Raw genomic sequence first — 72,089 nt, 5'->3', positions numbered from 1 at the left:
CCAGAGTCCAAACAGTAAATTCATTGGCTTGAGGACGGGGAAAGATTCTTGGTGGGTGTTCAATAGTCAGGAGATAAGTCTTGGACTTTTATACATCAGGCATTTAATGGACATCAGTCTTTCAGTTCTTAAGTTCCATTCTTCTGAGAGCTCATGTGTGAATTAAATGAGGTTCCATTTTAGATTGAAATCCTTTCACACAACTATACTTGTATGGTCTATTTTTGTGACACTCTATATTAAAGGTGCAAATGCACACACACAAATACACACACTTTGGACCACAAAGATTCAAAACTGTACACCTGAAAGTGAAATATATTCAGTCTATATTACATATCATATATGCAACAAAATCCAAAGGACATAAGGTTAACTCTGAAAACAATGTCATTTTCTACTCACTGTAGAATAATTAAACCTCTTATTCAGAAGTGGCAAACCAAAATGCCTTCCTAAATGATATTTTTATCTTTCATTTTCATTTTCTGAATATATTTGACTCCTCAAAATGAGCTTTTAAAGAGTATGGGATTTGTACTGAAATTGTAGCAAATTCTTGGTTGCTGTCTCTCTAGAAGTTTTTAAAATTCAGTTTTTAAAATTATAGATGTTATTAACTTTATTTCTATAATCCAACCTACTGGTGTTTCAGACAAAAAATAAAAGATTGGAAGAGATTTGGTCAAAGATGAGTCTTAGGAGATTTATTCTCCAACACACAAAACTGCAAAACAATTTTGTAACTGCCTCTTAACTCAGGAATGGTTCATCTTTTTCTTTCAGAACTGTGCTATGTCACATTTCTGTGTTTCTGCTGTGATTGCTCTTGATCCAGTTTCCCTGCTCTGTTGAGTTTAGGGGGATCAATCTTTGTACCCCCAGGCCTGAGCACAGTGCCTGGCATATACTAGGCACTTAATACATTTTTGCTGAATAAGGGACTGTGTGTCAGTGTCAGTATGTCCACTGTTTTTCAATCTCATAGGAAAATTCACCACTATAGTTCTGTTCAGTTTCACCTTGACTGGTCATGGAGCAGGTTTTTACTGTCCATCAAGCCCCATCACCATATCTGGTGTTCAGCATGAGATTTAAGCTAAACAATGCTCATAACTTGGGCAACCTAAATGTCCATTGACAGACAAATGGATAAAGAAGATGTGGTACATATATACAATGGAATATTAGCCATAAAAAGGAACAAAATTGGGTCATTTGTAGAGATGTGGATGGATCTAGAGACTGTCATACAGAGTGAAGTAAGTCAGAAAGAGAAAAATAAATATCATATATTAATGCATATATGTGGAATCTAGAAAAATGGTACAGATGAACCGGTTTGCAAGGCAGAAATAGAGACACAGATATAGAGAAGAAGCGTATGACACCAAGGGGGGAAAGTGGGGGAGGGGGGTGGTGGTGGGGTGAATTGGGAGATTGGGAAGACATATATACACTAATAATGTATAAAATAGATAACTAATGAGAACCTGCTATATTTAAAAAAAAATAAAATTCAAAAAAAATTAAAAAAAAGAAGAAGATAAAAAAGAACTTAGGCAGACAGAGGTAGAGAGTAGAATGGAGGGGTGTCAAGATCCCACACTCAAGGACAGGTGGATGCTGAGTACCGTACACAGCCTACTCAAGTCTAAAGAAAGTAACTCTCCTGTTAAACCCCTCATAACCTCTTTTACTTATATCTCTGGTGTTTTCTTTGAAGACTCAATGGTCTTTGGGAGCAGACAACTTGCTCTATTAGCAGGTATTTGGATCTTTCATCTTTGCAGTTTTGATGTTAATTCTTCATTACATGTCTGGGAGAATTATTGAGTGAAACATCTATTCCTGTTTATTTCTTTTTTGTGGTCTTTTTAAATGCAAGTTTAATGTCTTTAGTTGTTTTAAACTTTCAGATTATCTGTTTTATCATGGTTGAATTATAGTAGTTCATGGCCTTTGAGAAACTGGTTCATTTCTTCCAGGTTGTTGAATTGAGCATACAAGTGTTTGTAGTGTTACCTTATTACTCTTTTCAAGGCTGCAGGATATGTAGCAAAATCCTTTTTCATTCCTGATAATGATAATGCGGGTCTTCTATTATTTTATCTTTATTAGTTTTTGCTAGTAGTTTCTCAATTTCATTTTTTTTTTAAACAGTTTTTTCTTTTGATTTTTTTTATTGTTCCTCATAGTGTTTTGAGCCAATTTTTTGACAGTGACTAAGTCAGGTAAAATTATATGTCTATAGACTATTATCATTTGCATTGATATCAGTTATGTACAACTTATAGATATGTAAATTTGCATACAAAAAATGAAAGGCAGGGCTTCCCTGGTGGTGCGGTGGTTGAGAATCTGCCTGCCAATGCAGGGGACACGGGTTTGAGCCCTGGTCTGGGAGGATCCCACATGCAGCGGAGCAGCTGGGCCCGTGAGCCACAATTACTGAGCTTGCGCGTCCGGAGCCTGTGCTCCGCAACAAGAGAGGCCGTGATAGTGAGAGGCCCGTGCACCGTGATGAAGAGTGGCCCCCGCTTGCCGCAACTGGAGAAAGCCCTCGCACAGAAACGAAGACCCAACACAGCCATAAATAAATAAATAAATAAATAAATAAAAATTGTATAACTTTAAAAAAAAAAAAAATGAAAGGCAGAAACACTGATAATTGAGTCTATTTCAAAGTCCTTTGGAAATTTTTGCTGCAGTTTCCTCCAGAAGCTCTATCTTCTGTCTGCTCTTCCTTTCTCTTTTTGCTCAGTACTTGTGATGGAGAGCTAAGCCTCTTTGTCCACTCCATGTTCACCACAACTAAATACAATGTGTCTTTAGCTTTGCCATTCTTAGAAGTGGTGGCCTAAACTCTGCCTGTGGATCAGTAAGAGTTCAGTGGTCATATCTAGCATCCTGATAAAGATGCAGAAGGAAGCTGCACAATAGCTCATGATGGTCATGCTCTCCCAATATCAAGAGAGAAAAGATTTAGCTTAACTAGTCAGGCCATCTTCAAATCTTTGCTGAAGAAAATGACCAGACACACTCTTACATGATCTTATTCTAAGGGGGAAAATCATGTAATATCTTTTTCTGTTAGAATATTATAATGCCAGTAGAATCTGAAATTTCACTTGAACCCACATGCCTACCTGTTTCAACTTCTGCTTAATTGTAGAAAAGCAGATGTATATGTTAGAGCTGGGAGCAGAGGGAAACCTACCCAAATCAAACTGCCATCTTCCCGTGTGTTCTGCCTGGCAGTAGTGATTGTAGCAGAGGTGATCTTGGATATAATGGGTTTTGTGCTCCCCATAAATCTTATTTTTGAGATCTTATTTGGATGCTAGTAGTTTTCAAAAAGACAAATCTAGTAGGTGAATTAGGCAGTGGAACAATCTTTGAAAAGATTCTTAGATATAATTTCAGAGTGTAACTCCATAAATAGTGTCGTATTTAGTTAACGAGTTCTTAAGTCATACATAAAGTTTATAATATGGTAGTTAGAATAATTTGCATAACATCGACTATTTTCTCTGACTTCTGTTAAAATCTAATAGATGAAGCAAGACTATTTTCATTACAAGTGGGAAAAGCAAACGTGCTTCATTGACATTTCATTAACATAATGATTGTTCTCACTCTTTCATTACTTTTCAATCCAAAGTATAATAAATAGCAAATACTATCCATGTGTATAGTGATGGTTGTCATCAAGCATGCATGAACAATACGGTTTTTCTTTTATTTTCCCTAAGTTAAAAGAATACTATTTATGTTTTTAAACATACAGTTCACAATATTTAAGATTCTATAGACTTAGAGGGTACAAGAGTCTCACATAGTTTTTAAAGAAATAAAATACAACCCTATTTAAGGAAAAGAAATACTTCCAACATTTTTTTTATTTTTTTCAAAAACATGCTTCAACCTTCCTTTAATACTCCCATTTTGGAGTTGGACATTTGACAAACGTGTCCATCTGCCCACTGAATCATTGATTTTGGAGGTGATTTCTAACTCTGCAAGGGGTCTCCTCTTGAGTTTGACAGCTTGTGATGAAAATATGAAATTAGAGAAGAATACCCTGAGCTGAGAAAGATGATCAACTTTATCCCAGGCACTGAAGATAAGTACCACCATCTTGTTCTCAGCTTGATGATTTACTTATCGAAATGCACTGGGTAAAGTGAAGACTATAACAAGTGATTGAGGAGTTGAGTATAAAGGATAAAAGGGTAATAAATAGAGTTTAACTTGGACACTGTACTCCCAAAATATCCACTGATACTTGAAAGAGATGGAGAAGAAGGAAAATGTTAAAACACACACATCCACACACACCTACAACAATGCAATATGAGGCAAGTGATGAAGAAAAAAGAGTATTTAATATTCTGTAAAATTGTAAAGTAGATAATAAGCCAAGTGACATGAAATTTGTTTAAAATAAAATAGTGGTATTCTGTTAGCAGCAAAATTGGGAGCTTACACTGCAGCAGAAATTATCTAGGTCATGTTTCAGTTAACTTTCAACTTTACGTTACAAAAGTTATAGCTCAAAATCTTTAGGAACTCACTAAAAGGTTGGCATACTTTTATTCTATATCTTAAATAAGAAAACTGGATGATATTTCACAATTTATCTATGTGTGTTTCTGTTTCTCTGGACTGTAAAAGGGAATGGCGTTATGGAAAGAGGAACGCTTAACAAGCATTGCTTAGAATATCCCTTGCTTATTATGCTTTTTCTTTAAAAGGAAGTGGTTGGGAAGGCAGTGATTATAAAGGGACTTCAGACTGGATAAGAAAAGGACTAAATTTTTGAGGCCTATGTTAATTGTTTGTTTTGATTTTTTTAGCTTGGCATTTCTTTGTAAAGAAAAATTCCCTTTATCTCAGAATGGCTTTTATTTTATAGAGGAAACTGATACTTTACATCAGTTTTTTATTCTACTTTACATATAAGCTATAGTTTTTCCATTGGAAAATTGGGGAAATGAATTAAAAAATACAATACTTCCGCATAGCTTATCATTTCAGATTTCAATTTATGGCACATTTTGGACACAATTACAAGTATGCAAAATATTCCTTGAAGACAGCCAGAAAAATTGACATCTATATTAATGGAACTTTGAAGCTGATTTGAGTGTGGTTCTTAGATTTTTACGGAACTTTGGAATTCCAATATCATTTGTTCCAAAATACAGAAGAAATTCTAGATCACCTCTCATCATATTAGACAAAGCAATACAAATCTAAAGATGCACAGTATTTTAAGAGTGACATAGCTAATAAAAACCAACTACCAGAGTAAAATAATTGAAATAATAAAAAAGTCAAAAACAATTTTGTATAACAATGTATTCACTTAAGAAAAAAATTCTATGGCCATAATCAAGATTTTATTTTAAAGAGATTGAGATTCCAGAAAGTTAGTGAACTATATCACTGAAGATAACCATAAATGGGTTCTGTTAATGTGTGAAGCAAAATAAATACCTACCAACAACAAACATCTTGTTTATTGTGAAAACCATTAAAATAAATTCCAGGCTAAAGCAGCAGAAGAAATGATAATGGTATAGATATATGCATAGGATAGATAGATACAAACATAGATGATAGATAGATAGATAGATAGATAGATAGGTAGATAGATAGATAGGTAGGTAGATTTAGATTTGGGGGTGAGAGAGAGAAAGAAAGAGAGATAGAGAGAGAGGGAGATTATGCCAGTGAACTAGGGTTAATGGTGTGTGCAGATTGTTTTATGACTGAGGCATCTCATATTTTTATTAAATCCTATAAAGACACACTTGAAAGTTATATAATGTTTCAGGGCTCTCTAGAGAGACAGACTGATATGAAAGAGAGAGAGAGAGAGAGAGAGAGAGAGTGCTTTATTATAGGAATTGGCTCATCATGAGGTTGTGGAGGTTGAGAAGCCCTACAGTATGCTGTCTATAAACTGGAGAACCAAGAAAGCTGGTGGTGTAATTCAGTCTGAGTCTGAGCGTCTGGAGAGCTCATGGTATAATTCCCAGTCCAAGGCTGGCAACCTGAGAACCGGGGGGCTGCTGGTGTGACTCTCAGCATCCAAAGGCCCAAGAACCAGGAGGTCTGACGCCCAAGAGCAGGAAAAGATGGACCTCCTGGCTCAAGAAGAACAGGGAATTCACCTTTTTTTGTCTTTTTGTTTTATTTGGGTCCTCAGTGGATTGGCTGATGCCCACCCACATTGGTGGGGGTGGAACTTTACTCAGTTTACAGAATCAAATGCTAATCTCTTCCAAAACATCGTCAGAGATGGACCCAGAAATAACATTTTACCAGCTATCTGGACATCCCTTAGCCTAGTCAGACTGACACATAAAATTAACCATGGCTTATAACCAGTTAACAGTCAAATAAATGCAAGAATTCCCTTTCACAACCCTTGAACATCATTTAGAATAATGTTCTGTCTACATGAAAAACTCTTCTGATAGAACGTGACTATCTAAGAAGCATTTAAAAATTTTTTAGTAACTACAAATGGAAAAACACTCCTGCACCAAAAAATGCGGGAAGCCTCTGAAGTAAATGGCAATTATTCTTGTTTTCTGAAATGTAAAGATGCTTTACAATATCCTCTGTGGAGAGAATTCTAACAGTATTTACCAAAGGCCCTAAACTTACTCATATCTTTTGTCCCAGTGATTACATATCTTAAAGTACATACAAAAATGTATAATGTAGTGTTTTAGAAACAATGAGAACCTAAATGTTCAACAATAGGCATTCATTGAATGAGACAATCACAAAATAAAGCATCATGATAGAGCCATCATAATAATGTTATTTATATGTATTTGTTAATATGGGAAGTCATTCATAATTTGTGGTTAAGCCATAAAACAAAACAACCAACTAATAAAATAGTATACACAACATCGTCCCATATTTTCATAAGGAAAATGACTAGAAAATTTTCATTTTGCACAAATGTCTTATCTGATTTCTATTCTTGCCACTGTTTACATCTAATCTACTGAATCTAATCTACTGACTTCTTGCCCACAATATTTTCTATGTGCTGGGGGAATACAAAAGGAGTTAGAACAAATGTGATGTCCCTGCTTTCATGATGCTTACCAATCAGTAACAATACAAGTGTTAAACAAACCAAAAGATAGAAATATGTGGACTGCTAGGAAGGCAAAAGACAGGATAGTCTCTGAATTTATAATAGCAATCCTTGGAAGCTGAAACCCTAGGGTTAATTTTTACAAGAAAAATAGTAAAATAAAAATAGGAAACACTTCTGTATACTGTCATGAACAATGAAAAAGGACTCAAAGACCTGCTTTCTAGACCCAACACTGCCATTCTGTATACATTGGTGACCTTGGAAATGCCATATAACTTTTCCAAATTTTTCTGTTTTTGTTTTTTTTTTCTTAAATCAAAAGCTATTTGGGTCTAGTTTTCTTACTCCATACTGATTGATACTTATTTTGTTTTTTTGTTGTTGCTGTTCTAAACATCAATCTCAGAATTGCATAAAAAGTCTGCTACATGACAAGCCTACTCATATTTGATGATAATATGTCTAGTCCTGTCTTTCTTTTTTGGCTTTACCTTTGATTGTTGTGTCTTTTTAAAACCTTTTTTTAAAAAAATGTTGAATATAACATATATAGATAACAGCACATAAAGAAAAGTTCTATAGCTTATCAAGTTATAATAAAATGAAAAAGCATGTAGGTGCCACCTAGATCAAAAAATCAAAAATCGTCCACACCCACACTACTATCTTGACATTTTAAAATAATAATTCCTAGTGTGTCCTTATAATTTTACCATCCTTCTGTTTGTTTTGACTCTTTTATACAAAAACATTTTTTACTTCATATTTACTTGCTATCACCTTCAGTGTTGTTCACTGTTTTACTATTTAGTGGTACGGTAAGTGGTTGTGACATACCTTTGTAAATATTACCACATCCTGATAGTAATTAGTAATTTTATTATCTTCCTGGATAATTCAAGGAACAAGTCAGTTCTTTTTATCTGTGCCCTATTATATATTTTAACTCTCCCTATATTTAAAATCCTACAAGAAATTATTTTTATTATTTTATAAAAGTAATGTTTATTTAGATTTATCATTTGCTTACGCTTTTCTTGCTTTTCTGTCCTTCATGCATCCCCAAACTTTCATTTATAATCTCTTATAATGAAAGAAAAAGTTTATTTTGTTGCAGGTATGTAGTGACTAATCTCTCACTATAGTTTTTCTGGAATTGTCTTGATTTCACCTTCAATGTATGAAGCATTGTTTTCTGAAACCTATTTTCTCTCAGCACTTGGATATTATCATTTCATATTGGTAACAATATTGGCTACTTTTAAGATGTTTTTCTTTAGATTTGGTTTTCAAAAGTTTCAATCTGATGTATTTGGGTGTATATTTCTTGTATTGTTCCACCTTACTGTTTATAAATTTATTCAATTTAAAGTTAGATTTCTTTCACAAGTTTTGCAAAGTTGTCAGCCATTATGTCTTCTTACACTCTCTCTTTTCTCCTCTGAGAACTCCAATAACCCATATGCTAGGTATTCTTGCTCTGTATTCCCTGTCACTTCCTTTGTCTTCCATATATTTCTTTCTTTTTTTGTTTATATGCCTCACTCTGCATAAGTGCTTCTTTTTTTTTTTTTTTAAACATCTTTATTGAAGTATAATTGCTTCACAATGGTGTGTTAGTTTCTGCTTTATAACAAAGTGAATCAGCTACACATATACACACGTTCCCATATCTCCTCCCTCCCGCATCTCCCTCCCTCCCACCCTCCCCATCCCACCCCCCCAGGCGGTCACAAAGCACCGAGCTGATCTCCCTGTGCTATGTGGCTGCTTCCCACTAGCTATCTATTTTACATTTGGTAGTGTATATATGTCCATGACACTCTCTCACCCTGTCACATCTCACCCCTCCCCCTCCCCATATCCTCAAGTCCATTCTTTAGTAGGTCTGTGTCTTTATTCCTATCTTGCCACTAGGTTCTTCATGACCTTTTTTTTTTTTTTTCCTTAGATTCCATATATATGTGTTAGCATACTGTATTTGTTTTTCTCTTTCTGACTTACTTCACTCTGTATGACAGACTCTAACTCCATCCACCTCATTACAAATACCTCCATTTCATTTCTTTTTATGGCTGAGTAATATTCCATTGTATATATGTGCCACATCTTCTTTATCCATTCATCCGATGATGGACACTTAGGTTGCTTCCATGTGCTGGCTATTGTAAACAGACCTGCAATGAACATTTTGGTACATGACTCTTTTTGAATTATGGTTTTCTCAGGGTATATGCCCAGTAGTGGGATTGCTGGGTCGTATGGTAGTTCTATTTGTAGTTTTTTAAGGAACCTCCATACTGTTCTCCATAGTGGCTGTATCAATTTACATTCCCACCAACAGTGCAAGAGGGTTCCCTCTCCTCCACACCCTCTCCAGCATTTATTGTTTGTAGATTTTTTGATGATGGCCATTCTGACTGGTGTGAGGTGATACCTCATTATAGTTTTGATTTGCATTTCTCTAATGATTAATGATGTTGAGCATTCTTTCATGTGTCTGTTGGCCATCTGTATATCTTCTTTGGAGAAATGTCTATTTAGGTCTTCTGCCCATTTTTGGATTGGGTTGTTTGTTTTTTTGTTATTGAGCTGCATGAGCTGCTTGTAAATCTTGGAGATTAATCCTTTGTCAGTTGCTTCATTGGCAAATATTTTCTCCCATTCTGAGGGTTGTCTTTTTGTCTTGTTTATGGTTTCCTTTGCTGTGCAAAAGCTTTTAAGTTTCATTAGGTCCCATTTGTTTATTTGTGTTCTTATTTCCCTTTCTCTAGGAGCTGGGTCAAAAAGGATCTTGCTGTGATGTATGTTGTAGAGTGTTCTGCCTATGTTTTCCTCTAAGAGTTTGATAGTGTCTGGCTTTACACTTAGGTCTTTAATCCATTTTGAGTTTATTTTTGTGTATGGTGTCAGGGAGTGTTCTAATTTCATACTTTTACATGTACCTGTCCAATTTTCCCAGCACCACTTATTGAAGAGGCTGTCTTTTCTCCACTGTATATGCTTGCCTCCTTTATCAAAGATAAGGTGACCATATGTGCGTGGGTTTATCTCTGGGCTTTCTATCCTGTTCCATTGATCTATATTTCTGTTTTGGTGACAGTACCAAACTGTCTTGATTACTGTAGCTTTGTAATATAGTCTGAAGTCAGGGAGCCTGATTCCTCCAGCTCCATTTTTCGTTCTCAAGATTGCTTTGGCTATTCGGGGTCTTTTGTGTCTCCATACAAATTGTGAAATTTTTTGTTCTAGTTCTGTGAAAAATGCCAGTGGTAGTTTGATAGGGATTGCATTGAATCTGTAGATTGCTTTGGGTAGTAGAGTCATTTTCACAATGTTGATTCTTCCAATCCAAGAACATGGTATATCTCTCCATCTATTTGTATCATCTTTAATTTCTTTCATCAGTGTCCTATAATTTTCTGCATACAGGTCTTTTGTCTCCTTAGGTAGGTTTATTCCTAGATATTTTATTCTTTTTGTTGCAATGGTAAATGGGAGTGTTTTCTTAATTTCACTTTCAGATTTTTCATCATTAGTATATAGGAATGCAAGAGATTTCTGTGCATTAATTTTGTATCCTGCTACTTTACCAAATTCATTGATTAGCTCTAGTAGTTTTCTGGTAGCAGTTTTAGGATTCTCTATGTATAGTATCATGTCATCTGCAAACAGTGACAGCTTTAGTTCTTCTTTTCCGATTTGGATTCCTTTTATTTCTTTGTCTTCTCTGATTGCTGTGGCTAACACTTCCAAAACTATGTTGAATGATCGTGGTGAGAGTGGGCAACCTTGTCTTGTTCCTGATCTTAGTGGAAATGGTTTCAGTTTTTCACCATTGAGGACAATGTTGGCTGTGGGTTTGTCATATATGGCCTTTATTATGTTGAGGAAAGTTCCCTCTATGCCTACTTTCTGCAGGGCTTTTATCATAAATGGGTGTTGAATTTTGTCAAAAGCTTTCTCTGCATCTATTGATATGATCATATGGTTTTTCTCCTTCAATTTGTTAATATGATGTATCACGTTGATTGATTTGTGTATATTGAAGAATCCTTGCATTCCTGTGATAAACCCCACTTGATCATGGTGTATGATCCTTTTAATGTGCTGTTGGATTCTGTTTGCTAGTATTTTGTTGAGGATTTTTGCATCTATGTTCATCAGTGATATTGGCCTGTAGTTTTCTTTCTTTGTGACATCTTTGTCTGGTTTTGGTATCAGGGTGATGGTGGCCTCCTAGAATGAGTTTGGGAGTGTTCCTCCCTCTGCAATATTTTGGAAGAGTTTGAGAAGGATAGGTGTTAGCTCTTCTCTAAATGTTTGATAGAATTTGCCTGTGAAGACATCTGGTCCTGGGCTTTTGTTTTTTGGAAGATTTTTAATCACAGTTTCAATTTCAGTGCTTGTGATTGGTCTGTTCATATTTTCTATTTCTTCCTGGTTCAGTCTCGGTAGGTTGTGCATTTCTAAGAATCTGTCCATTTCTTCCAGGTTGTCCATTTTATTGGCATAGAGTTGCTTGTGGTAATCTCTCATGATCGTTTGTATTTCTGCAGTGTCAGTGGTTACTTCTCCTTTTTCATTTCTAATTCTATTGATTTGAGTCTTCTCCCTTTTTCTCTTGATGAGTCTGGCTAATGGTTTATCAATTTTGTTTATCTTCTCAAAGAACCAGCTTTTAGTTTTATTGATCTTTGCTATCGTCTCCTTCATTTTTTTTTTCATTTATTTCTGATCTGATCTTTATGATTTCTTTCCTTCTGCTAGTTTTGGGGGTTTTTTGCTCTTCTTTCTCTAATTGCTTTAGGTGCAAGGTTAGGTTGTTTATTCGAGATGTTTCCTGTTTCTTGATGTAGGCTTGTATTGCTATAAACTTCCCTCTTAGCACTGCTTTTGCTGCATCCCATAGGTTTTGGGTCATCGTGTCTCCATTGTCATTTGTTTCTAGGTATTTTTTTATTTCCCCTTTGATTTCTTCAGTGATCACTTCGTTATTAAGTAGTGTATTGTGTAGCCTCCATGTGTTTGTATTTTTTACACATCTTTTCCTGTAATTGATATCTAGTCTCATAGCGTTGTGGTCGGAAAAGATACGTGATACGATTTCAATTTTCTTAAATTTACCAAGGCTTGATTTGTGACCCAAGATATGATCTATCCTGGAGAATGTTCCATGAGCACTTGAGAAAAATGTGTATTCTGTTGTTTTTGGGTGGAATGTCCTATAAATATCAATTAAGTCCATCTTGTTTAATGTATCATTTAAAGCTTGTGTTTCTTTATTTATTTTCATTTTGGATGATCTGTCCATTGGTGAAAGTGGGGTGTTAAAGTCCCCTACTATGATTGTGTTACTGTCGATTTCCCCTTTTATGGCTGTTAGTATTTGCCTTATGTATTGAGGTGCTCCTATGTTGGGTGCATAAATATTTACAATTGTTATATCTTCCTCTTGGATCGATCCCTTGATCATTATATAGTGTCCTTCTTTGTCTCTTGTAATAGTCTTTATATTAAAGTCTATTTTGTCTGATATGAGAATTGCTACTCCAGCTTTCTTTTTATTTCCATTTGCATGGAATATCTTTTTCCATCCCCTCACTTTCAGTCTGTAAGTGTCTCTAGGTCTGAAGTGGGTCTCTTGTAGACAGCATATATATGGGTCTTGTTTTTGTATGCATTCAGCCAGTCTGTGTCTCTTGATATCATTTCCAGGTCAGAACTTTTCTCTCTAGCTGTTAACTCATTCACTGGTCACTTAATTTTAGTTTTAATGTTTTTCAGTATATTGGTTTTTGTTTCTTCTCTGAAATTCTCACTTTTGTCTTTTTCTCCTTGAATATAATGCATCTTAATTATCAGTCCACTAATGAAAATTACTGTTAATTCTCAACATTTTAATTAACCCAAAGGTAGTTTGCATAAAATTAGTTCTATATGCTTTTCAGTTGTTAGTGGATATGGTCCCTTACGGTTTGTTGTTGTTGCTGTTGGTAATCCATGTAAAGAATTATAAAGCACCAGGTGAATCCTTTAAAAAACTATGCATGGGGCTTCCCTGGTGGCGCAGTGGTTGAGAGTCTGCCTGCCAGTGCAGGGGACACGGGTTCGGGCCCTGGTCTGGGAGGATCCCACATGCCACGGAGCAACTGGGCCCATGAGCCACAATTACTGAGCCTGCGCATCTGGAGCCTGTGCTCCACAAGGGAGGCCGTGATAGTGAGAGGCCTGCGCACCGTGATGAAGAGTGGCCCCCGCTTGCTGCAACTGGAGAAAGCCCTCACACAGAAACGAAGACCCAACACAGCCATAAATAAAAATAAATTAAAAAACAAAACAAAACTATGCATAGTCTTATAGATCTGTATTTATTCATCTCATTAGTTTTAATTCATTCTTCTTCCTTATTGATACTTTTTAAAACTTTATTTTGTTATTCAAAATGTTCCTACCTTTATTGCTTTTAAGTTTTTTTTCCCTCTTAACTATGTGTATTCTATCATTTTAAATTTAAAACTAATTATTTTGGATAGAAAAGATAAGAACAAAATACAGTCAAGTAATCCTCTATATCTGTCCTTTATTAAAAATACAACTCACACCACAACAACATTTTTTTAATGCTCTGAACTATGCCAAGCTAACTGTTTTCCCCTTCACTTTCCTCAAAGGTCTCAGTTAACTGAATATACTTACATTCTCTGCTTCTCCCTTGAATCCCTTATATGTTCCTCTTAGTCAATCTTCAATTTATAATATTATGTCCTTCATGGTTAGATCAGTTTAAGGATCCAAGTGAAACATGTAAAGTGTTAAATTAGAATACATAAAACAATAGAGCAGCAGTTAAAATTGCATGTACCATATAAAAACTATGAGCCTTAAAGAATCACCCCATTAGAAAAGACCAATTAAAAACCATGGCTCGGGTTTCCCTGGTGGCACAGTGGTTAAGAGTCTGCCTGCCAATGCAGCAGACACAGGTTCGAGCTCTAACCCGGCGAAGATCCCACATGCTGCGGAGTAACTGAACACATGCACCACAACTACTGAGCCTGCGCTCTAGAGCCTGTGAACCACAACTACTGAGCCCACCTGCCACAACTACTGAAGCCCGCACACCTAGAGCCCGTGCTCTGCAGCAAGAGAAGCCACTGCAATGAGAAGCCCACGCACCGCAATAAAGAGTAGCCCCCACTTGCCACAACTAGAGAAAGCCCATGCGCAGCAACAAAGACCCAATGGAGTCAAAAATAAGTAAATAAATAAATAAAAGAAGATGTGGTACATATATATACAATGGAATATTACTCAGCCATAAAAAGGAACAAAATTGGGTCATTTGTAGAGATGTGGATGAATCTAGAGACTGTCATAGAGTGAAGTAAGTCAGAAAGAGAAAAACAAATATCGTATATTAATGCATATATGTGGAACCTAGAAAAATGGTACAGATGAACTGGTTTCCAGGGCAGAAATTGAGACACAGATGTAGAGAACAAACGTATGGACAACGAGGGGGCGAGAGTGGTGGGGGAGTGGTGGTTGGATGAATTGGGAGATTGGGATTGGCATGTATACACTAATATGTATTAAATGAATAACTAATAAGAACCTGCTGTATAAAAAAAAATAAAATTCAAAAATTCAAAAATAAATAAATAAATAGAAAATAAATAAATAAATAAATTTATATTTTAAAAAACAAAAACAAAAAAAGTGGCTCTTTCATTTTTCCTTGACAGTCATAAGACCAAAGGTTTAACAGATTGAAAATTTGGTCTGAATTACCTATACACTATTGACTGTTTTAAAAATAAACTTAATTCTTTCTCTGACACCACAGAGTTCCAAACTAATTTTTTTACATATCATTTAAATTTTTATAATTATATAATCAGATATTAAACAAAAATCAAAAAGAGAACATATTGCCCTATGAAAGCCTCCTTAAAATTAGCTTTGTAGTAGCTTCCCAGGCTGCTTGCTCTTGTCATTGCCACAAAGCTCACCATCAGTTTTCCCAGATCCATAGATATCTTCTTCCCAGGTTAGATCCCGTCAGACTGTTATGATTGCTGTCAGAAACAAGTCCGCTTCTAGTTTTGGAAACATGCTCTGTGTATTTGATGAAGGATGTTTATATTGCCTAGGCTAATGTATAGAGACTGAACAATTTTCAAATAAGAATGGGAGAAAGAGTAACTCATTGAGGGCAGAATTGGAATCTATAAATAAAGATAGCTGCTCCTATTTAGGAGATAACAAGAAAGGGTGGGGACAAAAAGAAAAGAATAAAGTAGGAGTTAAAATTCAACGTTTTTCTCCAAATACAATCCGTAGGGAGAATGAAAATAAAGATGACCGAAACATCAATTTTTTCCAAATCTCTCCGCTATTGCCTAAATCCCACTGCTTATCTAGACTCTAGAGTCTAGAGAATGGCATTGACTGTCAGCAAAGGTTCTCAGAATATGAATGCTTAACTGTAATCTTTTTAGAAACCCTGTATAATAAGTTGATGCAATAGATGTTAAGCATATATATCACATCACAACCCTTTCACAATGTCTTTATAAATTGTTTTTACCATAACTGGTTCTGTCCTCCACTTTATAAAATCCCAGTGGTTGTTGCTTTCCTAGGTTTTCAGGAAAATCAAGATGAGCTGGCTTTAAGAATCTCAAGAAAATTATTTCACTTAGAATTTCCACCTAGAGTGAAAATCAAAAATGTTTATGCTACCAAGGGTCATATCATTTAAACTCTAGTAAGGTTATGATTGTGTTTATCACCATTCTTGATTTAGTCCTATCAACTTACTTTAACAGCCCCCATCCTTTTAATAAGCATTTGCTATATGAGCAGGTATATCTAGGTCATGTTCCCCAGTAGCAAAGTCTGAGACATAAATACTTATATAAGTGATTTTTGAGAGTCTTTTCAGTAGAAAACTGTAAAGAAGCGAGAGAAACATAAGTAGGGAAGAGGTAGAGACTAAGCTAAGATGTGATTCAGGTGAAGGCTAACCTCTTCTGATCTCATGAGAAGCTCTGGAACATAAGCCCTAGTCAAATATAATGGGATTGAGTTCAGCCATTGATCAGAAGTAGCCTAAAAGGGAGAGAGAGAGAGAGAGAGAGAGAGAGAGAGAGAGAGAGAGAGAGAGAGAGAGATCATAGCCTCCCAAGCACTGCCCATTGTGGGCGATTCTGGGTGATGGATGCAAGTATGAGCCATTAGCTTTCAAGACCTACAGCAGCTAGTAATGGGAATACTAGCCTGGTAAAGAAAATCTGGGTGAGATATCAACAATACCTGCTACAAGAATGCTACAAGAAAGAACAGAAGCAGTGAGCAGTAAATAAAGTTGAAAAAGATTTCAGAGTTATTTTCCTTAAAAGTCATGATGAGTCTAGTGAGCAATTTGCATCTCTGGATATATAGCAGCAATCATTTACCACCATAAACATCTGCAGATAGATGAAGCCAGGCATTCCCAGAAATCTTGTTTCAAATGACATCAGTTAGATTCATTCATCACTTCCTCTAAATTCCACATCACAATCGTGTACTTTCTCTATGAAACTAGGGGAAAGACGAAGGGCCCCAAACTTAGTTATCTAACTATACCTTAATCACAAAACAGGAAAAACATTGCTAGACAAAAGGCAGTGCCAATGGCCCACTGCGGAAAAGAAAAAAAGATGAAAGAGAAATGTAGTCAAGTTGAGTTTGAAATATCTTCTGATATCAGACATCAGCCCCTTAAGTTGGGGACAAAGTCATGCCAATGATATATTAAATATTCTTCTTTAATCTTACATGATAATCTGTATATCTTAAGTACGCATTAATTCAGTCTTCCAAAGAAACCAATTATCCAATAATTGCCTCTGATCAAATTTTACCAATAACTTGGATAAGATACCATATGTCTACCCTACTCAATACAGTGAAAATTACACAAAACCAATACTCAGTGCAAACAATATACTCAACTACTCAATTTAGTCAAAATACTCAAGAGACAATAGAGTATGAGAAAGAGCAATGGAATAACAGTTCTTTGATGTTAAATATAAGTTCTTCTTGGGGAAAATTAGATTATTTTGAGCATGAATCAACTATAAACTTCATATTTCATCTGAATATATATGTGTATATATAGAGTATATGCATACATATACTTTTAAAAGCTGAATTTTCATCATGCCTCTTTTATTTAGGGAGTGGAATAAACAGACTGTGTACAGAATGTGTTCATTGTATACTCTAGTGCTTTAAGGCTGGTTTATCTTACTATATTACTATGACTCATTCTTTAATGGGCAATTTAATGAGATGTTTAAAAAAATTGAAGATAGTAAAGGTTCTGCATATAGACTCTACCCAGTTTCTCAACACAGAGCTATTTAGCATAGGAGTGTCTGTAACTGTGATAACAGTGCCAGGTTTGATTTTGTTTATGGTGCCATAGGGATGCACTGCAGCTTGTGGCTTCAGACGAAGCAGCATCTGGCACCGTGTGATGATGGGAGGGAGGAATTCTACTTGTAGACTACTAAAATGTTTGCTAGCACAAACCTGCTCAGGCTTTCCTTTTCTCCCTCCCCCTCTGCACTTTTGTCTCTGTCCATTTATTCACAATGTAAGTGAATCAAAAGACCCATTTATTGAAGAACCATAAACATCAAAGAGAGATATAATTTACAGCAATTAGTGCCTCCCTTACCAGAACAAGATGGTTTCCCCTAATTTTATTTATTTTTATTCATTCAATTAAGCATTATTAAGCACTCAGTGATCTTTTAATTATACTAAACATTTTAACAATCAAATAGTTCCATGATATTTTTCAGAAATCACATTTAAAAGCTATGTCTATTTTGGGCTTCCCTGGTGGCGCAGTGGTTGAGAGTCTGCCTGCCAATGCAGGGGACACAGGTTCGAGCCCTGGTTTGGGAAGATCCCACGTGCCGCGGAGCAGCTGGGCCCGTGAGCCACAACTACTGAGCCTGCGCGTCTGGAGCCTGTGCTCCGCAACAAGTGAAGCCGCGGTGGTGAGAGGCCCGCGCACCGCGATGAAGAATGGCCCCTGCTTGCCACAACTAGAGAAAGCCCTCGCACAGAAACGAGGACTCAACACAGCCATAAATAAATAAATAAAATAAATTTAAAGCTATGTCTTTTTCACCTTTTTTTAAGAAGTAAATGACATCCCTTGAACCCTGTTCTTCCTAGTCTCCTTCAAACATCTACAAAAATATACAAAAGTAGTAATAAGATGCTCATGATAATAAGCTGTACCACAAATTTTTACTGGAGTGAAATAGAAAATCAGATATCTTTGAGTCTGATTCCATTGAACAACATGCTTATTATATTTGTTCCTATTTCCATTCTGCTCCAGTTGGAGCTACCATTTATTTCTGCAATTTCACACACTCAGCACTTCCATCTATAAATTATCTACAATGACTTACATTTGATATTCTGAATATTTATAAATAAACACCAATTCAGCCTCCTCTAAGCAAATGTTATTTTCTAGTCATATAAACATAAGTTGAATAAAAGTAAAGTAGAAGCATTGCAGAGCCAGGCCAGTGCCACAGCCTCCTGAGTGGCCTCAAGAGGCATTTTCTTCTTTACCGTCACTTTGTGGCTTCAGTTTTTGGCGTTGACTCAATAAAAGAGATGCAACTGCCAGGATAAGGAACATATCTATTTTACAGATATGTTTGGTTTTTATAGTGTTTAAAAAAAGTTACAACTAACATTTACAAGTTGGAAGATTTCACATAAATGTACGAAAATACGACTCTTGAAAAACTGTAAATGCCGGTGGCAATGAGTGCTAACTTGAACCTGCCAGCACTTGGCTACAGTTGAGTTATGACTGCTTTCCTTAGTTGGCGGTGCCCACCATGGTATCTAGTTGCCTAGCAAATGCATCTGAACTTAAACCTAGCTTATTTTACCCACTTAAATATCCAACAAGATCCCTGTGGAGATTTGAGTTTGGGAATCCTTCCCACACAGATTTTGTTATTGTTGCTATTTTTAATTTTTAATTTTTTGTTTTTTGCTTTTGCTTTTGCCTTTGCTTCTACGTTGTCTAAGAAGATAACTATTCTGCAGTTCAAACAAGTGGCAACAGGTATCAGGAAGCACCACGGTCAAGCCTCTTGAAAAGGCGGGAGAAAATTTTATTAAAAAATATCAAAATTAACTAAAATTAAATCTATTTTGCCTTTGATTTTATATAGTTTTTTTTCTTGAACAATACTTTATTAATAAAAATAAAATAGAACAAAGAAATTAAAAATTTAAAAATACATTGGCATCAACAAGAAACATTTTTTTTTTTTAACTTTGGGTTTATTTATTTATTTATTTATTTATGGCTGTGTTGGGTCTTCATTTCTGTGCGAGGGCTTTCTCTAGTTGCGGCAAGTGGAGGCCACTCTTCATCGCGATGCGCGGGCCTCTCGTTATCGCGGCATCTCTTGTTGCGGAGCACAGGCTCCAGACGCGCAGGCTCAGTAATTGTGGCTCACAGGCCCAGTTGCTCTGCGGCATGTGGGATCTTCCCAGACCAGGGCTCGAACCCGTGTCCCCTGCATTGGCTGGCAGATTCTCAACCACTGTGCCACCAGGGAAGCCCAAAAAGAAACATTTTGATGTAGTGTATTCCAGATCATTTTATATGATAAGAAGAGATTTAAAATGTATTTTAAAAAGTCAGTAATGCAATGTGCTGGTGACATCATATATGTACTATATATATATATATATATATGCAATATATATAAATGTATATATGGAAACATATATGCAACATATGAAAATATAAACATATTAGGTGTCAAAATAATATATGTCTCCACTATCATTTTAATGGCTATTTAATATTCTATTTTATGGATAGTAAAGACTGGTCTTTCTGGGACTTCCCTGGTAGTGCAGTGGTTAAGAATCCGCCTGACAATGCAGGGGACACGGGCTCGAGCCCTGGTCCGGGAAGATCCCACATGCTGAGGAGCAACTGAGCCTGTGTGCCACAACTACTGAAGCCTGCACACCTAGAGCCCGTGCTCCGCAACAAGAGAAGCCACCGCAATGAGAAGCCTGCACACTGCAACGAAGATTAGCCCCCGCTCACTGCAACTAGAGAAAGCCTGCGTGCAGCAACGGAGACCCAATGCAGCCACAAAAAAAAAAAAAGACTGGTCTTTCATTATTGGGTATTTAGATTTTTGTAAAGGCTTTGCTGTCCGCTGGACACCATTAAACAAAAGTTTCCCACCTATGCTTAATTATTACATGAAGATAAATTCTTAAAGAGGATTAGTTGTACAAAAGTATACATATTTTTAAAACTGTAATGCTTATTATTACTCTCAAAAATATCATAACGATTCATACTCCTACCAACAGTATATGAGAAAACCTATTTCCCCGCACCATATAGAGATAATAGTTTTCCATTAAGAGAGGTTTATCCCTTTAATGAGTTTGTTGAAATACAGAAAACTAATTTGTTTGTTGAAATACAGAAAACTAAATAGTGTCTATGTTATTTCAGACCAGAGATGTGCCCATGAAAAGTCAATGGTCTCCAATTATTCACTTAATGTCACTAGTACAGCAGGGTGATCAATGCCTAGTGGCTGAGGATGAGTTCTGGAGAAAGTCTACCCAGGTTTTAAGTCTAATGCTACTTAGCAATGCTATTTCAGACTACTTATTTTGTCACTCTATGCCTCATTTGGAAAATGGAGAATATTTTGGAATCAGTAGTAAATAAATTGGAGGAAAGTTTTATAATTTAATATAATACATTCATGACAGATGTGGCTAAACTTTCTATGAAGTAGGTATATGCAAAGACCAGTTTGCATATCTGAAGCAATGTGTTTCAGAGAGTTATACTTAGCATACAACAGAGTTGGATTCAAACCAAGGTCTCCATGCTTCTGAAACCAGTTATATTTTCTGCCTCTATGTGTTGATGTTTCTCCGTGAAATAGAACTCCAACTTTAGTTGCGTACACAATTTCAACAAAACCTAAAGATAGTTTCAAAATGAGATTTATAACAGATATTAAAATATCAGTCATATGCTGGTAACATCTCCTACTTAATCGTAACCAACAATTGGTGAATTATTTACAATTAGTTGATAACAAATGTAAAAATACTTTAGGCTTTGTAAAACAATTGTTTTTTTAAAAAAACTGTCCTACTAAGATCTATCTTTTTTTAGAAGGAAACATAGGGGGTAAATTCTTTGACATTGGTTTTGGCAGTGATTTTTTGAATTTGACACCAAAATCAAAGGCAAAAAAGAGAAAAATAAACAAATGAGACTACATTAAACTAAAGCTTCTGCACAACAAAGGAAACCATCAACAAAATTAAAAGGCAACTTATAGAACAAGAGAAACTATTTGCAAACCACATATCTGATAAGGGACTAATATCCAAAATATACAAAGAACTCATCCTCTGCTCAAATAATAGAAAAAATCCTTTAACTTAATCTTTATTTTGCCCAATTAAAGAATGGGCAAAACAAACACATGAAAGGACGCTCAGCATCACTAATCATTAGAGAAATGCAAATCAAAACTACAGTGAGGTATCACCTCATACGGGTCAGAATGGCCATCATCAAAAAATCTGCAAACAATAAATGCTGGAAAGGGTGTGGAGAAAAGGGTACCCTTTTGAACTGTTGGTGGGAATGTAAGTTGATACAGTCACTAAGGAGAACAGTATGGATGTTCCTTAAAAAACTAAAAATAGAACTACCATATGACCTAGCAATCCCACTACTGGGCATATACCCTGAGAAAACCATAATTCAAAAAGAGTCATGTACCACAATGTTCATTGCAGCACTATTTACAATAGCTAGGACATGGAAGCAACCTAAGTGTCCATCAACAGATGAATGGATAAAGAAGATGTGGCACATATATACAATGGAATATTACTCAGCCATAAAAAGAAACAAAATTGAGTTATTTGTAGTGAGGTGGATGGACCTAGAGTCTGTCATACAGAGTGAAGTAAGTCAGAAAGAGAAAAGTGAATACCGTATGCTAACACACATACATGGAATCTAAAAAAAAAAAAAAAAAATTGTTCTGATGAACCTAGGGGCAGGACAGGAATAAAGATGCAGACACACAGACGTAGAGAATGGACTTGCGGACACCGGGAGGGGGAAGGATAAGCTGGGATGAAGTGTGAGAGTGGCATTTACATATATACACTACCAAATGTAAAATAGATAGCTAGTGGGAAGCAGCTACAAAACACAGGGAGATCAGCTTGGTGCTTTGTGACCACTTAGTGGGGTGGGATAAGGAGGGTGGGAGGGAGATGCAAGTGGGAGGGGATATGGAGATATACGCATACATATAGCTGATTCACTTTGTTATACAGCAGAAACTAACACAACATTGTAAAGCAATTATACTCCAATAATGATGTTAAAAAAAAGAATGGGCAAAAGATCTGAATAGACATACAGATGGCCAACAAGTACAAGAAAAGATGTTCAGTATCACTAAGCAACATGGAAATGCAAATCAAAACCACAGTGAAATATCACCTCACACCTGTTAGAATGGCTATTATCAAAAAGCCAAAAAAATGACAAGTCTTGATGAGGATGTGGAGAAAAGGAAACCCTTGTGCACTGTTGGTGGGAATATATATTGGTGCTACCACTATGGAAAACAGTATGGAGTTTCCTCGAAAAATTAATAGGACTACCAAATGATCCAGCAATTCCACTTCTAGATATTTATCCAAAGAAAACAAAAAAACTTATTCACAAAGATATATACACAAACATGTTTATAGCAACATTGTTTACAATAGAAAAGATATGGAAACAACTTAAGTGCCCATTAATGGATGAATGGATAAAGAAGATGTATTGTGTGTGTGTATATATATATATATATATATATATATATATATATATATATATATATATATATAGTGAGATATTAGTCATAATAAAGGGTGAAATCTTGCCATTTGTGACAATAAGAATGCACCTCGAGTTATTATGCTAAGTGAAATAAGGTAGACAGAGAAAGACAAATAGCATATGATCTGTTTTTTATGTGGAATCTAAAAAATAAACAAGCTAATAGATACTGTGAATGAAAAACGTCACCTGCCTTATCAGTAAACAAAGAATATTACAGCCATCAAGCCATCAGCCATGGCAGCTGCCTGGAGTTTTAACTACACACATTGTATTTAGTGTGATATACTTAAGCCCAGGATAAGGCACCTGGAAAAATACATTAGAGATCAAATTCAGATATTAATCAAATTTTAAAAAGAAGATGAATATATATTACCCCAAAGAGATATTTCTTTGTTCTGTCTTTAACATCTCCATAAATGACAATGCATAATTTAACTTGAGAGTGTGTTTTGTGATTGTTCAACTCTAGCATTCAAGATGGTACGATATCTAAAAAGCCAACCTTAATGTAATTTCACTTTAATTTTCTTATTTCTCTTGAGGTCTTAGTTGCATAGAACTGAATTGAGCATCAACCCATGCAAGGTTTTTTGTTTTTTATTTCTGTGTTTTGAATTTGTTTTATATTGATGTCATTCCTTTCACTCTCCATTCCCAATTTCATATGCTGAATTTTCTGAACATTCGTTTATATATGTCTTTTAAAATATAAATAAATAATATAAGAAATATAAAACATTTATTTTATTATGTTATATATGAAATATAAGTAAAATATAAGAAAAAATATATATTATATGCAAGAAATATAAGTAAAGTATGAGAATATATATATATCATATATAAGAAATATAAGTAAAATAAAAGAAAATATAAGAAAAATATAAGAAAAATACGTTGTGGGCAAATAATAAAGTACTATGCTTCAGTTAGAAGCATTGAAATTGGATGCATGTCCATCCCAATTGATAGAGCTCATTCTTTTTGTGTTGTGAGAATCATAGAACAAATTCAGTTAGTCTCTGTGTTAGTTCTCTGTTGCTGCTGAAAGACATTACCACAAATTCAGTAGCTTAAAATAACACATATTTATTATATTGCAGTTCTATAGGTTGGAATTTTGATGCTGGACTCAGTGGGCTAAAATCAAGGTGTCAATAGTGCTGCATTCCTTCTAGAGGCTCTAGAGGAGAATCTGTTTCCTTTTTCATTCAAGTTGTTAGAAGAATTCGGTTGCTTGTGGTTGTCAGCTGTGGCCATTCCCAGCTGCCAGAGACGACCCACATCCCTTGGCTCAGGACTCCCTTCTTCCATAATTAAAGTCAACAATGGCAAGTTGAGTCCCTCTTATGATTGAATCTCTCTTGCCTCTAATTCCATTGTATTTCTCTGACTCAAGACAGGGACTATCCTCCAGTTTTTAAGAGTTTATGTGATTATTTTGGAATCACCTGGACAATCCAGGGTAATCACCCTACCTCAAGTTCCCTAACCTTAATCACATATGTAGAGTCCCTCTTGCAATGTAAGGTAACATATTCACAGGTTCCAGGGTTAAGAGTATTGACATTTTTGGAAAGTACGGGGGTCATTATTTGACCTATCACAGCTCCTTCTCCTTTTCCTTTCCTCCTCCTTCTGCTTTTAATTAACACACTTTACTTTTATAGAGCAGTTTTAATATTTTATTTTATTTATTTTTCCTATTTTTATTTTCTTTAAATCTTTATTGGAGTACAATTGCTTTACATTATTGTGTTATTTCTGCTGTATAACAAAGTGAATCAGCTATTATACATATAACCCCATATCCATCCCTCCCACCCTCCCTATCCCACCCCTCTAGGTGGTCACAGAGCACTGAGCTGGTCTCCCTGTGCTATGTGGCTGCTTCCCACTAGCTATCTATTTTACATTTGGTAATGTATATATGACAAAGCCACTCTCACACTTCATCCCAGCTTACCCTTCCCCCTCCCCATGTCCTCAAGTCCATTCTCTTCATCTGTGTCTTTATTCCTCTCCTGGCCATAGGTTCTTCAGAACCTTTTTTTTTTTTTTAATTCTGTATATGTGTGTGAGCATACAGTATTTGTTTATCTCTTTCTGACTTACTTCATTCTGTATGACAGATTCTAGGTCCATCCACCTCACTACAAATAACTCAATTTTGTTTCTTTTTATGGCTGAGTAATATTCCATTGTATATATGTGCCACATTTTCTTTATCCATTCATGTGTCGATGGACACTTAGGTTGCTTCCATGTCCTGGCTATTGTAAAAAGTGCTGCAATGAACATTGAGGTACATGTCTCTTTTTGAATTACGGTTTTCTCAGGGTATATGCCCAGCAGTGGGATTGCTGGGTCGTATGGTAATTCTATTTTTAGTTTTTTAAGGAACCTCCATACTGTTCTCTATAGTGGCTGTATCAGTTTACATTCCCACCAAGAGTGCAAGAGGGTTCCCTTTTCTCCACACCCTCTTCAGCATTTATTGTTTGTAGATTTTTTGATGATCACCATTCCGATCGGTATGAGATGATACCTCATTGTAGTTTTGATTTGCATTTCTCTAATGATTAGTGATGTTGAGCATCCTTTCACGTATTTGTCGGCAATCTGTATTTCTTCTTTGGAGAAATGTCTATTTAGGTCTTCTGCCCATTTTTGGATTGGGTTGTTTGTTTTTCTGAAATTGAGCTGCATGAGCTGCTTGTATATTTTGAGATTAATCTTTTGTCAGTTGCTTTGTTTGCAAATATATTCTCCCATTCTGAGGGTTGTCTTTTCGCCTTGTTTATGGTTTCTTTTGCTGTGCAAAACCTTTTAAGTTTCATTAGGTCCCATTTGCTTATATTTTTTTTTTATTTCCATTCCTCTTTTGGCTTAAGGGCAAATGTTGATTCACTCATGAGGGTGGAGCCCTCGTGAATGGGACTAGTGTCCTTATAAAAGGGACCCCAGAGAGCTCCCTTGTCCTCCTGCCATGAGATTACAGTGGAAAGACAGTTATCTATGAACCAGGAAGTAGGTTCTCAGCAGACAACAAATATACTGGCACCTTGACCTTGGATTTCCCAGCCTCCAAAACAGTGAGAAGTAAATTTGTTTTTATAAGCCACCCAGTTTGTGGTATTCAGCTATAAGAGCCTAGACCAACCAAGGCAAGCCAATACTGAGAAGAGTATATTGGCAATATCTATTGAAGTTAAATAAGGTACAAATCCTATTTCTACTGTTGGTCTGATCTCCTGAGATATAAATCAAACAATAGTGCAAAGATACATGAACAGCATTGCAAGTATATACATATATGTGCATCTATGCATATCTTACCACATGTATGAACCACTGACCATGGTGTATTTTTAAAAGAAAAAAAAAATACAAGGAGCATGTGTGGTAAGAGCCTACATTTATTTAAAATTCACAAATGTGTATTTTTATTTGTTAACAAAGAGTATATATACTTACGTATACCAAGGTATGTATACTTATGTTTACTTCTAGATGGATACTGATATCAGCATACATCTTACTTTCTTTTGCATATATTTTATTGGGTGCTTTTGAATTGCATATTCTATTTACAATCAGAAAAAGTAAAGATATATGCAAGGTAAAATTATGCTTGTTCAGTATACTCAGCAGGGTGCTAGAAGTAACTTACCAAAGGGAGAAAAACATATTCTTCCTTCACTTGAAATAATATTTCAGAAATTTTAACTTGCCCTCTTCTGCTTTTAATACCCTCATCTTCTGGACAATAAAAGTAAATGAGCTATCCAAATATAGTCAGAGAACACTGAAAATACATTTTGATAAACGGTGCTACCTTCTATTTAAAAACAAAACACATTTTAAATTGCTTTTCATTTTTAGACTCACAATTTTAAATATTCATGCTCTATTAGATAGGAAAAGCAATCTTTAAGTAGTTATACAAAGTAAAATTTTACACAATTGCTATATGATAGATCTCTTTATTTTTCAGAAGTAATCGTATAATGAACATGAGGTAATCTTCACTCGAAGTTCTAAACTTAAAAGTTGGAAGATAGAGAAAAATAGACTCTAAGGCCCAAAAATTGTAGTTTGAAAAGTATAGAAAAAAAATAGATCTAGATATCTTCTGTTATTTTTTTGCTTTTAATTTTTTTATATTATGTCTTTTATCCTATCATTAGGGAATTTTCTTCTTTCCCATCTCAAATGGTATATACATCTCTCTTTTTGTCTAGACCCCACATGTCTAATCCTTTCATTGTTTGTACTGTACTCTTGTTGTTTAACTTGAATGAAACTTTTACTATAAATTTGATATCATGTGGCACTTTCAAGCACTTCTCCACTGAAAAGCAGCCTTGGTGAAAAAAAAAAAAAATTAGGTAATTCTTTCTTGTTTTTCATCTGTTTTTTGTTTGTTCATTAGTTTGTGTACTTTTTATAGGTAATACTTTCACCTGTTTCAAAGTCAACTCTAGAAAGAATATACAGTTAATATTTTCCTGCTTATATCTGTTCTCCAAACCACTCAGATTCCCCAGTTTTCTCCCTTCTTGGGTCATCCAAATTATTTTATTTTAAGTAAACTTCCAGAGATATTCCATGCAAAACAAAGAAATAAGCATATATATTTTTCTCCTCTTTTAAAGGAAATAATATTATTCACACTGCTCTGTACCTTGGTTTTTAACTTAATATTCCTGGAAATCATTTCATATCAGTAGCCAGAGATTTCCCTTTTTTTTGTTTTCCCCATAAGTACACATTATTCTATGTGATTATGTAGGAAGTCTGTCTGACGGGATCTCTCAATGTGACACTTAGTCTGCTTCTTATTTTAGCCATTAAAAATGATGCTACAATAATTAGCCTTATAAATAGTTATTTCCTACATATCTGATAATATTTGTAAGATGAACTCCAGGAAGTGAAGTTACTGGGTCAAGGGTAAATTCATGTGGTTTTGAAGTCTGGATCATCTTAAAAGACAAATAGTAATAAAACTATTCTTTTAAATAAAAATGCAATCATAATTATTTATTTACCAGCCTATCACTTTTATCAAATCACTGATACAAGATAAATTGAGGCATGTGTATATCTCATTCTGAGTCTCTCAGTTTTACTCTTGTTTTGCCTATTTGCTTCTTTAAAAACTGACTCTTGGAGTGGATTTTGAAGCTCTTTTACACATGTACAAATAACAATATCTGATAATGGCTTAAATTTTAGAAGGCAGTCAAGAGAGAGGCATATTTTAACAAGTCAAAATTTTAAATTAAATAAATAGATAAATTGGGTTTATAGAGTGTATAATATATTGCCAAATGATGAGAAACAGTTTGTTTTGGAGGGGAAAAAGGAGCCAAAGCGAAATCTTCCTGGAACACCTGAAGGCCCAAGGGGTACATTCAGTACTTTGTTGCTATACAAGGCCGTAGAAACCAATTCTCCTGTGGTAAAGACCTTTACAACAATCTCCTGTGAAACATGGAAACACAGGGTTTATAAAATTTAGGCAGGTTCCCATTTCCACTCTTTCAATTATATTTGTATAATATGTAAGTGAGGCATATACAATCTTTTTTAATCTTATTTTTCATTCATAAGAATTTTATAAAATATCTAATTATTGTTGGCACTTGGTTCCCAATGTTTTACTGATGAAAAGAATTCCATGTCCAGTTTTCATGAATATTCTGTTTGCTTAGCAATTTTATTTCTTCTCCAAAGTGCCCATGTTGTTTAAAACAAAGCCTCCTAGTAAATAATCATTCACTAGATGGAATTATTTGGTTATTTATATATTAACCAATCTCAGATTTGTATTGGTAAAATGATTTTCTTACAGAATGCACTGGTAATAGAGTCAAGCTGTGGCTTAAATAACTTTCCTCACAGGGGTTTCTATAGAATGGAGAAAGATTTTTTAAAATTTACTTTGTGAAGTGCCTAATGTACATGCATTGTATATGTTGGTCTTTCCATGAAAACTAAAAGGAATGCCAATAAATTCCTAAATTCTTTATTAAGCTGTTCCGATTTTTTTCTAAAGCCGTATAACGAAAAATACCCGGTGAATGTCCTTCATTCTAAACTCATCTCATCTTCTCACACATGGCACTGCTGACACACAGCAGCCCCAGGCTCACACCAGACACTTCCCTGCAGAACCACAGAAGCAGTTCTGTACAGAGAGAACAGCTTCCCATCGACGTCTGCGTGTGCGTTTCCTTCTTGGTCCTGTGTAAGAGGGCAGCGTGATTGCCAGTGCTGCAGATAATGAGGTCTAATTCCAACATCCCCTATTCCCATTACATGTATAATGACTCTGTTTTACTGAGTGAACCCTAAACGATACTAAGATTAAGATTCTAAAGTAATTTAGGCGGTTAATGTTTGGCATGGTTAGAAATATAACGTAATACCTTGAGATAGATCAGGATGTTGAAGTAAATTTCTAGACCCCAAATGGAGCCACTCCTGCCCAGGGTGCCATATCAGGGAAACAAAACTTAGATAACTTTTACGTCCCTGTAAACGCTCCACTTGACAAAGAAACACAGTATATCCCATCAGCCAATCCCCAAATGCCAAGCCAGCTCTGGACCTTCTCACTGCAAAGTTAACAAGTGTCCCCAGCCAATTAGATATTTTCTATTTGTTTCCTCCTTGGTCTTTATTCTTTATCCTATTAAAGCTCTCTGCCTCTGCCCCAGTTTGCAGTTCTCCAAAAGGAGACTGTTTGCTTCATGAAATGTTAAGTAAAGTTTAATTGTATTGCCTAAGTTTTCTTCTTTAATCATTTTTAACAGTTTTCGGCAATGAGGAATGGGATCCTAAGCTGCCTGCTAACAGCATGTAGGATGAGATGTGCAGATAAGGTTCCTGTTGCACTCTTCTGGGTCACTGTTCTTCTCATCATGACCAAGGCCGTGGGTAAGTCACTCTTGGATGCTCTCCAATCTAAACTTTATTTTAAAAATATGAATATATATATATATATATATATATATATATATATATATATATATATATATATATATATATATATATATATATATATATATATATATATTCTAGAAAGGTTCTGGGGTCTGGAAAATTTCCAGGGTAGTTATGCTGGGAGTGTAGGTGGCAGTCCTTAGGGAACTCAAAAAACCTTAAGGTAAGTTCACAGCATAAATTGCTGGGGGATTTGGAGAATCCTAAGTAGGCACACCTGGACTATTAAAAGTCATTAAGGCATCTACCACCAAAAAGAAATCTTCTCATGAAAGGAATAATAGATCTATTGCTAATCTTGGAAGCCAAAACCACAAAGTTGGTGGGCAGGGATCAAGCACTTACAAGCTGTTAGAGCACTCACCATCTAATGCTAAGTCTCCCCTGCTAAGATAAGTTGGTCACAGAACATGTTAGATTGACATTAGGTCACCCGCCAACCTCAAGAAAATTTCCGTGCAATGAGGTACACTGTAAAACACCCCAAAATCCCCAACGCAGTGGCACATCCCTCTTAGGTGTTAATTTGGCTCTGAGAGACCCACGGCTTAGCTAAAGAAATGGGATCCTTGAGTTTCAAGGAATTGAGTGCACCACCTTCCAGCCCACCTGTTCATTTTATGTCTAAAAACTGTGGTCCCAGAAGCTGAATATTTACAAAAATGGCAAAATCTAACTAAGACAACCTAAAATTACAATGGCCATTATGGGTAGTGTTCCAATTAGACAAGATTTTTTATTTAATAAGTGAACTGGAAAGCAAGGGTTCCCAAATCAACGTACAGAATGGGATACCTATTTGAATTGGCATGCAGAAGCCTCCAAAATGCTTCCAGATTCCCAGGTAGCTTAACTGAAAGATTCATTGCAAAAAGCTAATGAAATTAAAGACACAAGAGGTACCTAAAACAAAGATTATGAGATTATAATTAAAACTATTAGAAATAATAAGGGAAACACGTGTATACAAGGAAGTAGAATACGTTTGGGCTAAGAAAAAGTATGAGGTATGGAAATGGCAACTGAAAAAAACTGCACAGCCTAAAAGTTGAGAGTTATGTTTTATTTGGTGAACAAATCTGAGGACTTAAGCCTGGGAGACAGCATCTCAGATAACTCTGAGGAACTGTTCTGAAGAGTCAGGCAGGGAAGCCAGAATACATAATAATTTTTGCAACAAAAGACCGGGTAATCAGAACATCAAAAGATTACGGTTAATTAAAGAAAAGCAGATATCTCAAGTTGAGGAATTTAGCACTTTTCTAAGTATGGGAAGATGCGAGAGTCTCGGCTCACTGAAATCATTCCTTTGATATGCCCTTCAGCTATCTGGGGCCAGTATCCTGTGTTTTCTCATCCTGAGTCTCTTCAGGGTACACTGTCTGAGGGGAGGTGGGTGCTGCAGCAACTGACTGCTAGATGGCAGGCATGCTTTGTTTCTATCCTGCGTTCCCTCAGGCATCACCATCGGGTCAGCTGTAATATGGCGTCTTGATGGCTGCAACATCCTTTGTTTACTGATATGGCAGGCAACATTCTTAGTTCACAGAGATGTGCTTTTGGTAATAGGGAAAAAGGGAAGTAATTTTGTCCTAAATTAAAATGGCTGTTCCAGAATGAGAAAGAAGGGGAAGACATAGGACAAAGTCTAAATTGATTTAAAAGTTGTAAAAAGATGTGTGGAAAAGAAATCTTGGGAAAGGAATTTTATGTGTGGTCAACTGGCAAAGGTTGGAATTGATTTTTTTCTTGTGAGTTTTATATCAAGGGTATGCTGGTACAAAATTAAAATTTGATTTCATTTCTGTTAAAAGGACAAAGTTTTCTTAGACTATTGTCCTCTCTTAATAAGAAATTGTGAGCAAAGGTTTTTCTTTACCTTTTAGTTAATCAGTCTGGAAAGCAAAGATTTTGTGTCTTACCAAAATAATTTACCGTGCTTGATGTTGTCTTTATTAAATCTTCGAATTTTTAAGAAAACCCTGTATTCTCAATATTAAAAGAACTATGGTGGTTTTACAATGTGTGACTCTCTGTATTTGCCTTCAAAGTCTTTGTCACTTTGGTTAAATGGATATTTTTGACAAACTTTCCCAAAATCAAATTTTAAATGAAGTTACTTTTTATAAATTCTGGATTGCAAGAGGGTTCTTGGAACATCTCAAAAGATTTGTTCTCTCTACTCATAAAAATAAAAGTGTTAAACTAAATAGGCTTATTTGATATGTTCAATGACATAGGGAGCATTGTTAAATAAGTAGTGATGTTTAACCTTCTGAGGTCATATTTGTATGGATATATGTTATCAGTATAAATGTTCCAGAAATTGTACAAAGTTCCTAAAAATCTGATATCTCCTGGTATAATGCTATCAGTCACAATTTCGGTTATCATCTTAAAATGTTGTGGGTCACAGAAATAAGCAAAATTCCTTGTCAATTCCAGTAAAACAAACTCTCATTAGATCTTTAACAATGGGAATTTTAAAGTCTTTCATCATTTACAGACAGTTAACATTTTCCTCTGATGGTTTTGTAAAAGCAAGATTCATGGAAAGGACTCTTCCAAGTACTTTGGCCCATTGACACCACTGACACATTACGAGGTGTCAAACCTTGTGTGTATATTTCACAACTGAAGAAAGTTCCACCTAACATCTGGTTCTGAGTAAATGCCATAGACCTCAAAATCAAACTGACTAGGAAGAGAACTTGTCGACATTGAGGCAGACTGCTTCCTCTCAAGATGTCAAGATGTCAGCTCAAGAACTTTTCTTTCTATTCTTCCTTTCCTCTCTGACCATTCTTTTCCTAATTCTTACCCAATGGAAGTCTTTATGATTCTTTCTTCACCTTTTGCCTTGCTCTAGCCTGGAAAGATAATACCATTGTTCACATATCTCAGGCTACTACAAAGGAGGATAATCCAACCTCTAACAGACTGTTGGATTTGTTATGATGCTAGTGATTCTGTAGCTATTTCTGTCACAAACTTCTCCCTGATTTCAAAGACTCAGTTTCTCTGGAATAAACTCACTGAATAAAAACTTCTGGAGAATTGGAGACACAGTTACACAAAATTCATAAGCAAAACAAGTTCCTTAAAGAAGTATCACCCTCTTTAGCAACATTTCTTTCTTTTTTTAATTTTAATTTTATTGGAGTATAGTTGATTTACAACGTTGTGTTAGTTTCAGGTGTACAACAAAGTGATACAGTTATACATATACGTATATCCATTCTTTTTCAGATTCTTTTCTCATATAGGTTATCACAGAATATTGGGTAGAGTTCCCTGTGCTATATAATAAGTCCTTATTAGTTATCTATTTTATATATAGTAGTGTGTGTGTGTTCATCCCAAGCTCCTGATTTATCCCTCCCCTCCACTTTTCCCCTTTGGTAACCATAAGTTTGTTTTTGGTATCTATAAGTCTGCTTCTGTTTTGTAAGTAAGTTCATTTTTATCTTTTTCCTTAATTATATTCCACATATGAGTGATATCATATGATATTTGTCTTTCTCTGTCTGACTTACTTCACTTAGCATGGTAATCTCTAGGTCCATCCATGTTGCTGCAAATGACATTATTTCATTCTTTTTTTATGTCTGAGTAATATTTCATTGTATGTATGTGCCACATCTTCTTTACCCATTCAACTGTCGATGGAGATTTAGGTTGCTTCCATGTCTTGGCCATTGTAAATAGTGCTGCTATTAATATTGGGGTGCATGTATCCTTTTGGATTATGATTTTCTCTGGATATATGCCCAGGAGTAGGATTGCCAGATCATATGGTAGTTCTGTGTTAAGTTTTCTAAGGAACCTCCATACTGCTCTCCATAGTGGTTATACCAATTTACATTCCCACCAACAGTGTAGGAGGGTTCCCTTTTCTCCACACCCTCTCTAGGGCTTACTGTTTGTAGACTTTTTGATGATGGCCATTCTGACTGGTGTGAGGTCCTACCAGTAGTTTGTAGTTTGTAGTTTTCATTTGCATTTCTCTGATAATTGGTGATGTTGAGAATCTTTTCATGTGCTTTTTGGGCATCTGTATGTAGGATCATTTCTTGACTTATTTGATTTCAGCTAGTTTGAGTTATGGAGACCATGGATCAGGAGTGCTCTGCAAATCATGAGCATTGTTTTATTACTAATAATTTTTATTGTCTCCCTAATATGCTATGTTCTCTCAAAAGTTTTAAATTCAGTACATTTGGGCAGCTATTCACCACCCAACAGATGTTCTCTCTTCAACTAAAATGACAAGAAAAAAACCGGGTATCATAAGCAGCTCCAAGAATAGGAGCCTGAAATCACCTCTTGTGAATATTACACTAAGACCTGAAAGTCAGTGGTAACTGAGAGTCAAGCTAAGATATTTTTGATCAAACCTCTTGAGTGGTTAAGAAGATGATCAAAAGTGGGGGACTGTTGAAATAAATTTCTAGGCCCAAAAAGAGCCACTCCTGCCCAGGGTGCCACATCAGCAAACCAAAACCTAGATAACTTTCATATCTCTATAAATACTCTGCTTGACCAGAAACATAGTATATCCAGTCAGCTAATCTTCAAATGCCAAGCCAGCTCTGGTCCTTCTCACCCAAACAAGGTTGACTGTGTGGCCCCAGCCAGTGAGATATTTTCTATTTGTCTCTTCCTTGTTCTTTATTCTTATCCTATAAAAGCTTCTTGCCTTCTGCTCCATTTTACAGTTCTCCAAAAGGAATTGTCCACTTCATGAAGTGTTTGATAAAGTTAGTTTGTATCACCTAAATTGTCTTCTTTAATAATTTTTTAACAAGTAGGATCCTGTGACAATATCAGTTGACAGTCTGTAGTACTGATAAGACTCTGTAGAGAACTGGGAGAATTGCAGCCATATGTAAGCTATTTTCAAAGTCATATTTTAAAGCTCCAATTTCTATAATAATCATACTACAGAAGTGCGTGATCTTACTTTTCATCTGTTGTCAACCAACACAAATTTTACCTCACTAAACTGAATCATCAGCAGTACACACACACACACACACACACACAAACACACTTTCACACCTAAGGTAGGATCAATGTTGATTGCCTGTGTTAAGTCATTTGATGTTAAGTAATTTCCTTTGGCAGAATTTATTTTAATGAGAAAAAAATCCCAGTTGATGGTGAAAACAGCAGTTCAATATCAATTGCCCCCTTTTCTGCCATTTTACTTCTATTTTAAGGAATATTTTATGATAAAGAGGAGTGTTTGTCAAAGAAAGAGAAGGGAAAAATATAAGGAGGAGGAAAAAGGCAGAGAAGAGGAAGGAAGAAGATGAAAGAATAGGTGATAATATAGACAAAATTTTTGAGATATGGGAAATTTTCTACAACCCCAGAAAGTAGGAAATAACTTTTTAGGGGTGAGAGGAATCACATCATTTAAAAAAGCTTAATGTAAAAGAAAAAAAAATGAACACTGGTGCTATAATTTTAGAAATAATTAAGAAAATATGGATTTTATAAAATAGTAAAAAATACAATAGTAATAATCCAGTATGCAGAAGACTAAAAGGGACATGGGGGAAAGGTAGGCATTGAAAGAAAAGCAATGAAATTAAAGAAACTGTACAGAGATTATTTAAAAACATAGTACATATAAAATCCCTATATATTAGGGATTTTAATAGTGGAGTGGAGGGTACAACATATATAACAAACATTAAAACAGAAGAGAGGACATCTCTCAGAGAAGAAAAGATTAGAGATAAAATCATAGAGGAGAAAGTGATATGAGCTAAGACTGAGAATAAAATACTTCTTGTTATTGAAAAAGATGTTGAACAAAGAGGAAAGTAAAATGTTTGTGATGAAGAAAAGACTTATTGTGATAAATGAGTGACTTGTGTAAACTCCATCAAGATTAATGTCAAGAGAAGCACTTCAATTAATTTGGGTAAAATGAATACATTTAAATAATTCTGCCCAAATCCAAAATTTCCAAGAAAGCTAATCAGTTTATATTGAAAGAAGGAAAAATGTGTTGGGTTTATCCTCTGTCATATAAGATGCCAAGCAACATAAAGGAAATTGCTATATTATTTTGAGAGGAAAAGTTTATAAGAATTCAAAACACAACTGCGTTGTTATTCATGTGTGAAGTTAATCAAAAGATACACTTTAGACATGCAAAATCTCAGAAAATAAATCATCCACATAAACTTCATGAAAAAAACATCTTTTCGTTAAATATTCCAGTCAACTGAGATTAAAAATAACATGAAGACATAGTATAAAAAGTCTGTCAGATAATATAGAAAACAGTTATATATATATGTATATATATACACACATATATAGCATATAATGCATATAAATATATATCATATAAATATATATGTTTACAAATGGAAGCCAAAAATACCAGATGTGAACAAAACTTTGAAGGTAATAAATAGGGAAATATGAAAAAATATACTATGTTTGTGAACTTACATAAAGGATAGGAAATTATGGTTTTATTTTATCATGTAAATAATTGAAGAACCACAGATTTAAGTACATATTTCGGATTTCTTTATAGAACATTTTTATTTCCGAAAATAACACATGATCAAGCATATTTAAATATGCCCAGGTGAATAATGACATGGTTATTAATCTTGTCCTCCATACTCATGTAATTTGAAACACAAAATGTAATCAATGCACATCTGTCTTTATATTTTTTCTCATAAATGTGTATAAAATAATAAAAGTGGAAATCTCAAGAATAATCTATTGGTACTTTATGTTCAAAGAAAATAACAAAAGAAGTATTTTATCAACATTAGTATATTGGTAAGAATTTCACCACAAAAGAGTAATGTCCAGGAATTTCTACTCAGTAAAGTGATATTGCATCAAGTTTGAAGAATTAAATATGGCCCTATTGCTGCTTTCTCTTCATGAGAAAGCCAGATGTTCCAAGATACATTAAAATATAGAGTAATTTAAATAAAAAGAAATATGTAACTTATCAAAATTTGTGGGATGCAGCAAAGACAGTGTTTAGAGAGATACTTATAGCACTGAATGAATATATTAGAAAAGAAGAAAGATCAAAATTCAATAATCTAAGCTTCTATCTTGGAAAATGTAGAAAGAAGAGAAACTTAAGCTTGAAGCATGCTGAAGAGATAAAAAAACAAAAAAACAACAGAAATAAGGACTTCCCTGGTGGCGCAGTGGTTAAGAATCTGTCTACCAATGCAGGGAACATGGATTCGAGCCCTGGTCCAGGAAGATCCCACATGCCACAGAGCAACTAAGCCCATGCACCACAACTACTGAGCCTGTGCTCTAGAGCCCACGAGCCACAACTACTGAAGCCAGTTAACCTAGAGCCAGTGCTCCACAACAAGAGAAGCCACCACAATGAGAAGCCCATGCACTGCAACAAAGAGTAGCCCCTGCTCGCCACAACTAGAGAAAGCCCATGCACAGCAACAAAGACCCAACACAGCCAAAAATAAATAAATAATAAAAAATAACAGTATTAGCAATAGATATTAAAAAAAACCAACAGAAATAAATGAACTTGAAAACAAGAAAACCAAAAGCTGATTCTTAGAAAAGATAAAAAACAAAACAAAACAACAACAAAAACAAACAAACAAAAAACTAGCCAGGCTAATCAAGACAAAAGAGAGCAAAGACAAAAATGACTATTCTTCATTTGACTCTTGCCTAGTGCAATAAGACAAGAAAATGAAATAAAAAGTATACAGATTTGAATCAAAGAAATAAAATTGCCTTTATTTGAAGGTAACATGACTATCTATGTAAAAAATCACAAAGAGATGCAAAATATTCCTGGAATGAATAAATTAATATAGCAGGTCACTGTAAACAATATTAATATATCAAAGTCAATTACTTTCCTATATACTAGAATGAACAATTAAAATTTGAAATTAAAAACTAAACAAAACAAAATACCATTAAGAATAGTCCTCCAAGAGACTCTTAAAGTCACTGAAAACAAAATTAAAATAAATTGTTGGACGCATAACAAGCCTAAAAGGAAGCAGAAACTGGAACTTCCTTCTCAGTTCAGGAAATTCACTTTAGAAAAATGGCTACTAGAAAGCACCACAGGAACTATATAAATCTTCAAACTGCCTGATTAATATCTGACAAAAGGATGCTTAAACTAATCAGGCATAGATATTGGAAAACAAGGAAACTCTCTCCACCCTATCAGTCAGAAAATATTTGGTGTCTACAGACCTTTCTTTGTTAAAGGGGAAATAATCACACAAAATAAATACCAACATAAGGCCTGGATAAGAGCCATCTTGTTGAATAACATTTCCCAAATTCTATGCCTCAGAATTTATTCTGAAGCTACTAATAGGTAATGTAAGAGGCAAAGGCCTTATTATAAAATATATTTTTAAAAATCTGAAAGAGGGGCTTCCCTGGTGGCGCAGCGGTTGAGAATCTGCCTGCCAATACAGGGAACACGGGTTCGAGCCCTGGTCCGGGAAGATCCCACATGCTGCGGAGCAGCTGGGCCCGTGAGCCACAATTACTGAGCCTGTGCGTCTGGAGCCTGTGCTCCACAACAAGAGAGGCCGCGATAGTGAGAGGCCCGCGCACCGCGATGAAGAATGGCCCCCGCTTGCCGCAACTGGAGAAAGCCCTCGCACAGAAACGAAGACCCAACACAGCCATAAGTAAAAAAAAAGAAAAAAAAAAAAATCTGAAGGAAAAAATAACCCCCACCCCCGAAAAGAAAACACTTAGGTGTAAATCTAACAAAATTTGTCCAGGACTTGTATGTGGAAAACTATAAAACTCTGGTGAAGAAAAATCAAAGATCTAACTATGTGGAGAAAATTTTCCTGTGTTAACATGAGGTATATGTTAACATTTCTAAAAGTGATATATATGTATATTTCCATACATATGGAAATGAACATTTAAGTAAATAATGTCAGATGGTACAAACCAGGATTCTCACTGTTGGTGTAGGAGGTTACAGATTAGCAAGTGGAGGGAGCTAGAATGATCTAATGATCCATGTGGTAATGGATTAGATTTGGAGAAATTATTGTGAACCTATGTTCAGCTTAATATAGACCCAGATGATTACATATATAAATATCTATAGATATGTGCATATACATAGGTTAATACACATATATATGTTTCCTTGCTCTGTCAGCTGACAGGGCCTAGAAACAATGACATCCCAATAGCAATGAGCATACCTAGCACTCAGATCTTGGTTTGTAATACAACTCTCTAATAAATGGAACCAGGGCTCTTTGGAGAAATGGCTGATTCCAGGACTCAGGAAAGAAACATGTATGATGAGCCTGAAGAATCTTGTAATGCCAGAATGTAAGAAAGTGTTCAAAACAAACAAATAAAAACACAAATTTTTGAGCCATTTGAAATACTACTATCAACATGGTTTTAGTTAGCATTTTTATTTATTTTTTTAGCCTTCAATGGCCAAAGCTGGAAAAATTTGAGTGATAAGATAAAATAGAATATAGAATTATAATCCAAAGTGTGTGTGTGTGTGTGTGTGTGTGTGTGTGTGTAAATCCTTGTTGATATTTATAAATGATTGAATTAATAAATAAATGGGGTAGAATAGACAGATAAATCTGTGCAGAAGAATTCCAAAGACTTTGTGTAGATACACTACCCTCAAGGAGGGAGAGCATAACTCCCCACTTATGTGTAGGCTGTGCATAATGACTTCCTTCCAAAGAGTACACCATAAAAGGGAGGAGGGTTGTGAATCTCCATGGTGGACAAATCTGAAAACCACTACATCAGCCAGATTCTCAAATTTAAATTCATTAGGGTTAAATCATGCTGATAATATGTGCCCTTGTTATGGTTAAAATAACACTTAACATCTGGAGTCTTCCACCCCAAATATATACAACTCCAATCTAACCATGAGAGCATTAGACAAATCTCAGTTGAGAATGTCACTACCAAAAACCTAACCAGTATTCCCTAAAACTGTCAGTGGTTGTAGTAAGTTGAATAATGACCATGAAGATGTCCACATTCTTATTCTCAGGACATGAGAATATGTTACACTGCATGGTAAAAGGAACTTTATCAATGGATTGATTGAATTATTCTGGATTATTCAAGTGTCCCATGGTAATAACAGGGTCCTCAGAAGAGACAGGTAAGACTGTCAAAGTGAGAAATAGAAGATGGGATGTTGGAAGCCAGAAGTTGGAATGATGTGAGGAAGTCATGAGTTAAGGAAAGCAGGCAGCTTTGAGAAGCTGAAAAAACAAAGAAAGGGAACCTCCAAGAGGAAGCAGCCCTACTGAAACCTTGACTCTACACCAGAGATACTGATTTCCACAACTGTAAGATACTATATTTGCCACTAAATTAGTGGTAGTTTGTTACAACAGCAGTAGGAACATAATACAGTCCTAATAAAACGAGGAAATTCTGAAACACTGCTCAGCCAAGAGAAAACCAAGGAGATAGGCCTATTAAATTTAATGTGGTATGCTGGATGCAATCCTGGAACAGAAAAATAAAAAAAAGGACATTAGATAAAACTAAAGAAATCTGAACAAATTATGGGCTTTAATTATTAATAATAATCAATATTGATTTTTTAAAATTCTAATAAAATTATGATATAATTTAATATATTAATGACAGTAAATTGGATGTGGAGTATATGGGAACTCTCAGTACTATCTTCATGGTTTTCTATGAATTTAAAATTATTTTAAAATAAAATGTTTATAAAAAATAAATGGAGTGATACTAAAATAATAGACTGATGAATAGGTCTAACATAAAGAACATAACATGATAAGCAGAATCAAAAACTGAACTAAAACTAAAATTAAAACTCCAAGTTGGGTATTAGCAATGTCGTTATCAAAACTGAGAAACTGTCAACATGCAGAAAAACATGAGTTTTTAAAAATTATGGGACCAAAGTTAAGATATGATGATTATAAAATGGAGAACTCTTTCAATTAAAGAAAAACAATAAAAATATCATTTGTGTTCACAAGCAAAGACATTAAATGAATGAAAGGAAATGTTCCAGTGCTTGGAATTTATTGGAGGGTGAAAAATTAAAATACAATAAAACATGTTAAAAAACAAGAATAATCATAACATTAAATATCAGAAGTATACCTCACACATAATTTTGATTTTTATTGTTTTAATTTTTTTGAATTTTATTTATTTTTTTATACAGTAGGTTCTCATTAGTTATCTATTTTATACATATTAGTGTGTCTATGTCAATCCCAATCTCCCAATTCATCACACCACCACCCCCCCACCCCCACAAGTTTTATTTTTTTTGTGGTAAGAACATTTAACATGAGATCTAGCCTTTAATAAATGTTTAATAAGTGTGCAATGCAGTATTGTTGACTATAGATACAATGTTGTATACCCAATATCCAGAACTTATTCATCTTATGAACTGAAGCTTTATGCCCATCTATTTGTTACTCCTCATTTCTACCTCCCCCAGACCCTGGAAACTACCATTCCATTCTTTGATTCTATAAATTTGACTATTTTAGATATCTCGTATAAGTGAAATCATCCAGTATTTGTTTTTCTATAACTGGCTTATTTACTTTAGCCTTATGTCCTCAAGCTTCATCCATGTTGTGACATTGCAGAATTTTGTTTTTAAGGCTGAATAGTAATCCATTATATGTACATACCACATTTTCTTTATCCAAAACAATCTTATGTATATCTCTTAATTAAAAATTAAGATAAAATACATCATTTAAAAAAATAGAGATACCTAATATTTACTGAAAAATTAGGCAAATACCCATAGATTGAATTTTTTTAATCTGGCAGAGAATCACCTCAAAAAAAGTTTTCACCCTCAGATGCCTTTATGGGGAAAGTTATTTCAAACGTTCGTGGAATAGATACATTGTAGAAATTGTCCCAGAACAAATATGGAAAATTTCTAAGTTCACCTTGAAGCCAGAAAAATGCTGACAATCAAACCTAAAAGAGATGAGCTCTAAAAAATAAAAATCAACAGACTATTGAACTATTTTCTCTTATGAGGGTGGATACTATATTTGTGATAGGTAGAATTTTAAGATGGCTCCCAAATATTCGGCCCACCTGATATACATACAATGCATAATCTCCAAGACTGTTATTATGATAAATTGTACTCTCATGATTATGTTCTGTTGTATGGCACAGCAGACTTTGAAAAGGAAAATAATCAGGTGGATCTGACCAAATCACAGGACCTTTTTAAAGCCGGTATTAGAAAAAGAAGTCAGAGATTTGAAGTATGAGAAGGATTTGACAGATTGAAAGTGGCAGTGTGCACATGGTAATGAATTCAAGTGGCCTCTAGAAGCTAAGAGAAGCTACCAGCTTACAGTCAGCCAAGAAACAGGTATCTCAGTCTTACAACTGCAAGAAAATGAATTCAGCCAACAAAAAGAATAAACTTGGAAGAGAAATTTCCCCCAGATCCCCCAGATGATAGCTGAATTCATCCAACATCTTGATGTCATCCTCGTGGTACCCTGAATAGAGAAAACAGCTAGTTTGGGACTCCGATCTCCCAAACTGTGAGCTAACCTGTGGATGATGCTTTAAGCCAGGGGTCCCTAACCCCCTGTTAGGAACCGGGCCGCACAGCAGGAGGTGAGCGGCGGGGCGAACCAACGAAACTTCATCTGCGGCTTCCCATCGCTCCCATTACCGCCTGAACCGCCCCCCCAACCCCATCCCCGTCTGTGGAAAAATTGTCTTCCACTAAACCGTCGCTGGTGCCAAAAAGTTGGGAACTGTTGCTTTAAGCCGCTAAATTTGTGGTATTTTGGTACAATGTGATAGAAAGCTAATATTAAAATCGATGTATTCTTTCTGTTTACAAATCCATCTTCATAAAGGACATACTCTGTTCTCAGTTATTTAGAGATTATACTGACAAAATTATCAAGAACAAAGCGGTTAAGCACCATAATTAATAAGCTTTAAATAATGAACATTGATATAAAACAAAGGGTATTTGCAAAAATTAACCTTATGTTAGCCATACAGTAAATCATCAACAAATGTCACAGAATGTGTCATATAGATCAAGTCCTTTGGTCGCAATGTAATTAATAAGAATACAACAAAATATTGGTAAGTAAAATTCTCACACAAAGGCAAAATTGAAAAAAGATTCTAAATAACTCATGAGATAAATAATGAAATATTAGGAGGAATTTTAGCATGTAAAAGTTAGGATAAGAAGAAGCATTGAGTAATTAATGGTTGTAAGTGGAAATGAGGTAGGAAGAAAACTTGGGTGTCATGGAACCCAAGTGAGAAAGTGTGACATTTCACTGTGTAATGTCACCAACAGTCTTACACACTTTTTTGGCACCTGAAAAAAATATTAATTTACATTGTGAGTGTTTTCATTCAAATAGGTCCTTAGTCATCTTGTGTTTTGTTTTTTTCTTATATTAACACATTTTTAATGGGAAATCTGGAGCCCTCAGTTGTAAATTGCTGTTTCTGGCTTATGAGCTGACATATACATATTGTACATATGTATAGAATATATGATCTATTCTCTCTGAAGAACTATGCTCCTAGGAATCTTTAGGATCAATTCAGAAAGGTTATTTGGACCCAAGAAAATGTATTATGATTCTAAGCAATCTCAGGTATTTACTTGCAGTCCTGTAATATCACATTCCCATGTCTAACTCATTGAATTTCATATCTTTTTGAGCCAGAATTAACCTAATATTTACCATCATGAATGTTTCTTTAAGCTTGAATTCCATTTATGCCCAGAGCTTTGTTCACAGCTGTTTCTTTTGGGTCAGATGAGAGGCTTTGATATTCTAAGATATTTAATTTTCATAATATAAAATCTATATGAAAAATTTATTTTTCTTTTTTAATTACATCAAATAATTTTTTAAAATCTACTACCCTTCCAAATCTTTACTTCATTTGTTTTTGATTTCAAGGAAAATAATCAGAAGGTGACAATTTAAAGAGGTATACTTTTGCCTACAACAAGCTTACTAATAAGTGCCTATTTTTCTTATTTTCACTTTCTTAAAAGTGCTTTTATGTCCTTCAATTGATTTTTAAAACTTGTCCCTAAATCATTCTTGGAATAACAGTTTCTGACAATTCACTAAAATGTGTCTTATACACCTCATACCAGCAGGTTTCCCAAACAATCTCTGACCCTTAAAACCAGGTCAGTTGCTTCATATGCTGCCCAGAATGACCCAATAAAGGGACAAAAGATTGAGGATGGTTCTAGGTTAATGCCTCTAACTCCACTTTCCTCTCTCCTTTATCTTCTACTTACTTGAAGAGTCTCTCTTTTCCTGGACTTCGTCGTCAAGTATTACCTCTGATCTCTATTTTATTTGCTTTTAGCCCTAATGAACACTCTCGTCATTTTAAACCTCAGCAACTCTGCATAATTTCAGTTTTGATTGCCGCGTTCGGTCATCCAAGTATTTACCAAGCACTACAATGTATTAGGAATTATAAAAAAGCACGACCTCGGGCTTCCCTGGTGGCACAGAGGTTGAGAGTCTGCCTGCCAATGCAGGGGACACGGGTTCGAGCCCTGGTCTGGGAGGATCCCACGTGCTGCGGAGCGACTGGGCCCGTGAGCCACAACTGCTGAGCCTGCGCGTCTGGAGCCTGTGCCCCGCAACGGGAGGGGCCGCGATGGTGAGAGGCCCGCGCACCGCGATGAAGAGTGGCCCCCGCTTGCCGCAGCTGGAGAAAGCCCTCGCGCGAGACGAAGACCCAACACAGCTAAAAATAAATAAATAAAAATAAATAAATTAAAAAAAAAAAAAAAAAAAAAGCACGACCTCAATCTTATGTTTTGTGAAGAAAAGACTTGTATCACTATATCAACCCACAGTGCACGTAGACAGACACACACACACACACACACACACACACACATACTTTCTGTAGTGAAGGAAGAAGGAACCATAAAAACTTAAAGCACAGTTGTGCATCAGTATCTGCAGAGGAATGGTTCCATGACCCACAGGAGATACCAAAATCCATGGCAGATATCAAGTCCCATAGTTGGTCCTCCAGACCCGTGGTCTGTGAACTCAACCAACTGCAGATAATGTAGTACGTACTTATTGAAAAAAACCTGTGTATAAGTGACCCACACAGTTCAAACCCATGTTGTTCAAGGGTCAACTGTAATATGTAGTTTCTAAGCAATATTGCTGGCTGGAAGTTCTACGTGTCAATGGAAATAATTAATAAACAGTCTATGATAAGAATAGAAAAGAGTTTTATTTGAGCCAAACTGAGGACAATAGCTCAAGAGACACAGATTCAAGAAGCACTTAAACTGTGTTCTGCCGGAGTACCAAATGGGGGCTTATAAAGGTGAATCTGCAAAATTACATAAGTTGTGTGCAAGAATTCTAATAGGAGCTGGCAAGAAGTAAGGGTGCTTGTTAAGCAAGAATTCATTGGGTTCCAAAAGGGTTGCATAGTTATAAGGGGAGAACTTGAGACCATAAGTTTACAGCTGGTGACTGCTAGCAGATACTGTTTGGAGAACAGGTGGTAGTGTCCTTGAGTCTGATACAGTTCAGAAAATTTAAGTTCTCTAGTTTTACAGGAACATGTATGAAACCACATCCACAATGGCCACCCAGCTTCATTTTGGATGCCTGAAACGCAGTCACTCCATTTTGATTTTTAAATGTATTTTTTTTTAATGGTTAAAGCCAATGTACAATCCATGTTTAATAGGCCACAAACAGGCTGTTTTGTTTGGTTGGTCTAAGTTCAAGTTCAATCATGTATAAGTCAGAATGACTTCCCCATATCTCAATATGTGAAAATTTCTTTCATCATATGCTGCAGAGAAATATACTGTAAGATGTACAGAAATAGCTCAGGGAGCTCTTGGTCCAGTATTTTCCTTCCATTTCTTTGGAATCTATGATCCATATTAGGAAATCTTTGAGTTAAAATTAATGATTCTAACTATTTGGCTGGTGGAAATTTGCTAAGACTTACTTTCAGAGCATTTTATTGACTTAGATCAACATTAAGTGTCAGGAATAGTACGAATTTACTATCCTTGCACAATTTTAATTATAGAAATATATGAACTTCTCTATGAAACTTATGAGAAAGCAGAGTAAAATGATACTACATAGCTCTTGCAATCCTCTAAGCTTACCTTATTGGAGCTAACTACTTTCAAACCAGGATTTCAAAAATTATTCTCCTTCTGGTTAACTATACTTCATTCTCTGCATTCATTATGAAAGTCAAGGAGATAATTTGCCTTGGGTTGAAAACATCACCACATTGCTCTTTATACAAGCTATGGTCATATAATTTGAAATAAATTTTAGTAAAACGCTGAGGTAAAAATCTCTTCTGAAAATCAATGCCTGCCTAGAATTCCAGATATTTTCAAGAATAAGAAATCCATTGTATACCCTAGCCAAGCTAAACTCCAACTGTAGACAAAATAGCCTGGTTATATAGGCTAATGGATAAAGACCACTAAAATATGCCCCCTTAATAATAAAAATATTCTAATGACAGATATTTTTGATCCATTTCAAAGTAAACTAAATAAAACAAAATTGAAACATAAACATAGGTCTTTTCCTTTTCTAGGTCACATGTTTGTCACCTACACTTCCTAGTTTTTCTTTCTTGTTTATTTAGTAAGGAACATTGCTTCATCTGTGGATTCTGCAACAGGTGAAAACACCTGCAAATATAAGTTTCCTATATTTCTCCTCTTGAAGTCCCAGTCTTTCAGTCTGATAGTCTGAAACTTAGTCATATATTATTATTTTTATCTTGGAACTGTGAGGTTTCTTCACAAAAAAAGTTCAGTCCTCATTTCCAAGGACCATGACCTAGGCTAGTCCAACATCCACACTGTCAGTTTTCAAAAGATATGAATTCTTATTTTCGGTCACAAAAGAAAAACTCATTTTCTCTCATTCAATGATTATTTTGGAACATGCATCACAATAGGGAAATGTTTTTCCTAGAATATTTCAGGATGATTTCATCCAATATCTTAACCTTTTTAGCCCTCTTGTCATTATCCATTTATAAATGAGGTAAATTTTAGAAACAACATATGCTAGTGTCATACAAGAAATTCAATAACAATAGTGGGAAAGAGTCATAGACTCTGAGCAAAAAACAATTCAATAACGACCATTTTTTTCTGATACCATTTCTAATTTCTGATAAGACCAACATATACATATACACTAATATACACATATATATACAGATATACACATACGTATACATACACATATAAAATTCATATGTGAACAGACTCCTTAAATGCAGTGGAAAGATTCTCACCATGTACTGTTTTCTTAGTGACCATCTCTTCCATCAAGTAGGATTTGCACTGCTGTTTTTTCACACCTGAATAGAGAAAATAGAAGTAGAATAAGTTTAAAGGAACACTCACAGCAATCAAGGCAACAAAATTGCTGATTAAAAATAATTATTTTTTCTTTTATTCTCTTTTCCAAAGTTGTAGAGGACATTTTAGACTAAACAGATTTATTCACTTTCCCCTTAAGCATATTCTACTGCCAAATGCCAATGCACCCATATGAATTCATACACAAAGCAAGAAATATGAATTTATAGGGTAAATAATGGTAATATAAAACAAGGAAGATTTATTCCCCAAATCAATACATATTCTGAGGCCTAAAATTTTAGAGTTGTTTACTAAAACTGTCCTTTCTGTGAAGTATGGCTTAAACGAAAGCCAGCAGAATATTGAAACCAACATTGACTGCCAAATTTATTTTGGACAAACACGGGATTGAGCAATCAGTTTCCTTGCTCCTTACAAAATGTCAGGAAAGAAAAAAAAATAGTAAGACACTAATACCTTAAATAAAACTCATATCTTCAAACACATAATTTTTTATATTTTAATTTTTAATCTTGTTTTGAAATTTAACATACCTATTGAAAAGTACACGGGTCATCAATTTTTAGCTCATTCTTTTTTATGTAAAAAAAATTTTTTCCCCCACGGGTTGTTTGAGTTTTAAAGCATCTGAAGAGTAATTTTATACCCTTTATTTTATAAGTGAAGGAAGGTATAATTAGAAAGGATACAAGGTGTACCCACAGTCACTAGATATCTGATACATAAACTTATCAACATTTCAACAATTTTATAATTGTATTGATTGGAAATATTATATTAGTTTTCTGTTGTTGCTATGACAAATTACAAAGCAAACTCATCCATATAACGAGCACCCATATAAGGAAACAGAATATTATCAGCAACCCAGAAGACCTCTCAAACCCCTTCTCAAACGCTACAGCCCCTGAAAAATACCTACTAACCTGTCTTCCAAAATTTTCGGTTGGTTTTGCTTATTTTTAAACTATATAAATGAATTAAAGTAGTTTTTCTTTTGTTTCTTGCTTCTTTCACTAAAGCTTAAGTTTTCAAATCTGTATGTTTCTAATCATGTAGCAGTGACTCATTCATTGTTATTAATGCATATTAATTTTTATGAATTAATATGTAAATTTGCCACAATTCACTTGATTATTCCATTAATGATGGATATTTAATATCTTTCAGTGAACATTCATACATAGAAGTGGAATTTCTGAGTCTTAGAGTATGATTTTGATGGAATTGACAGTTTTCTAAAGTTGTTTTAACAAATTCATTTTCCAATCAACAGTGTATGAAAGTTTCAGTAGCTCCATATCATTAACTGTTAGTGTTTTCTGTCATTTTTATTTTAGTCATTCTGTGGGGTGGCTAATGAATTTGGCTACCTTTTAATGTGAGTATTTGTCACTTTGATATCATCTTCTAAAAATGGTTCATTAAGTCTTTCTCTGTTCTTCTAATGGATTGCCTGTAATTCTCTCAATGATTATAGGTATTCTTTTTATCGTCTGGGTATTGGGGCTTTGTAAGTAATAATGTGTTGTAAATATGTCCTCCCACTTGGTGGCTTTCCTTTCACTCAGTGGTATCCTTTAATAATCAGTTCTTAATCTTAATGAAGCCCAATATATCTATTTGTACTTTTATGGAGAGCAGTTTTGTGTCTAGTTTTAAAAATCATTGCCTATCCCAAAGCCAGGAAAATATTATATTTTTCTTTAAAAGCTTGCTTTATTTACCTTTTACCTTAAGATCAATAATCCACTTAGGACTGTTATTTCTTTATGTGAGTTAGAGTACAAGTTTCATTTTTCACATGTGGCTTTCCAATTGACCTAGCACTATTTACCATCCTTTTCACACTGCTCTACATTGCCATCTTTTCCATAAATCAATTTGTAAAATATGTGTGGGTCTATGTCTGGGTCCTATCCTGCTTCATTAACCTATTTATATACCTGCCAATACCAGAGTCTCTTAATTTTTTACCTTTTAAAACTTGATGTCTGATACGTTCCGACCTCAAGTTTTCTTTCTTAATCTTTCTTCCTTAATATTTCTTTCTTACTCTTAGATTAATTATTCTTGGTGATTTATATTTCCATATACATTTTATAACAATGTTACCAATTTTCACACAAACCTACTGGGGTTTTATTTAGGATTTCTTTGAAAATATGAATCAGTTTTTGATGAATGGACATTATAACAATGTATGCAATGTAGTCTATGATTAGTTATTCTGCAATTTCTGTAAATATATTACTTCATCAAATTCTTAAGAGGAAATCTTCTTAAGTTTAAACTTCAAAGTACTTTACCCAAGTTAGAGATATTTAAAAATATATTTCAATGAATGTACATGAAAGATTGGGCTTTCAAGTATCAGACTATCGTGTAAGTAGAAGGGTACTGCATCCCATTTCATAGTTTAAGTTGGGAAAAAATTGGAAGCTCATATAAGCATGTGAAATTCAATAAATTCTTCCAATTCCATGGTTTATCCTTATTCTATCTTGGATATAAATAAGTATATGAAATGTCAAAAAAAAAAAGAAAAAAAAAAGCAACCCACCAGAACTCAAAAGAGGCTTCTTGAGAAGACAGAAGAGAGAGAAAAACTGGTTAGATGCTTTCTATTGTAGTAGGTCCTGCTACTTAACTGAATCCTATATGGAGATAAGTGTGAAATTAGTTCTATCAGGATATACAGCTCATATAACTGAATATCCAAAACACCAAACAATCCAATTAAAAAATTGACAGAGGACCTGAATAGACATTTTTCCAAAGAAGATGTACAGATGGCCAACAAGCACAAGAAAAGATGCTCAACATCACTAATTCTCAGGGAAATGCAAATCACAACCACAATGAGATATCACCTCACACCTGTCAGAATGGCTATCATCAAAAAGACAAGAAGTAACAAGTATTGGTGAGGATGTGGAGAAAAGGGAACCCAAGTATACAGTTGGTTGGAATGTAAATTGGTGCAACCACCATGGAAAATAGTATGGAGGTTCCACAAAAAAAGAAAAAATAGAGCTACCATATGATCCAACAATTCCACTCCTGGGTATTTATCTGAAAACACTAATTTGAAAAGATATATGCACCTCAATATTTATAGTAGCACTATTATAATAGTCAAGATATGGAAGCAACCTAACTGCTCATTGACAAATGAATGGATAAAAAAAAAAAAGATGTGGTATATATACACAATGGAATATTACTCAGCCATAAAAAATTAAGTAATCTTACCATTTGCAAAAACATGGTTGGACCTAGAGGGTATTATGCTTAGTGAAATAAGTCATAGAGAGAAAGACAGATACTCATGGTGTTGCTTATATGTGGCATTTAAAAAACAAAACAGGGTTTCCCTGGTGGTGCAGTGGTTAAGAATCCACCTGCCAATGCATGGGACACAGGTTCGAGCACTGGTCCGGGAAGCTCCCACATGCCACAGAGCAACAAAGCCCGTGTGACACAACTACTGAGCCCATGCGCCACAACTACTGAAGCCCACGTGCCTAGAGCCCATGCTCCACAACAAGAGAAGCCACCGCAATGAGAAGCCCGTGCACCGAAACGAAGAGTAGCCCCCACTCGCCGCAACTAAAGAAAGTAGCCCCTGCGCACAGCAACAAAGACCCAACACGGTAAAAAATAAAATAAATAAATTTTAAAAAATTAAAAATTAAAAACAAAACAAACATAAATATAGCAAAACAGAAAAAGACTTAACAGATACAGAGAACAAGCTAGTTAACACGGGGAGGATGGCTGAGGGGAGAGATGAAACAGGTGAAGGGGATTAAGTGGTATAAAATATAAGTTATAAAATAAGTTACAGGGGTGTGACATACAGCACAGGGAGTATAATCAATAACTGAATGATGTGTAATCTATAAAAATGTTGAATCACTATGTTGCACACCTGAAATAATATAATATTGTAAGTTACTCTCCAATTAAAAAAAGGAAAAAAAAGGAAAAAAATGGAAACAGTAAAATATAGAGTACTCTTTAATATAGTACGTTTGGAAAAAGTAGGAAAAAAGTGTAAAAAATAAGAAAAGAAACCCCTCTGTTCAGTCCAGATCACAGTCCTAAGAGTTCGAGTCAATATTTCATCTCAACAAATTACACAACCAGATCCCTGATACAATGGACTATAAGAAGCAGCCAAATGTTATGAATAACTAGATCATTTCTGAGAACTACTCTATTCTCTTTCATCTCTTTGAGAATATGTTTAAAATAACATTTTTATCATTTTCACTTATTTCTTGACAACTCCTGATAATATAAATATAAATCATCTGTAATGCAAATTGTGTAATCTAACTCAACATACTAACCAAAATTGCATCATTTTATTTTGCTAGGATAAGAGGACAAAAAGGAACATTTTTCAGGTCAAATTTCTACTAGAAAGATAATAAAATGAATTTCTCAATTATATCTAACATTTTATTACATACTTTGCCTAATTCTTTAGATAAAGTAGGTGTTTTCAGGCCATCTAGAGCCAACTAGAAGGACATTTCTCTCTTTCCTGATGACATTGTTATTTTATCTTAACCATGAGTGTTAATTGAAAACAATACAACCTACTATTATCAGAAGAAATATTTTAAGATAGAATGCAATAAAATGAGCATTGTTGAATTTAGATGACATTCTCAAACAGGTAAATGAATGATACCTAACTGTGATATTCAATATCTGAGATTACTGAGATAGTTAAGGTAGCACTTTATATTTCTCTACTGTAATGAGCTTATCAAAAAGGAAGGTCTATTCAAAATTATGTCTTGAATTAAGAATACACTAAAGAATTATTTTTTATTAATGTAGTTTCTTTAACTAAAATATGTCCTAAAACTTTTTAGTCAACATATGTCTCTTCCCTGCCTTTTGGAACAAAATCTTGTCTCTCAATATTATACCTATCAAAGTGCTTAGATTAAAATCTATTTGAAGGGAAAACAAAATATGTGTTCTACACTCATAGGCATCCTTGATGTCCTTATGTCTACGTGTTTGCTCTACATATGGCTAAGAATAAATCTAAGGCTTCTAAATCTTCAAAAGTTAGTTTTCTGTCCAACTTATATCTACAGTGCATTTGATACTTTGAGCACTTGTTCTCAGGCATCAAAACATGAACTTATAGCTATGACACTATAGAATAGTAGAAAAAGCAATGAAAGGTGAGCCAGAGGTCACTCGTTTTGGTTAGGAGTTGTCATTTGCAACAGTGGATCTTGGGCAAGAAGCTTAACTTCCTCAAAGAGGCCATCTTTGAGAAGGCTTGACCGACAAGAGGGAGACAACTAAGATCTGTGTAAAAAGCTCATGTTCAACATCCTCTGTTTTAACTTGCTACAGACATGACATTTATAGGATATATAATCTCTACGTTTTGTGGAATTTTTAATATGTTATTGTTTCTTAAATGTATCCCTTTCCTCCTCAGCAATCATGATGTTATGATGAGCACACAATATTGGGTCAAATGTGGACACTTAGAGTTAATCATCGTATTAAAAAGTAATATTTCAAGTTTTTGTCTTTCTTTACGCTGTAGAAAATGTCAATATGACTGTGCCATGTTACAACTTTTTTTTTCACTTTAAATGAAATGTGTGCACTAGCCACCTAGTGATTAAGGAAAATCCCTATTCTTATAACTCAGAAATCCTGTAACAAATCTTATCCTTGTCCCAGCATCATAACGTATTATGAATTGTTTAACCAAAGCTTTATATGTTTCTCTATTCTTGTTAATGTGTAATTCTCTGAATAGCCACCAAAATATGACATTGTAACATTTTACAACTGTCTTTAAACTTGCTATCACCTTCAGGGCAGAAAGTTTTGAGAAATAATAGCTCATTTACTGAAAGGAAACGCTCCTTCTACTCATCTGACATGTATATTAGATAACTATTAGAAAAAGTCAATATGAGAAGACAAGTAAAGAGATAATATTTTATTTTATTTAGTGCACTTTTTAAGCTCTCTCAATTTTTAGAAACTAATTAGAAGATTAAAATAACTTAAATATCTTAAAATATAGGTTCCCTTGCATATAGAAAGAAAGAATAATGCTATTTCATGTTTCCAAAATACTAATTAAAATGTATATTAAGAATTTTTTTTTCCACTTGAATCTGATGAGCCAATCTAGCTTTGCTTTGTAGGGAACTAATAATCTTTCCTTTTTGTATAGTTAGTAGATCATTGTAGAAAACACATTTATACCATTTTGTAATGACATATCACAACTTATATAGTTTAATATTGTTTTCATTTAATAAAAGAAATTGCTATCCTGTATTCAGTATAGTGGAAATGTATACTATTCAAGTTATAATTTTTTCTACACGTTAGAATGTAAAATAATCACATTCACCAAGACATAAAAGATGCTTCGATAACATTTCAACAATTCAAAATTTCACATTATATTACCTGTATTGAAAGTTCTCTCAAATCACAAAGCAGAAATTACATAATTGACAGACTAACTTTTATTCCTCAAGTACATTTCAGATGGTGTCAGACAGTGGTGAAAAGCCTTTTTTAAAACATTTTTATTGGAGCATCGTTGCTTTACAATGTTGTGTTAATTTCTGCTGTACAGCAAAGTGAATCAGCTATACATATACATATATCCCCTCTTTTTTGGATTTCCTTACCATTTAGGTCACCACAGAGCATTGAGTAGAGTTCCCTGTGCTATACAGCAGGTTCTCATTAGTTATCTATTTTATACATAGTAGTGTATACATGTCAATCCCAATCTCCCAATTCATCCCACCCCTTCTTCTCCCCTTGGTATCCATATGTTTGTTTTTATGTCTGTGTCTCTATTTCTGCTTTGCAGATAAGTTCATCTGTATCATTTTTCTAGATTCTACATATAAACGATATTATACGATATTTGTTTTTCTCTTTCTGGCTTACTTCACTCTGAATGACAGTCTCTAGGTTCATCCATGTTTCTGCAAATGGCACAATTTCATTCCTTTTTATGGCTGAGTAATATTCCATTGTATATATGTGCCACATCTTCTTTATCCATTCCTCTGTTGATGGACGTTTAGGTTGCTTCCATGTCTTGGCTGTTGTAAACAGTGCTGCAATGAACATTGGGGTACATGTATCTTTTGGAATTGTGGTTCTCCAGGTATATGCCCAGTAGTGGGATTGCTGGGTCATATGGTCATTCTATTTTTAGTTTTTTTAAGGAAGCTCCATACTGTTCTCCATAGTCGCTGTACCAATTTACATTCCCACCAGCAGTGCAAGAGGGTTCCCTTTTCTCCACACCCTCTCCAGCATTTACTGTTTGTAGATTTTTGATGATGGCCATTCTGACTGGCGTGAGGTGATACCTCATTGTAGTTTTCATTTGCATTTCTCTAATAATTAGTTAAGTTCAGCATCTTTTCATGTGCTTTTTGGCCATCTGTATGTCTGTTTTGGAGCAGTGTCTATTTAGGTCTTCCACCCATTTTTTATTGGGTTGTTTGTTTTATTGATATTGAGCTGCATGAGCTGTTTGTATATTTTTAAGATTAATCCCTTGTCAGTTGCTTCATTTGCAAATATGTTCTCCCATTCTGAGGGTTGTCTTTTCATCTTGTTTATGGTTTCCTTTTCTGTGCAAAAGCTTTTAAGTTTAATTAGGTCCTATTTGTTAATTTTTGTTTTTATTTTCATTACTCTAGGAAGTGGGTCAAAAAAGATCTTGCTGTGATTTATGTCAAAGATGTCAAAGAGTGTTCTGCCTATCTTTTGCTCTAAGAATTTTATAGTGTTCGGCCTTACGTTTAGGTCTTTAATCCATTTTGAGTTTATTTTTGTGTGTGGTGTTAGGGAGTGTTCTAATTTCATTCTTTCACATGTAGCTGTCCAGTTTTCCCAGCACTACTTATTGAAGAAACTGTCTTTTCTCCACTGTATATCCTTGCCTCCTTTGTCATAGATTAGGTGACCATAGGGGCATGGGTTTATCTCTGGGCTTGAAAAGCCTTTTTTGAAAGAGGATAACCCATTCCATGATTCTTTAAGAAGCCCCTCTTGTGTCTCATACATGGTGATAAAACAGGAATAAAGAAGGGAATAATATGAAAACTTTTGCTCTCAAAAGGAAACAAAAACAATAATCAAAAACTGGACCTCTCTCTAAGGTTATAATCAGCTGTTTTCCACAATTTCCTCCTTTTGGACTTCCGTTCTGAATATTTCTTACCGATGGATTAGCCTTTTGCCAGAAAACCATTGAGACTTAGTACCTAAATACTTCATATAGCCCAACTACGCTATAATCAATTTTAGTAAATCATTTACTTACTTTCAATGCTTATGTTTGAATTGAAATATGTCAGTGCTGTTAGTTTGCTACATTAGAAAAAAAAGTACGCATAAATACAAAAGAACTTGACTATATTATTAATTTAGTGGAATTTGATATAATGCAGATATGTCTCAGACTATTCAAAAAGTGTTAGAACTGACTTAATAAAGCTCTTTGTTATTACATATTATACTACCTTCATATATATTAAAGTGTAATGTGAGATTCCCTTGGAAATGCAATTCTGTTTCAATCGTGCACATGTTTTAAACACATTTTGGAAAGTAATTGCACACAGTGAAGTCATTTCAATCATTTTTATATGAAATTCTATTTATTTTTAAAATCAAGGATGTGTACTGTATCTTGAGTAGATAAATATTCACTGTCTGAGAAAATTAAATTAAAAATGGTGATATTATGGACCCAAATAAAGAAGCTTAATGTAGAAGAGATGTTTTACCTCCATTTTGATAAAATAACATGAGGCAAAAACTCAACGCTATGGCAGAGCACACTGTTTTGCTTTTTCCTTCAATGTAACAAGATGGAAAGAAAAAAGTTGGAGTGACGAGAGCAAGAGTGGGAAAATCAACCTTTAGTCCAATAGGATTTGGTCAAGCATGTAAAATATTTTAGTTGTTAATGGCAGATAAAACTCAAATATTTGAATCTAGGGGTTATAGGTAAAACCAACAAAGTTAGAGAGTATGACAGAAAAATGCAAATCCAATTGCAAACCTCACTTATCTCTGGTCTAGAACTTTCCAAGCATTGTAATATTCAAAAGACATGACTCCAACAGTAATGTTGTGCTATTGACCCATTCAACTCTTACAGTGGTCAGTGGAGCTTGGGGCTCTCAGGATTCATAGGATTATTGTTATTTACAATAATAAATGGAAGAGTTTGCATCTTCCATTTATCTAACACACTATTATTTTCTTAGTGTTCTGTGATACCAAAAACACTAGGGAGAAATGTTCTCAGTTGCTAAAGAAGACAAAGAAAAATCCCAACCTTGCACTGAGACACCAAAAATAGTTGAGCTTCTAGAATATATTGTCATGTCTTAAAAGGTCCTGAAATATTCTACCTCTCTGCATACCAATTAAAGAAAAATCTCTCTTTATCTGCCCATCTCTATTTTGCACCACCTCCTTATTTTTATCTTCCACAGCCGATCAAAACCGGACACTTCTCTGTTTCTGTTCTTAAATAACGCTTAATTCTACACTCTGGTGTACTGCAGTTAAAATTACAAGTATGATGTTCAATATTTGCATTATTTAAAGGGAGAGAAATATTCGGGCAGTGGAGACAAAGCAAGAACGTCTGATTCTAAAATAAAGACTTCTGAACTTGAAAGTAGAACCAAAATTACAAGAAATGAAATGCTCCTAACCTAAACACCTTCAGATTGGGGCACATCCCTAAACATGAACAGGATTTTAGCTGCAGTTTTGCATGTTCACAATTCTGTCCCCCTATGGCCTCTGCCCTTTATTCCCAACAAAAATTACAAGATAATAAAGCAGATATAGCATTAATATAGAATGTAGTAGATCAGAATATAATGTGGTTGTGGCCGTAGTTAGCCTAAGACTAGAGGAAGTAGAATGCTAGAACAGAGATGGTTCGGGCACTTTGGGTACCGTAGGAGAGCCTGCTCCTTTAGCCTCCTGTTTTGATTTGATTTGATTACACTAGCCTTCTTGTTGTTCTTTGTGTACACCAGACAGGGTCACAATTTAGAGGCCATTGTTTTTGTTTTGTCTTTCCTGTTACACCCTAAACACCTAGGACAGAGACTTGTATATTAATAGATGATCAATAAGATTTGGCAATTGAAAAAGTAACAATTACATAATACATGAGAGTTTATGTCACTCTATTAGGTGCTGTACTCAACTTGGAGTAAATATGGTTACAGTAAAATAGTCACAAATCTGACTTTGAAATTGTTTTAAAGTTTGTTGACCTTAAGTTCAAGGAAAAAGTGCAATGCAATTCACAAATCTAGTTTTAACTTTTTTTTAATATGTAAATGCATGAGCCATCTTTTTACCACCTATTTATTTTGCAGTTCTTTTTTAAAATTCCTTCCTAGTTTATCTCACTACAACATATTAATTCCATATCTGAGTCAATACTAGAGGGCTTTATCATGAACCGTAGTAACAGGAATGCTTTCCTTTGAGATCTAATCATAGGTGCTGTTTTCAGAATCCAGGCTCTTCACTTCTGGGTTTATAACACATACTGCCAAGTAGCATTTGAGGTGCTGTTGTTTCACAACCTCCTGGGGAGATTCCTGGGTGTAACCTGAAACCAGCCCTGCTAAGCAAAGGGCAGGGAGAGACAGAAGAAAACAAACAGAGCACTCCGGATTGGTAGGTAGCAGATGTAAGAAGCAAGGGAATTCACTTCAGAGGCTTGTCTTGAGTGGCCACAAGATGAGTCAATTTTCACATCTGACTGCCAGAATCTTAAAAATGTATCTAGGGACCTTAACTGGGTTCAGTCACATGCCCAGTTTAGATAGTAGTCTCAATACCATATTTTTATTTTAAGACTTGGAGCAGCTTCTGGGAGCAGGAAAAGCAAGAGGACTGCATATCCCAAGGACAAGGGAGGGGGTGGAGAGCCTCCAATTGCCCAGGTACAGCGGGAGGGTCAACGGGTGGTCACGTCACGTCTTCTTGATGACTTCCTCCTACAGATGCAGGCACTCACTCCCAGCGTCTCTGCACCATGGATGTTGCTTACTTACTTACTGCAACATTCCAATACTGTCCATGTGAATTTAAGAATAAAAATAAAATGGCTTATATCCTATATGGAAATGCATTGGCTTTTAAAGATTCCAGCATTCATCACAAGCATTGAATAGGGAAAAATGCAGAATGGAAAAACAAAACCCAAAAATGGAGTTATCCATTATAAAACAAATATCCAGAAGACAAAAAGAAGCAGACTATGAAACAAAGTAAACTGATGGGAAAGGTTTGTGATAGCAACCAAAACAAATACCTGTAGTATACCTGAAATTTCCAACGAGAAATGCAAGATAAGTAACACTGGAATCTGCACTGTCTTTTCCACATATACTCGTTGATATTACAGTTCACCCCATCTTTTTCTGTGCATCCCTCTTTATAAACCTCTACAATAGTAAAGCTCTAAATGCTTTCATGATATAGTTAGTCTATGATATCTACGAAATCCAGTTGTGAGTGAGCTAGCAATGTGTTGATGCCCTGGACTTTCAAAATATTTTAAAAAAATCATTTTTCAACAGTATTTTTGAAGTTTTAAAAGAGTGCTAGAAAATAACTGTGCTTTTCTTTATGTGTCACTCTTGGATTTTTTTTTCTTATTAGACAAAAGCCACTAGTAGGAAGAAAATTTCCATAGCTCACATCATGTTTTCATGTATAGATAAAAGTCACTATATTTGCCAAAAATTATACATCTACCTTGCATTTTCATGATTTATAAAAACCTCATGGATTTTTTGAGTAGAGCTATGTCACAGATATTAAAATTGGCAGTCTTATTGGGATTTCTTTTATTTCACAAAACATATTGTGTTCAAGGTTAATAATACATTTCAGCAACATACATAGTGCCCTTGGCAGATGTGTGCTCAATTTCATCATTTTGATAGGCAGATCCTATTCTCTTCCTCTTCATACTAAGTAAAATCCTGCCAAAAGCCAACATTCTGAATTGCTTTAAAATTCTTTTTAAATGTAAATTTGGATAGAGTATTTTTTTTTTTTTTTTTCTCTTGCTACAAGACTAGCTAACCAGTCTCTGCAAGAAAACTGGCTGGCTGGAAAGGAAGTTGGTGATTTTAATAGAAAACTTATTACAAAACAATGAATGGGATAAAAAATAAAAAACAACAGTGAATGGGATAGAGTTGCACTACATGTTTGGTGGGAAAAAAATGAAGGGTATTATTTTAGGGGAAGAGAGAAGGGGCTCTTGAGACTGTCATGTCTAAAACAGAATTCCAAGCTATCTTTTATCAGTAAAAACATACTATTAAATTTGCAGTCTTTCAAGGATATTTAACACTGACTCAGTCTTAGTACTGAAAGTCTGGAAGGACATTACAAAAAAGTCACAGCTTTTCAAAACTTAGCTATTTCAGAACAATCATACTGTGCTTTGTTATTGAGACTGATCACACATATACTCTGTAAAACAATCTTTATATCAGTCCACAGATGAAACAATTAATGTTGACACTTAACAATTTTCTCCTAATTAAAGAAAAATCTCATATTATCCTACTTCACAAAGATTATAAGAGACTTATTTTGCTTGAAAAAATACTGCAAAAAATCACCTGCCATAAGTTAACAAATATTTATTGAGCTGTTGCCATTTTCCAGCTTCAAGTATGTTTTCTGCTATTAAGGGTCTTATAGTCTATCTGGAGAATAAATAAATGAAACTGGAATAGTGTAATTTTTTCTATGATAGCTTTGTGTAAGTTTGGGGGTATGGGCATAAAGGGAACTATCTACATGGTACTGAAATTTTCAGAGTTGTTTTCCAGAGGCAGTGTCTCTGGAAGTAATTTCTAAACAATGAGTAGGGATCATCCATACTATATGAAAGAGAGAGGAAGGGTTTTTTGTTTTTTTGTTTGTTTAGAATAGACTTGAAACAGTATGTGCCCTTTGTGTTATTACAATTAGTTTCATAAACCTAGAGAAAATGCTACATATATGGGAGATATTGGAAATAAGGCTGGGGAGGTAAGCATTAATTAAATCATGAAATAACTTGTATGCAAATCTGCTGTGCAAATTGTTATAAATGCTATAGAGAATCATTAAAGTATTATAAGCTCAATACACTGTGGTCCTTCTTGATGGACCAGTTTCTACAATGTGAACATGGAGAGTAGACCAACTTAAATGGTCACACAGTAGAGAAAACACACCTCGATAGAACCAACTGAAAATTTCCTTGGAATAGTTTTCAACCTCTTTCTCTCTCTCACACACGCACACATACACTAGTGACAGTTGCCTGAGCCATTTATTTTTAAAATAAAGAACACAAACATCTTATTATTTTCCTTTAATAAATATCAGAAATCACGAAGATAATCAAGGACATTGTAAGAAATTAGTTTTTAGCCTTAAAACTGACATGTTTTTAGTTTCACAATAACTACTGTTCCCTCCTATTTAACTAAAGATGTTATAAATTGATAAAATAATAAAACAATTATAAAATACTTGAAAAGGCAAGTATTTATACACACTCAAATACAGAACGCTGAGTAAGAACCAAGAGATCATGCAGAAACTGATCTGTTCTGGCCTTAAATCTATGTATGTTCTTTTAGAAGGAGTTAAACTTTCTTTTGTAAATCCTGGACAAGATAACTCTACTTTCACAGTGTTGTATGCAGATTAGAATATTCCACCAAGCCTCAAGTTATTGGGTCGCAACCTCCCAGGGAAATTGAGCCTGTCACTTTCAACTTGTCCAAACAGTCTAGTGAAGTCTATGCAATGAGAAACCTCAGACTGGCTAACAGGACACCTCTGTGGCTGAATGAGTTAATGCAGCTTCATAAAGAGCTTACACTCTGTCTCTCACTGGAAAACCTGGTTCATTGCACATCCAGAATGTGCAAAGCAATTTCAGTCTGCAGACAACAGGCAGATAGACTGCCTTGAAGACAGAAGTCCTTTGTTTACAGAGAAAACAAGTACAGAAATGCAGCCTAAGGCCAAATGCTCATAAACTGCCTGGGCAAGCTTTAGGGAGTTAAATCCCCAAACTAACCTGATGTCCCAAGAGGGCAGATTTTGGTCTTAGAATTTATTAAAGTGTTCATGGTAATTAATTGTGTTCAATTGAAACAACAATTTATTTAGCATGGATTACGAAGGCCTTTATAGGCGTAAGCCATGAGGGAAAGAATTAACTTTGATATAACCAATAAGCATTAACATTGAACTGAAGATCATACTACATTGTAATGCTATACAGAAAATATTGGAAAGGCCCAAAGTAACTTGGTGCAAAGAGTAAACCTTAACAATACAAATGTTTCTGTTTATATTTTTCAATTATTTCCCCAAAATTATTTTCCATATTTTCCTAGAATAAGGATTTGTTTTCTTTTTTATTTTAAATGATGTGGGGATAAATATAGCCCTCATTTGTATACATTTAAAATTATTCACCTTATGTCATTGAAATGAAACAAAGTATACAACAAGGTATACTACCCTTGTTTCTTGGAATAGTATCTTACAAGCAGGGATAAAATAATAACTATCCTAGATGACTTGTATTTGAGAAAAATTCAAATTTTATCTTGTTTCCTATGTAAATCTTTGGGTATGTATATTGCTGCATATTATATTCTACAATGATTTCTTCTCTTTCCCTTTTAATGCATCTTTTCTAGAAAGTCAGGATCTCTTGAGCTTGGGGAAAGGCAATCAACTCAGAATCATTCAACAGTACAGAACATTGCAATGTTTATGGATTGAAAACACAGCCAGCTGGGAAGAGTTGGATCTCTAAAAAAAGTGATTTAACTTAGAAAATGTTTAAACTTTAGTCATTGGAGATACAGACTTGTGTGTGTGTGTGTACTCATATGTGTGTATGCATATTTACACATACACATATATGATTGTTAAAAATGGCCTGTTTATCCAAACCGTAAACTTGGCATAAATCCTTGCGGATTTATTTATTATGTAAATTGTAACCGGTAAAGTTTTTAAAATTAGAAGATACTGTTATTATAAGCTTTTCTCTTTTAGAAAAGAAATTTGTCTCTATCTGAATCAAGTCTATGAAATTTGAGCCAGTGTTAAACCAACTACTTGAAAGATACTTACCTTGAGTATCTTCTTTAAATTTCCACCCGTGGCCAGTAAAGAGTGGAGATAAGAATAATTCTGTCTTTAAAAAGAGGTGGAAAGTATTCCAGTCTCATTGAGGAAAATAATCTTCTTGTAGAGAGAAACTCTAACTGAATCAGCATTTATGGAGAACCTACAAGTGCAAGTAATTCTGCTAGACAGTGTGGGGATCCAAGGAGAAATGAAACAGCATCTCCAGGAGCAGTGATTCTTAACTTTCTCTGCATATCACAGTCATCTGGGGAGTCTTTCATTTTAGTCTTATGACCTAAAATCCCAACATTTAGGTCATAAGTAAATCTCATTAAATCGGAATTTCAGGGGTGAAACTTGGGAATCAGCTCTCCCAAGTGACTTATGTGCAGCTCACCCAGAAAAGTACTGTGCTAGAGGGATTCTTCTCAAAATTTAATGGTCTTCTATGTCACTTGGGAATCTTGATAAAATGCATATTCTGACTGAGTTATGTCTCAGGGTTACCTGGGAGTTTACATTTTAACACATTCCCAGAACCAAATTAGGGCAATATGGCTTTCTGCTGTTTCTGCTGGTGATTTTTCTTGTATCAAATTATTAATTTTTAATTGTGAAATCTTCGTTTCATTTAGCAATTTATTTGTGGAAGTTATTTGATACAATAACGATGAAATCCTACAGAGGTGATGTATCAATGTATTTCAAATACCTGGTACCTAGTACACAACATGTGTAGAATAATTTAACATTTACTTGGTTGCTTTATGGCTTCTTGTATCATCCAAACTGTGAATGTCAGCTTCAAATCAATGTGTAGACCTGCTGGAGGATACAGTTTCTCACAGATTTCCCTTATTTTTCACTCTATTTTCCAAGAAAATTTATTGCATCACTTGGGGTTCTGAGTGTTTGGACAGCAGTGCACATGTAATAATTTCTGTAGCCAAGATGCCAGCTACTTACCAAACACTTCTAATACTTTTTCCTGAGCACATAATCTAGATATACTTTCCTCCTATCTTAAATGTAAGTGTAGCTATGTGGTGAATTTGCATAAATAACATGTTAATAGAGGTGACATCTGGCAATGCTCATGAAAATTTCTACATACAGCTTTCCACGATTTTACTTGTTTACCAACATTTGCAGTGTTCCTGAGTAACTGTGTGAAAAACATACATCTTCCACCACCATCACTCACCACTACCCTGCTCATACGAGAAAAAACCTTGGAGTTTTTGAGCTATTGCACATTATGAAACTAAGTATGATATTCAACTCCAAATCTTGATTGGTCCTGAGATACAATTTTTGTCTCTTAGGTACCAGGAATCTGTTTAAACCTTATGGGTTGAAGAGTACACTCCCAAAAAGATGTGTTGAAGTCCTAACTTCTGGCACCTGGCAACCTAGCCTTACATGGAAATAAGGTCATTGCATTGTAATCAAGTTAAAATGAGGTCATTAGAGGGGACTCTAATCCAATGTGACTGGTGTCCTTATATAAAGAGACACAGAGACAGCAAAGCACAGAGGGAGTATGATATGAATAGAAACAAGAGGAAAGCCATATAATGACAGAGGCAGATATTGGAGTCATGCAGCTACAAGCCAAGAAACTCCAAGGATGCAGGCCACTACCAGAGCAAGGAAGAAGTAAGGACGGAGTCTATCCAGAGTCTCAGAGGGAGCTGGGCCCTGCTGACGCCTTGACTTCAGACTTCTATCCTCCAGAACTATGGGAAAATACATTTCTGTTAAGTCACCCAGTTTGGGGTACTTTGTTACGGCAGCCCTTGGGAAAAAACACAAAGCTGAAACACAGTTTTGCATGTTTGAAAATGCCCTGAGGACCTCAGCAAGTTCAGTGATCAGTTTTCTTCTCAATTAATCTGATTTCTTTTCTATTTTGGCCAAATGATTCCTTCCTAAAATCTTCAGATTTACAAACACACATATATATAGCCTCCATCTTTCCTCATGATGAAAACTGAGAACTAAAACCATCTATATCTACTAATTATTTAGTCTGATTAACAGGGTTTCACTATTTCCCTGTCTGTATCATTGCACATTTACGATTCCAGGCAGTTGTCAATAACTTAATTGTTCATTCCCAAAACTTCCAGAGAACGCCATTTGAATAAACATAAAACTATTCAATACTTCAGTAGGTAACATGAAATGGCAGTTTTACGTGCCAAGACTGGCAATCCCCTCACCTCTTTAACTGGGGAATATTCTTTCTTCCTCTGTCAAACTACACCTACTAACTTAAAAAGTGATCTGTTGTACAAATAGCATTGCCAGAATAGTGCTCTTCTGGAGGTATCTTGACAGCTTTATCCATAATAGGTCAAAGCTAATTTTGAAATGAGCTTACCCTACTCTTGTACCTGAATCAAGCCCAAATTAAAGTATCATGTTGGCTTCTTGAGGTCAAACAGTTCTATGGACACGGGGAGGAGTAGTCTACAGATGAAGTCAGCTCTGAAACAGATTCCCTCTATCTACTTACAGTTTCAGCTCAGAAAAAGCAAAAGGTTTCTAAAGATAAGTGAAAATTTTGTCCAAAGTCCATAAACTAGGACATCCTCGTGGTAATCACTTACCTGTAATGACAACAAAGGGGCTGAGAGAGGAGAGAAGAGGGAGAGAATGAACCACCTCAGTCTCTCTGAAACAGTGCTGTTCTCCTTTCTAAGTAAATTGAGTAATGTTTTCTTTTTTTTTTCCAGAAGAAAGAGAGATATTGGGAAAATGTATTTGCATATTCAGATCAGTCACAGTAGTTTGTCATTAATTTAGCATAGACCTGCAACATATCAGAGCAACTGAATATAAAGTGGAATAAGTTTGAACTCATCAAGTTTTGGGATATAGTGTAATGTTTCAAAAATATACCTTTCCATGATATCTAAAGCAGAGCCTATCTTATTATGGCAAATTTTTATCACTGTGTTACGGGTTGAATTACTCCCCCCGCCCCCAATTCATATGTTGAAGTCTTAACCCTCATTATCTCAGTATGTGACTGTATTTGGAGATCGGACCTTTAAAGAGAATTACGTTAAAATGAGGCTGTTAGGCTGGCTCCTAATCCAATCTGACTGGTATCCTTCTAAGGGGAAATTTGAATACTCAAAAGAGACACCAGGGATGCATGAACATGGAGGAAAGGCTATGTGAGGACAGAGTGAGAAAGTCGCTATCTGAAAGCCAAGGAGAGAGGCTCAAAAGAAATCGAAGCTGCCAACACATTGATCTTAGACCCTAGAACAGGAAGAAAATAAATTTTTGTTGTTTAAGCCACCCAATTTGTGGTATTATGGTAGCCTTAGCAATCAAATACACACTGCTTACCAGCTAATTGACTGTTTTTATTAACAGCATCGTTTAGTATTTGATTTTATTATCTTTAATTATGATAGTCCTGATTTGGCTTATTGCAAAAGAAAAACATAGGTTTATTTTTTAAACACTAATTTGCATTTGTATTTAATAATATATCTTAAATGTGATTTCATATTAGTACACTATTTTACATTACCATACAATATTCCACTCTTTGAAGATAGTGTTCTGTGTTTAATCAATTCTACAATGATAGACATTTAAGCTGCTACCAGTCTTCTGTTATTATGCTGCCATGAACTACTTTCTATACATACCTTTGCTCAAATGTGTCAATATCGCTGAAGATCATTTAGTTATTAGAGTTGTTTGGGTCAAAGGATATCTTTTCAATTTTGACAAATATTGCAAATTGCAATATCGGTTGAGAATTTACAGTCTCATATACATTTCACTAAAGTTTCTGTTTCCCGAACTCTCCAAATTGTGATTGCCACGTAATAGTTTTATTTATCAATCTGATAGTTGAAAAATGGGTTGCGTTTAATTCATAGTGAAATTTATTTCATTTTTACTTCCTTTTACTTTACTTTAGTATCTTTTGTGTACTACCAGTTTGTGTTCTTCGTTCATTTTTCTATTAGGTTGATGTTTTTTTCTCATTGATTATATGAATTTTTCATGTATTAAAGAAAGTAGTTTTTTCCATTGGTTGCAAGTATTTTTTCCCCAGTGAAGTATTATTTTTATATTGGTTGCATGTAGTTCTTCTACAGCTGATCATTTTAAATTACTCTTATGTTTGGTTGAAATAAAAGCAAAGAAAATTAAAAACATAAATGCTACATTTCACAAGAAATCATTTGCATATAACCAGTTACATATTTCGATTTAAAAGGAAAGAAATTTATATTAGACCACGTGGTGTCTTAAGGGCATTGACAGGATTTTTCTACCTTTGAAGAATATAGGACAGTTATATTATGATGAAAAAAAAAGTCTTCACTGGAGAAAAAAAAGTATTATCAATAAGTTAGTTCACTGAACAGAACTAAATATGTTTGTTTTCCCATTAACCATCCAGTGGTAGCTTTTAAGATCAATATAAGGAATCAAAAAATTAAAAACATTAAATATTTTCTCATCAGAGTTATCAGATGATGAATTTTGAAAACTCACTCTACATTTTTATTATTATTGTTCCTTTTTCTACCACCCACAATGAAAAAATACTCTATATGTTATTTAGGGTCCTTGTCTAATTCACTAATATACTGTCGGCACCTAGATAGTGTCTGGGATAAAATAGGTACAAACTTATCATTGTTAAATGAGGAATTGATATTTATTGAACATTTTTGTGCTCCTCTTGTGAATAACCTTTTTCTGAGAGTTTAAAGTTATATTTGTACATTAAAATATTTGTCTCTTCACTGGAAAATTACACTTTCTTTAACATATGGACCTTAAAACTTAACCAGAAAAAGAAGACAATGTTTCCTATAAACACTGTCATATAAAACAAATGTCTTTACTTAACACAAAAATGGAATTCACTTAAGCACACATATGCTTCAAATTAGTTTCATTTTGACAAAGTAAATACTAATTGAAATAAAAATCCACAGATAATTTCTGCATTTACTCTCCCTAGAACTACTATAGAATGAGGAAAATTTTAAGCACTGGGAAAACAGAAAAAAGAATAACACATGGTGTTTTTAAATTTTTTTAAATCTCAAACAGCTCAGAATCTGCACACTGAACAATAGATATGAATAAACACTTGCAGTACAGCAAAGATAATTATCAGTCACTGGTCACTTAACAAGTGCTATATACCACTCAAAACATTCATATGTATTTCCTTATTTAATCATTAATACACTGTGGTGTATTATACTCCCACTGTATAGATAGAAAAACTCAACAACTGAGAGCCAAGTAATTTGCTGATGCTACAGAGTTTTGAAGTTTTACACCTGGTACTCAAACGTAGGCTATCAGACTTCAGTGCCCCTCATCTTCAGTGCCCCAGAAAAGCAAAGAAAAGGCTTAAAAATCTGCCAAGAGGTGGAGGAAGTAATTGATCCAGTGGAATATTGTTATATGGCTTTCTCCTTAGAATCAATAAAGATTAGGTTAGGAGAAAATAAAATCACATGTTTAGAGTTCTGAAATTTAAAAATTTGTCAGTCCAAAATTATCCATCTAGTGGAAAAATTCTTTAAAATGAAGCTAAAACAAAAGCATTTTAAGAGAGAAATGCCTTAGAGAATTTGTGTCCAGCTGAAATGAACTTTAAGAAATGGTCAACAAAGTTCTTCAGAATAAAGAGAAATCATACCAAATAGAAATCCAGATCTGCAGGAAGAAAGAAGGGTACCTGGAAAGTTAAAATTGAGGATAACTATAAATTACCTTTTAATCATCTTTTATGAGGGGGTGTATGTATGTGTGTTTGCATATATTAAAATTCTTTAAAATATTATTGACTGAAGCAAAAATGATACAAATATATTCTGGGGGTTATACCATATGGAGAAGCAAAATACATGAATACAAAAATACAAAGGACAGGCACAAATGGAATTACACTACTGTGAGGTTTGTATATTGTTGTTGAAATACTATAATAATATTTGATGATTTGATATGATAAATTAAATATTTGTCCTATAAGCTCAAGAATAACACTGTCCAATAGAACTTTCTGTGATGATGAAATAGTCTATCAATCTATGCTGCCTAATCCTGTAACCACTAGCTACATTTGATTAGTAAGCATCTAAAGGTGGTTAGTGCAGCTACAGAACTGAGTTTTCAATGATATTTAATTTTAATTAATTTAAATTTTGATTTAAAGGACCACATGTGGCTAGTGGCTAGCTATTGGACAGTCCAGCTCTGGAGCAGTCACTAAAATAAAAAAGGAAAGAATTATAGTCCAAATGTTAATAGAGCAGATAAAAAGAAATAATAAGGTATACTTAATTATTCCAAAAGATAGGGGAGGAATAAGGAGAAAAAGGAACAAAGAATTGCTATAACCAAACCCAACAATTATAAAGATTTTAGACTTAAACACATCAATAGTTTGATCATGTAAATAAATACTGCAATTAAAAGACACTTTTAGACTAAAGAAGAAAGCAAGACTCCAAGGGTGGAAAAAAGAAAAAAGCATAGAAACACAAATTTTAAATATAAATACCCAAAGAAATTGCAAAATAAATATCAGAAAAGTACATACCAAACATAAGAATGCTGGTACAGCTGTATTTAATAAGAAAAAGTACTCTTTAAAAACTCACCAGTAATAAAGTAGAGCATTTCCTCACGATAAATGTGTCAATTCATCAAGAAGACATAACAAAACTAAATTAGCATGTACCTAATGGCAAAGATTCAAATATATGAATCAAAAAATGACAAATCCACAGCCATAATAAGAGATTTAAAACTCTCCACTCTCAGTAACTGACAGATAAGCAGACAAATAATTAGTAAGAAGAAAGGAGTTCATCGACCTAATTGACATTGATAGAATGCTACATCCCAAAACTGCACAGTCACTTTTCTTTCAGTAAGAATTGAATAACTCACTCACACAGATGACATGCTGAGCCATACACTGTCTCAAGAGAAGCCACCGCAATGAGAAGCCCATGCACCGCAATGGAGTAGCCCCTGCTCGCCGCAACCAGAGAAAGCCTGTGGGCAGCAACAAAGACCCAACGCTGCCAAAAATAAATAAATAAATAAATTTAAAAAAAAATTGTTTTGATCTTGTAAAGAAGTGTCAATCTTCCTTAGAAAGATTATAAAATGGACACCGTTCACCATATATTTATTTCCTATCCCTTCATCACTGTATTTTACAAAGGTAACCAGTTTCAGGTCCTTGAGGATAATTTACTCTAAGATGGATTTTGTTTTAGTCCAAAGAACATTGGCATAAATGTGGGTCTTGGTGGTTTATTTATATATAAAAAATATACATACATACATACACACACATACACATATATATATATGTTTTTAGTTTTCAATGCTTAGTTATTGTGATATTTAACATAAAATTCCAATTTTCAGCTTTTCTCAACAAATTCTGAAGGCCTGCAAACATGATCTCTAAAATACTCTTAATTTTCATAGGGGCGATTGTTTGGACAAGAGCAGGAACTACTGCTTTTAGATGGAGCCTGTGTTCTACTGTTTAACACAATTCTCACTGCTCACTATTCTGCCTAAGTGTCAGTTACTTCTCACAGGTCTTGAAGTATTGCTTGTATCATTATAGATTTAGGAAAGAGGAAAATATGTCTTGATTCATTGAGTTGTAAAGGACATGTGTAAGATAAGACAATTTTTATTAACAGGCAAAAAAGTAGATCTGTAAAAATGCTAATATACACACATATTGTATATATGTACATACATATATATGTGTATTCATGCATACATCATATATATACACACACACCACTTTGGTCAACAAGTCCCTTCATTCATTCATGTTACTTGCATGGTGCCATTGTTACAATTTTTACTTTAAATCTATGTTTAGATAAAACATATATAAGTTTATACAGAGATAAAGGTAAGTTTGCCAAAGACAACAATCAATAAGATGACTGCTATTCATCTTTTCTGTCTTCTGTGGACACTGGAATGTTGCCTGCAATAGTCAGGCTACATTCTTCCCACATATCAGATTAACGCAAATATAGAAGAATTTGAATTTAGAACATTAAGATGGCAATAATCTGATTAAGAAGCCTTAAACCAAAGACTTTTACAGTTTGCACCCAAATCTAAGTATTGCTAATTAACGCTCATTTCTCAGATGTAATATAATTGGAATTTGTGAGGAATGAAGCCCTAAGATCTTTACATACTTCCAGTGTAAAAAAAAAGTCCCTAAGCATAAAATATCCTCAAATAAATAGTAATAGTAGTACTGGTACTACTAGTACTACTACTACTAAATATCTAATATTCAGAAAATGTTTATGTGACTAGAGATGTTCAAAGGCTTTCTATAGAGTAAACCACTGAATATTCAAAAAATTCTTTGAAGCAATTACAATTGATCTGTATTTCAAGTAAAAGAAAATGGAGAATAAATAGGTTAAGAGGTGTACTCAAGTCAAACAGAAAGTAAGGAGTAAATTCCAGGTTTTGAACTGAGACACCCCATTGGGAGAGCCAAATACAGGCTCTCTCTTTGAGTCATGAGTCTTTGCCCAGACTTTCTATGAAACCAGCCTATTGGATGGAGGAGCCCTATCTACTAGTGTTTTGGGCAGATAAAATTTCCCAGATTTATTCATGCCTCACTGAATGTTTAACATCCCATTATATTCCAGGATCACCATCTTATTCACTCTGAAAAAGATTTAAAAAAATTTCCAAATTCTCCCCTTTTGGTGATATTGCCACAAATAGAAAATAATTCCAGATGTTTCTATAGCCCACACCCTTCTGCCCCCAAGTATGGCCCTCAAGGCAGAGGAAGGAACAAGGCCCCTGAGCTTGATCTTTTTAATTTACCCTCCTCTTTTTCCCATGTTTACTTTTCCATATTCCTATATCCCATCTTCATATCCCCTCTTTTTCTTTCTTGAGGTGGTTTTCCTACTTTCCCCAAGAATATGATTACAGAGCATAACAGAGGAAAAAATGACCAACAAAAAATATTTTAAAATATCCATGTGTATATAGGCTGGTCAAATCATTGGTCATCAAGGTAAAAGATAATCTCCCCATAAGATTCTGGAAACATATATGCCTCAATTCAATTCCTCATC

The 72,089-nt window shown here is 34.6% G+C and overlaps 1 long non-coding RNA gene across 1 annotated transcript; it reads right to left on the bottom strand.

Moving 5' to 3' along the window:
- Positions 1–41,547: 41,547 nt before the first annotated feature.
- LOC309628727 lies at positions 41,548–55,068 on the bottom strand. Its single transcript, XR_014244674.1, has 2 exons — positions 45,056–55,068; positions 41,548–44,734 (listed from the first exon to the last, which is right to left on the bottom strand). It is a non-coding gene; the product is annotated as an uncharacterized lncRNA (long non-coding RNA).
- Positions 55,069–72,089: the final 17,021 nt, after the last annotated feature.

The sequence above is a fragment of the Balaenoptera borealis genome (genome assembly GCF_965194805.1).
Source record: "Balaenoptera borealis genome assembly, chromosome: 5".
Classification (NCBI taxonomy): domain Eukaryota; kingdom Metazoa; phylum Chordata; class Mammalia; order Artiodactyla; family Balaenopteridae; genus Balaenoptera; species Balaenoptera borealis.
Note: the sequence above shows the minus strand (reverse complement) of the source record. Positions and strands in the feature narration are given on the sequence as shown.